The sequence below is a fragment of the Hoplias malabaricus genome, chromosome 15, assembly GCF_029633855.1.
Source record: "Hoplias malabaricus isolate fHopMal1 chromosome 15, fHopMal1.hap1, whole genome shotgun sequence".
In the NCBI taxonomy this organism is placed as follows: Eukaryota; Metazoa; Chordata; class Actinopteri; order Characiformes; family Erythrinidae; genus Hoplias; species Hoplias malabaricus.
The window spans coordinates 5400176-5461123 of record NC_089814.1 but is presented as its reverse complement, the minus strand read 5'-3'; the positions used below and the strand labels follow the sequence as shown (position 1 = coordinate 5461123).

At 43.5% G+C, this 60948-nt stretch overlaps 1 long non-coding RNA gene across 1 annotated transcript; it reads left to right on the top strand.

Annotated features, from left to right (window-relative positions):
- Window positions 1–20557: 20557 nt before the first annotated feature.
- Window positions 20558–34560, top strand: LOC136668000 (uncharacterized). The gene is made up of 3 exons (XR_010795463.1): window positions 20558–20694; window positions 20805–20942; window positions 34081–34560. It is a non-coding gene; the product is annotated as an uncharacterized lncRNA (long non-coding RNA).
- The last annotated feature ends 26388 nt before the right edge of the window (window positions 34561–60948 follow it).

Sequence of the window (60948 nt, the reverse complement as noted above, 5' to 3'; positions counted from 1 at the left end):
AGCTGCGTGTAATGAAGGTGATGGAGCTCAGCTCTGAGTGCTTAACTGACCACAGTGTTTCAGCCTGTTCCACTGATTAATTAGGAGCCTACTTTGATGAAGCAATGCCGAAGAGCAGGGGTCAGTTGTGGAGTGATATTAGGGCCTGAGAGAGAAAGAAAAAGGGGGAAAAAAGAGGAATACAGAAGCAGGAGCACATTTGGATGTTTTATTTATTCATGTTGCTGGAGGAAAAGAGAGGAGTGCTGATAGGCAGCGGTGGTTGAACGGCTCCTGGGAGCTTTTCCGAGGCAGTAATATATAAAATGACCTGGACGGGTGGGGAAATTATCAGTGGGAGTGGTTGTAAAAATTATGGGGACGTAATATCATAAAAATCTCAGGCTCGTGTTTCTGTGGGACCCGTCACGCAGCGTTTCGTCCCCGTCCCACGCACTGTAATTACTCTAACGTGTGGCTTTTTCTGCTGTTTCCTCTGTACTGCAGGCCATGGCGCCACGCTCACAGCCGACAGCTTAATACCACATCAAACCTGCTTCGCTGGACGTCATGGAGGAAAAAAAAACAGGATCTGAAAGAGGTGCTGTTCTGTTTATTTTCCCCCACTTTTACGAGAAATCCTCTTCTCGCGCTGTCCGCTGCGTCGGCCGTCAGAGCTGCCTGGCCGCCGTGGTTCGTGAAATGATTAACATTTGCAGCCCACACCCAGACTTTTACACTCGTTTTTCCTAGAGAGACCCTGGCTGTCTGAGGGCCAGCTCAAATCTGCGGTCCACCCAAATGAAAAAGCCCAGCCATTCATGACCATCACTCCTCGAGTCAAACTTAAAATGCCCCTCATGACTTATGACCGAAGCCACAAAATGACCTAAACCTGTGTTTTGTTTTGAAATGAGTTTTGTGAGTGTGTGTGTGTGTGTGTGTGTGTGTGTATGAGAGAAAGAGAAAGAGCGAGAGAGAGATAGAGGCTGAGATAAGTACTTGAACATGTGTGGAAGTGTGAATGAACGCTCTCTGGCTTAAACACAGTAGATTCTTTCACGGAGCAGTCACAGCTCCCACCATACCCTGATCTCTTTCACCATCTTTCTCCTCTTTATCCATCTATCAGTCTCAGACCTGCCCTTTCACTCTCCCTGTCTCTTTTAATATAATTTATTTTAAAATAATATACACATGCAAACATATTATTATTATATTATTATTAATGTTGTCATGGGGCGGCACGGTGGAGCAGCAGGTAGGGGTCGCAGTCACACAGCTCCAGGGGCCTGGAGGTTGTGGGTTCGATTCCAGCTCCGGGTGACTGTCTGTGAGGAGTGTGGTGTGTTCTCCCTGTGTCTGCGTGGGTTTCCTCCGGGTGACTGTCTGTGAGGAGTGTGGTGTGTTCTCTCTGTGTCTGCGTGGGTTTCCTCCGGGTGACTGTCTGTGAGGAGTGTGGTGTGTTCTCCCTGTGTCTGCGTGGGTTTCCTCCGGGTGACTGTCTGTGAGGAGTGTGGTGTGTTCTCTCTGTGCCTGCGTGGGTTTCCTCCGGGTGACTGTCTGTGAGGAGTGTGGTGTGTTCTCTCTGTGTCTGCGTGGGTTTCCTCCGGGTGACTGTCTGTGAGGAGTGTGGTGTGTTCTCCCTGTGTCTGCGTGGGTTTCCTCCGGGTGACTGTCTGTGAGGAGTGTGGTGTGTTCTCTCTGTGTCTGCGTGGGTTTCCTCCGGGTGACTGTCTGTGAGGAGTGTGGTGTGTTCTCTCTGTGTCTGCGTGGGTTTCCTCCGGGTGATTGTCTGTGAGGAGTGTGGTGTTTTCTCCCTGTGTCTGCGTGGGTTTCCTCCGGGTGACTGTCTGTGAGGAGTGTGGTGTGTTCTCCCTGTGTCTGCGTGGGTTTCCTCCGGGTGACTGTCTGTGAGGAATGTGGTGTGTTCTCTCTGTGCCTGCGTGGGTTTCCTCCGGGTGACTGTCTGTGAGGAGTGTGGTGTGTTCTCTCTGTGTCTGCGTGGGTTTCCTCCGGGTGACTGTCTGTGAGGAGTGTGGTGTATTCTCCCTGTGTCTGCGTGGGTTTCCTCCGGGTGACTGTCTGTGAGGAGTGTGGTGTGTTCTCCCTGTGTCTGCGTGGGTTTCCTCTGGGTGACTGTCTGTGAGGAGTGTGGTGTGTTCTCCCTGTGTCTGCGTGGGTTTCCTCTGGGTGCTCCGGTTTCCTCCCACAGTCCAAAAACACACATTGGTAGGTGGATTGGCGACTCAAAAAAAAAATTGCCCTGTGAAAGACTGGCGCCCCCTCCAGGGTGTATTCCCGCCTTGCGCCCAATGATTCCAGGTAGGCTCTGGACCCCCCGCGACCCTAAATTGGATAAGCGGTTACAGATAATGGATGGATGGATGGATGGATGAAAAATGTTGCCATCCAAAGAAAAAACATGTATCTTCATTTTTGTTGATTTTTAGTTTACAGTGTAATTCAGAATTCAAACATACTCCCACTTTTGTTATTTTGTAATTTTATGGCGTATGTGCAATTTAATTAATAAATAAATACATAAATAAGCATTAAGTATCAGTGCGCTCTGCTCGTGATCTCTAACACTGAAATCATCATCGTTATAGGGTCTGTTCTCTCTCTCTGAGAGTCAGGAGATAGGTATGGGCTCCAGATGAAACTCTTGCTCTTGGCAGTAGACACAAGGCTCTGTGTGTCTCAGTGATGCTGTGGGTGTGGAGTGTATTATTCAGAGCTTTGGAGAACTGTCTGCGTCTCTGTAACAGAAAGCTCTGTTTCTCTAAGAGAAGGAGAATGATGTTCAGAGCGGTTAAGTGAATGATGATGTTTACCACAGAAATATCCCGTAATGCTCTCGTGTTCCATTCATTTCAGACCTTCCAGCATCCGGCTAATGAGAAGATGAGAATACACGCTCATTATTCTCTCAGTGTTTCTCAGTCTCTGCTCTCCTTTTTCTCCTTCCCCTTCCGTCCCCTCTCTCTCTCTCTCTCTCTCTCTCTCTCTCTCTCTTTCACACACACACACACACACACAAACTCTCTTTCTCTCACACACCGTCCCCCTCCACACCCTTTATGTCTCTCTCTCCCTCTCTTTGTCGTACTTTCTCTCTTTTTTTAGGTTCTTCTTTTCTCTCTTGGCTCTTTCTTTTAATCTTTAAATCTCTCCTTTTTCTCTTTCACGTGTCTCTCATGCTTTTTTCACTACTTTTCTTCACTCTTTTCCACTGTTGCTCTGTCCTTTCTTCTTTTTTCTCACTGTGATTTGTTTCACTTTGCATTGTCTTTCACTGTCTTTCACTTTCTCTCTCTCTCTCTCTCTCTCTCTCTCTCTCTCTCTCTCTCTCAGCTCTTCTCAAGCCTTACTAACCACTGCTTGTGAGAGGAAGTGTTTTGAAACATACCTTGGGCACTTGAGCTATAGCTCTTATTTTCTCTTTTGATGAGAATAACATGTGAACAGAGTCTGCTGTGTGTGTGTGTGTGTGTGTGTGTGTGTGTGTGTGTGTGTGTGTGTGTGTGTGTGTCTGCCTGCTCACACCTGTGTCCAGCCAGAAGCTGTGGAAAGTAAACACACCCTCACCAATGGCAACCGGCCACTCACAGCACATTGCTGGCCTTACGAGCAAATCATGGACATTTGATCGAATCCACAGTGTGTGCTTGCCCTCCAGATTGAAACTGATTGCAGGCGTCAGAGTTTCTATTGCTTCCACTGTGGAGAACGGCTCATTGACTCTCCCCTAACGCCCTACAGATAACTGGCATAGCGTAGTGAGAAACACCACAGCCTTCCCCACAAGCGACAGGGTTTGATCCCCAGCTCGGGTAAGAACACCATGCTGAACCAGTCCTGGTCCAATACTAATCCAACTTCAACCTGTCACATGATTAACAAGACCTCTCAGTCCTTTGGGAAAAGAGGGTCTGCCAAATGCCATACAACTGACTTATTCATGCTCCGCCCACAAATGTGTTATGTCACAGCACTGTTGTGAGGCTGACGTTTTCCAGAGACCTGGCATAACCAGGCTCGCACTCTCTCCACCGCTGGCCAACACGGGCATCTGTTAGCTGAGGTAACACAACTGGCACTCAGCACCTTGAGATCCAGTAACACTGTTAGCTGTGGTTCAGATTTTTTAGAAATTTGTTGCCAAATCTGTCACTTTTCAGCTCTGGTTATTTAGTTTCTGAACTGCATTTAAAACTTTTTATAATTCAAACAAACGGACGTTATAAGAGGTTCCACACAGGGATCAGATGAAAAATGTGTAGTCAGATGTGGTATAAAAGAGCAGAGGTGTATTGAAGAGGTTTATATGCTCCTTGGGCCGATGGCTGACTTAAATTTCCAGTGAAAATGTTGAGTCGGGTCATGTAGAGCTGGACCCATGGGATGGAAAAGCACCAAAAGTATGGCACTTCAATGGCACCCCAAGCAGGTAACGCACTATGTCAGTGTGGAGATAAGCACCATAATCAGAGCATTCATCCATTCATTTGTTCATTGTCTGTAAGCGCATATCCGGAGCCTACCCGGAATCACTGGGCACAAGGTAGGAACAGACCCAGGAGGTGGCGCCAGTCCTTCACAGGGCGACACACACACTCACACATTTACTCACACACTCACACCTACGGACACTTTTGAGTATGCAATCCAACTACCAACGTGTGTTTTTGGACCGTGGGAGGAAACCGGAGCACCCGGAGGAAACCAACGCAGACACAGGGAGAACACACCACACTCCTCACAGACAGTCACCCGGAGGAAACCCACGCAGACACAGAGAGAACACACCACACTCCTCACAGACAGTCACCCGGAGGAAACCCACGCAGACACAGGGAGAACACACAACACTCCTCACAGACAGTCACCCGGAGGAAACCCACGCAGACACAGAGAGAACACACCAAACTCCTCACAGACAGTCACCCGGAGGAAACCGACGCAGACACAGGGAGAACACACCACACTCCACACAGACAGTCACCCGGAGGAAACCCACGCAGACACAGGGAGAACACACCACACTCCTTACAGACAGTCACCCGGAGGAAACCCACGCAGACACAGGGAGAACACACCACACTTCTCACAGACAGTCACCCGGAGGAAACCCACACAGACACAGGGAGAACACACCACACTCCTCACAGACAGTCACCCAGAGGAAACCCACGCAGACACAGGGAGAACACACCACACTCCTCACAGACAGTCACCCAGAGGAAACCCACGCAGACACAGGGAGAACACATAACCAGAACAATTTAAAAAATGTATTTGAGCATTATTTGATGCAATGTTATTCCTCTCTTATAAAAGATGACCATTCATTGGGTCTTGAATAAAGAGAATGGCTCAGTTTCGAGAAATGAGAATGCTTTCTGAATGCTTATATGGTTCTTATTATTGTTAAATCAGTCCGATTAATGTAGAATGTGTGAAATGCGGTTCTAAATGCAGGGATTGTGCTGCCAGGGATTTTAGGCCGCACGAAAGGATATCATGATGGGCCCTATGTCCATCTGTCATGGGAGAAGCAATACTGAGGGTTAACGGGGGAATGTGCGCTAAGGAGCAAATGCAGGGGCATAAAAAAAAAAGTTGTCCTTTATATTTCAGTGATTACTGCGATGGCCCCGAAGATGAGACAATAACAATTTACAAACAGAGAATGTGTGTCCACCATCTTGTCCAAATTGTGCAACTTTTGTTATGAACAAACTAAAGAACAAGCTTCAAAGTTGCCTGTGATTTCTAGTTGCCAGATATCTTTGCCACTGTTATGAAAAATCAGTGGATCTGGAATGAGCTAGCATTATTTTTCCCTTGGCCTGATAATCTCCATTCTTCTGCTGCTGTTCTCTGAAGGGCTTTTGTTATTTGGATGTTAGCGGCGTGGCTGGCTAAGCCCCTCTCTCTGCTCTCAGGGGTCTTCATGCTGCATTAAAGCCGTGGGCTGTGGGCTCATGAGCTTATCTCTGGAGAATGAAGCAGTCATACACAGAGCAGTGTGCTGTAACCTTTACGGAGCAGATGATCATAATGAAATATTGTTCCGACGTCGCCAGAGCCTTTAGTCGATTCGACATGTTTATGAACGGAGGAACGAGAGCAGAGAGGCTATCATTTCTCCATCCTGCCCTGCAGATCTGCAACCATTCTGCAGTCTCTTTCTCTTCATTTTTCTCTCTCTCTTCGTTTTTCTCTCTGTCCAGTTTCTACTATTTCTACTTTTTTTCGTGTCATTCAATTTTTCTATGTTCTCCATAGATTTTCTCCCACTCTTTTTCGCATTCTTTTTTCACTCACTTTCTCTCTGTGAATCTGTCCATCTGTTTCTCATTCTCTTTCTGTCAAAGTCTCTCATTCTGATAAATGTGAAAAGAGAACCAGCAAAACTTACTAGAGAGTGTAGATTTTATTATATAAAACGTGTTTCGCCACGTAGGCCTTCATCGTGTTTAAAAAACAAACCATACCATTATTATAAAAATTATATATATATATATACAAACGCATTTACACAAAACAAAGAAGAAAAACAAGACCGCCATTAGTCATATAGCCAGTGTCACAGAGGTGTTTCTGGCATTTCAAAAACAGGAACTGCCCAAAATACATACCTTTGTCATTGGAAGGTCTGGAGAAGCTTTGGTACTTCATATCAATGTCTTTGTTTACCTGTGGTTTTTATTATGTGATTATGTTGTACAGAAAATATGGAGGGCAGGACTCATAAATGCAGAAAAGAAAAAAGGAGCACAAGGTTTTGTTCATAATATACATCACCGGCATCAGTATTTCTCTTGTTTTTTAGTATTTTATTTAAAAACAAAAACAAGATAAAGACTACCACCAAAGAACGAAGAAGACCAAGAACATTTTGTTGATTTTTTTGTTGATTCATTCATTATCTGTGACCCTTATCCAGTTCAGGGTCGCGGTGGGTCCAGAACCTACCTGGAATCATTGGGCGCAAGGCGGGAACACACCCTGGAGGGGGCAATTTTAAGAATTAAAATAACTTATTTATTCAATGTAACTGGTTAGAGTAAAACACGTGAAGTTGAAGGAGGCTGTGTACAGCTACATGGAGTTTTATAAACACACTAACGCCACAAAATGTCTCCACACCACAAAGACGCACACTCATGGGAAATAAGACAAATTCAGTAGTCCTCCTCTCTCGGTGTGATAAAATACGTGTGGAAATGTTGCCGAGTTCCAGGTCATCCTGCTGAGCTTGTGAACTAGCCAAGGCCGAGCCAAAGCCCTGCATTGACGCGCATGGTGTCACAGCAAATGCAGCCCCAGAAACACACACAAACGGAATGTGTTCCTATCTTATTTCCTATTATTCAGCCATGGTTCATACTGAAGAACCTACTGTTCTTTGGTTCCAGCTGGAAACTAATTTATCTGGTTTGCGAAACTGTTTATGTCGGTGGAAACATGCCAAAGAGTTCCAAATTTAGTTCACAAACCGGAATGTGAAATATGGCTGAACTAACAACAGACAGTGTAGTAGCACCACTTGAACTTGTCTCTGTGAAATATGGCTGAACTAACAGTTCCTACTTGTGCATGCACATTTCAACAGTAGGAGTCATTCAGCCAGTCAGTAAGTCAGAAATTAAAACACATATAGACACCCAGAAAGTGCTACTTAAAGTTGTGGGGAAACGCAGTTCTCTCTGATTGTTTACATTCAGATGCTTTACATTTTTAATGTGGAACGGTGTGTTTGAGGGGGACTACTGTTGTTTGTACGTGGCTGAAGTTTAAGTTGTCTGTAAGTGTTTATTCACTGTTTGAATTACCACAGAAACTCACCTGTAACTGGAGATGTTTAGTTTTGTAGCACTGTCGCTAATGTAGTTAGCCATTCACCGAGTTTGGAGGCATTCCCACCTCAAGTGATCCGAAACAGTCAAAATAAGTCAATATTACCCACAAATAGAGCAGGAATGGAGCAATATCTTCATTTCAGTTCATGCATTTTCAACATTTGGAATTCTCTCTGTTGTCTAAATAAACTCCAGGTGCCACTACTATGAGCAGAGAGCAAGAGAGCGAGCCAAGAATGAAGGACCAAGACAGTCTGTTCTTTACTAATTTACAGACACTGGGGCTTCGTAAACACATTAGTCTAGTTTGGACTACAGGTGAGGAAACATCTTTTTTATTTTCACAATCGTGAACATTGGCTTTAAAGGGAGCTATGGCCTAACAGTTAGAGAAGAGCTTAGGGCTTAGGTCTGAAATGTCGTTGGTTCGATTCTAATGACCGACAGGAAAACTGGGGGCGGTGGGAGTGAAGGGACAGCACCTCCTCCCTCAATCCATGGCTGAGGAGCCCTTGAGCAAGGCACCGAACCCACAACTGCCTGCGGGGCGCCAGGAAGGTGTCGGTGTGTGTTCACAGCCCCTAGTGAACTAGTGTGTGTGTGTGTGTGTGTGTGTGTAGTAAGATTTTCAGAACTATTTGGCATATCTAGCGACGTTTTCTGGTGTTACTGGGAACTTCTGGAGACGCGGATGTGAAAGCACATATCTGCATTTACTGTCCTCAATACCGTCCCTCCATCCCCAAGCACTCACAGGTGGCCTCTCTCCCAGTAGCTGCAGTCAAAGCAGAGAGGAGACCCACAACCTCTCCATTCCACGTCCAAAGAGCAAATGAACCGCGCATGCCCAAAGCTGTAGGTGATCCCGCCCTGACTGGTTTATAATCACTGCATTTGCCTCACACAGTCTCAATCAGATGACCTACTCTTCCTGTGAGCCAGCACAGTGTGTGTACATTAGGTTTGAAACTGGACCAAACTTAAGAAAACATTAAACAAATAAATAAATAAATTAAGTAACTCTGCCAGTGTCTGTTTTAATGTGACTTTGCTGATCTTTGTTAAATTCTACCATTCTACAACACAGGCCCAAACTGATTTATGTAATGTGGGTCTAAACAAAGCATTGCAGTCATGAAGTTATTTTGGGAAGTGATGGTGTATTTCAATGACCGAAAAAAAACCTCAAAATAAGAATCAACAGTTCATTTGTAGTTCTCAACATATTTAGGGCTTTTTCTCACATTTTGTCTCTCCCACGACATTATTCCTCTGTTCTACAGCATCAATTACAATTATGCAAATTAGGCTATGATGTCATAAAGGGACTTCTAGCTACTTTTACGACAGCCAATAGCGGCTTTCCTTACTGAGGAGTTGGCAACACTGATTACCTCCTTTTTGTGTGAGTTGTTGATGTTCATTTATTCATTGTCTGTAAGCGCTCATCCAATTCAAGGTCACTGTGGGTCCGGAACCTACCTGAAATCACTGGACGGAAGGCAGGAAAACACCCTGGAGGGGGCACCAGACCTTCGCAAGTTGGATATGATGTCTCTCACTATTTGTCATTTTCCATTTCTCTATTGTTTCTCTATTGTCTCTCTCTCCTCCCCCCCCCCCCCTCTCTCTAATTTAAGGGTTTAGCATATGCTTCAGTGCAGGAATTGTTCTTGTGAAGACTTCAGTCACATTAGAAAACAAAAGACACTGTCTTGCCTCATGGGTTTTTCTTAAGATTTATCTTCCTTTTTATCATGAATTCCAAATGCTCCCAATCCATCAGTGACAGTAAACTCTGATACAGAACGCGAGGGAAAGTGTTTCACTCTCCGTCTGTAGACTGCTGGCCTTTCACTGGTTCATCAGCGCTGGGATCTTGGACTTGTCAGAACAAATATCCACACTGACATGTATTTAGCATTTCAACACAGATCAAAAGAAAGTGCTTTCACTCCACATCAAAGTCTCTTCCTTCACTACCAGATCTCTCAATAGCCGCCTTGACATTGACTCTTTTTAGGGAGGGCGCAAGAAAGTTGGCAAACTGTGGAACTCATCCAGGAGCTGATGTTTTCCTGGATGTGTTGTTGCTCCTATTTGCAAATGCCTTGACTCGAGGCCAGAGTAAGCTTTCTTGTGCCTGTCACAGAACAGTTTGTTCAAGTCTTTCATAAAGAGAGCGGGGGGTGAAAACTCATAACTTCAGCTCATTATCCATGCTCATAAAGAGCACTGTACCGCCACTGTGTCAAACGTTATTTTTTCAGTTCGATTTGCCTCAATTTAATTCAGTTCCATTTAGTTCAGTTGGATTCAATTAAGTGCATTTGATTCAGTTTAAAGCTTCATTTTCACCTAAGCCTCAAACAAGATCTCCAAAAAAGAAGGTGCATATTACTAACAAGAGCACTCCAGATATGTATGTTATGACTGATGTTATAGTTATTTTGTGATCATGAAGTGAGCTCCAGTCCACTTGTGGCGCTGTTGCACTGAACTCTCTCAAACTCTGATATGTACCTGAAGAAGAGTTACAAATACATCACTGTTATATGTGAGACACCAAAAACCAAGTTTGTCTCTAAACTTTTGCAGTTTACGGTTATGGTGAGGGTTATGTGCCTGACAGTGAATGGCCCACAGCTGGTCAAACATGGATCAAGTTGAAGAGAAATTAGCAGAGGAAGTCCAGAAATATTTCACAGATATTTTACCAGAAGGGAACCTTCACATCACATCAATGAGCAATGTTTTCCCCAACCTTATGACAAATTCCGCCCGCTGTCCCGCCACAGACGTTCCAAAGGCAAGTTTTTGTACAACGTCATCATAGAGGTGTGCACAGCCCAGGCCCCCAGGATCTGTCTTCCAAAGCGTGTCACCAGATATGAATAGCAACGCAACAAGAAGACCATTGGAGTGTAGCTCTCCATTCACTCCCATTCATTTTGGAGCTTTTTTAACCAGTAATAGAGGTGTTTCCGAGCTGTTTCTGATTACGGCCCAGCCCAGGTTCTCTTCTACAAAGCATGGACATTCTGTCGTTTGATCCACAAGTTTAACAAACTCTTTGTAGTTTAGAAATTTCTAGTTACGAAATTAATGTTTTTTCACAACAATGCTAAAGGTCATCACCCGATTTGAATGTTATCATTCCATGGAATGGAAGTTAATTAGGTGCTAGAAGGTTGATTCAAATGATTTGGTAGTTATCTACCGCACCTACTAAAAGGTTCAGTATGTTATCATCCATTCCAATCGCTTATCGCTCAGACCAATAAGGAGCCAGCACTACTGACCAACTGGAAGCGTGAACAGCCAATGAATCGCCAGCACTTACTAAACCTTACAACGTAGGTACCTACCAAACCATTTCAATCAACCTTTTAGCACCTAATTAACTTCCAATCTATGGAAGTATAACGTTCGAATCGCGTGAGATGACGTGATAAAACTGTGACCCAAAACACTGCACGGTAATGTTTGAAGAATAAGATCAGAATAGATCAGAGGCACTGAGATTTGCCCAGCTCTGCTCAAAACTGTTTCACACACTTGTGAAAAATAGTGTCTTGTTAATCGTGGTGAAAAGCGTATGTTTATTTTAAATAACAACCAGCTGTTCACGAAGGAATAAAATTGATTCTGTGACAGACGTCTGCTGCTGTTCATTTTATGAATTTGAAATCTTTGATTGACTTAATGCCTTGTTGACGTAATTGACGTAATCATGATTTGTCATGAAGCCAGAGCAACGTTAGACAAAGACTAGGGCACGTGCACCAATGAAACGTCACTGTGTCTGAATAACGGCAGCAAACAATTTAAGTAAAGATTTATGCGGGACTGATGAGCAGAACACGACATGCCATGCAAATTCACACAATGTTATATAATGAAAAACAAACAGATCCAACTCTGAAACTGTGCTTTTTTTCATTCAGTCAACAATAAATTACAAACAGACCTCTGTTGATTACAGCACTTGAATAATGTTAGTCTTGTGACCTGTTGTATTCAAAGCGCTTTTGCCCCCTGGCTGCGCATGCACCCAGTTATGTTTCTAAACAGGTAACCTGTCTATTGGGAACAAACGTTTGATGAAAATAAAAGCAAAGAATCCACTGCATGACGCCACCAACGAGCACTTAATCCAAATGGAGGGGAGGCTGGACTTCTTTTGCAAGTAATGACCAGAGATCAGAGGCAAGTTACTGAAAGTTACTTCCTTTTGTTTGGGGGTTATTCGTTGTTGATTTCTATGTAGACGGGGAGCAGAAGGCCCAGGTTTAGGATTCACAGTTTGCTACTGCAATTTACAAATCCTGGAAATAGGTATTTTAGTCAAATTTGTAGGAAATCACATCAATCCCACGCTGTAGTCACAACAATGTCAGTATATTTAGTTCAGTTTGACCAGCTGTGGGTCAAAAACACCACTACAAACCCTCCCATTGGTACTGAATGATTCCACTGGGGGATTTAAACCCCTGTAGCCAATGCCTGCCATGTGCAGCTGCTCCAGAATGTTCCATTTCATTTTATGGTTGTCTGTGGAGATTATGAAAGCTCTTCCTGCACTATTAAACATCTGTTTCCACCACAGGCGCTCATTTAAACAGCTGAATTTACTCATTATGAAATGTGTCTCCAAACTGCTGGACATATAACGAACAGCCAAAAGATATAATAAGGAAAGTGCATGTAAAAACAAGATTGGTTGAAAATCCAGAGCCTAAAATTTAGCCAATCCAAATTCGAAATTGACATCAGTTAAACCAAAATGAAAATAAATGATTGTACATGATGCTTGGCATCAAATTAAAGCATGGTGAGGAAGTCAACAGGGCCAGGACAGGCATGGGTGAGCAGCAAGTGAAAGGTGAGCCTTACTCAAAGCCTTACACATTGAAGATGGTGAATACGTACACCATCCACTCTCTCACACACACAACTACACATCAATCTCCCAAAACCTCCCATACATCCCAAACCGGCATCAGTATGCATTAAGCATGCATTTATCATTCCAAAATAACCCCAAATGTTATAGGGAAGCCGTACGACATGCTGGGAACTCCCCCCCACAAACGCCACTGAGTTCAGGCCCCTCCTCATTCCATGGCAAATGTTACTCTATTGTTGAAAATGTTATTTCAATTGAGCATCAAGCTTTAAAATAAATATCCTACTGGGAACCAACAAGTATTACTTCATCAAACCCTGTTGCCATTTTCTGTGGAAAGCCCATGTTCCCAAACAGATTTATGAGTGTCTGGATGCTCGTTTGCTTCATCATTCCAGGTTGATTTGTTTTTTCTTAAGCCACTTTTGTCAAAGGCGATTTTTCTGGGACGAGCAGAGAAAGCCCCCCTGTGCTACAAAGACTGTGTATAAAGATGAAGAACTATTGCATGTTCTTGATTTGGTTCTCATTCCACTGACCTGACACACTGGTCCGGCATGATTTAGCAACACATGTTGTAGCAGAAGAAGCGGGATTAGGCAATTCATCGTCCTGTAGCTGCACAGTGCAGGGCAGTGCGAGTTCACGTGGACTGGCAACGGAAAGCAGACTCGCAGGAACTGAAGTAAATTGCATTATTGAAAGAGGTTGGAGAGAATGGGCTTTTGTGCTGCTCCCAGACCGTTTTGTTTTCAATTTTCAAAAACAATAGGATGCTTTTTTTTGATGTCCGATTATTCCCCTTTATTCCAGTGAACCATCTAGCCTCGGTTTCTCTCAGGGCCCGGTGGTTAGCCTGGTTCCCTTCTGCATGAGGTTTGTTGTGGTGGGCTTTTACACGTAACACACACTCAGGACGTTCTTACCATAATGTCCTTTCAGGCTGGAGCGGGAAATTGTAAACTTTGTCATTTTGCGATCCTCCCCTGCTGCTTGTAATCCGGCTGAAAAAGCATCGGCAAACAGCAGTCGACATAAAACGGCGGCTGTGCAGAAAGCGGTGATTTACTCTTGTTTATCTGTATGTAGAAACAGTAATTGCTCAACTGCTTTCTCAACCCTGCCTCGCTTGACGAGAGACACGCTCGCCCCTGAGCCCCGAGCAGCAGCTTTCCTCTCTCACAATTGTTTCGTTTATGAAAATTCAATTTATGGTTTCATAAATGTGAGCGGTTGCGCCAAGTCTGGTTGCATTACTTCATTTTGTTACACAAAGAGAGGATTATGTGGAGCAGGAAAGCCATAAGTGAGGGTCCGGCTCTGTGCTGAGACTGAACAATTTCCCTCTGTGCCAGGACTACTGTGATGCACACACACATACAAACACTGCCTAATTGTCACACGCTGGATGCTTTTTTTCAGAGAATATTCCTGTCTTTAGAGTACAGTGGTTGAATTTGTTTATGTGAGTGTGGCTCACCAGGGCCTTTTTGGAATGCCACTCTGGCAAGGCCGGAAAATAATGAGTTTCCCTGACTAGTATTGAGCCTCGTCTTTTTCAGGCATTCTGCAGTGCCCACTCTCTTTATTAGAGAAGAGGTTAAAGAGGTTTGCCTCTGCTCCCCGGGCTAGGATTCATGGACAAGTGAAAGTGAAAGGAATGCTCCAGCATTTTCAAACCTAATCTCTATTAGAGGTGTCTGTTGTGTACAGTTGATTACTACAGAGGATAATGCCCTGTGGAAATAGAATTGCCACTTATGATAGAGGCCAGTGGGCAGATAAGCTTGACCCTAAATGCTATGCTAATCCGTACACGGTTTTAAACCGCAAACTCCATAAAGAGTTTGATCCTGAGCTGACACTTATGCTTGGCGGAAAGAGATAATGCTGGTATAGGGTACGGTTCCTGCTCTCTGGGGACACTTCTTTGGAAGATGTGTTCAGCATACAGCTGTGCACATGTTGCAGCCTCTGGAACCTTCCAACGAATGTACAGCCTTAACTAGCAACATGCATAGATCCTCCAGTCATAGTCAATCAAATAGAGAGACAGATCACTGACACAGCAATGCTATACTGTTTCATCTCAAATTTCATGTTCATTGATTCATTCTTTCATTCATTTTCTGTAACAGCTTCATCTTGATCAGGGTCAGAGTGGATCAGGAGCCTACTCCAAATCACGGAGCTCAAGGCAGGAGCACAGCCTGGACAGGGCGCTAGTCCATTGCAGGGCATAGCGCACTCACGCAGTGTATTCCTGCCTTGCGCCCAATGATTCCAGGTAGGCTCTGGACCCACTGTGACCCTGAAGTGGATAAGCGGTTACAGATAATGGATGGATGGATGGATGTCATTGCACATGTCGCAAGTACAAAGCAATGAAATGCAGTTTGCATCCATCCAGAAGTGCTTAGTAGCAAAAAATAAAAATATAAATATGTATATAACAAATGTACAGTAAATTGTTTGAGTATGGTGTGAATAAATATAAGTATGTACAGGTTATGAATGTGCAGACTATGAACAGGTTATAAATATGAATGTGAAGGTGTATAAACAGAGAGTATAATATATATATATATAATATAAGTGTGTACTTATGAACAATGTAGGTTATTTATACAGTATGTGGGCAATAGTGGGCAATATATACAACAGATGAGAGAGCCGGCAAGTGGTGTTTAAGTCCATGTGTTATTAGCGTGTGGTGTGAATGTAAAGATGTGAATGTCTGTCACTCCGGTGTGAAATACCAGCCTTAAAACTTAATTCCACTACTGACCTAACCCAGAACTTAACCTGAAAACCTAACCACAACATCCAGAAAGTGAGAAAAGCAGTGTTTTGGGTGTGTATAATGCTATTGCTAACAGAAAACTCTGTTGTTGTTTTCGCTCTTCTTTGTGTAAACAACAGTGTTTGAGTATATGTAGTGAAAGAGCGCCACCAGTGGATGGGAGTCTCCCTCAGTGAACTATCAATAAGTATGAGTTATGATGAAGCAAAGTGTCCTCAATGTAGACATTTCAATGTTTTAATAGGTGTAACCTTTTAGTAGTATATTAACGTTTTGATTCCAGGTTGTGCATTTCTCACAATCCATCATCATGGAATTTAGATATTTGGATTATGTTTAGAAACAAACCAAAAAAAAACATCTAAAATGATAATACAAGGTTTTATTATTATTGTTATTATTATTCCATTTTATATTGACCTTTCTATGTTAATTAATAATTATTTTTTGCGCCTAACAGTGTTCCTTAAAAGAACTCATCATTGTGTGTGCTGTCTCCTCCTGTGAGATTTGGGATGTGTGTATTCTCTCGTGTGCCAGAGACGGTGTTAGAAACAGGATCAGAGTCCCGGTGGGGGAAGAGTCTCTTTTGTGACGGTCCACCTCCAGCACTGCGGCGGTGGGCAGATCAAAGAGAGATTAATGACGCTTGACAATAGCCACAGACCTGCTTCAAAGATGACGAAATCCAATAAACATCGGGTAATGCCCACTGCTTCGTACCGCTCCGTAATCTCCACTGTGTCCAGAGCCGGGGCTGTTCAATCCCACCGGAAAATATAAAGCCTTTTACACAGAGACACCTTCAATAAATTACATTATCACTTCTGTCCAGAAACTTAGAACTGGCCTGATGTGGGGATACTGACCACTGGTTCCTGACCGCTTCCTGCAGCTCTGGAAAGTGTGGCTGTGTTTGTTGATTTGCTAGTTTTCTCTGTTTTGGTTTGTTCCTGTTACCTTCCTTTTTGTGATTCTTAGATAAAACCATTTTAATGTTTTTTTTTACATGCTCCACATGCTTTTTATATAATATATTTGCATATCAGTAAATACAGTCCTGTGCAAAAGTTTGAATACATGTGGCCATTACCGGTTTGGTCAATTGTCTAAGTGATAAATCACTTAGAGAAAGCACTGGCACGGCAGAACATACTGTATATGCTTACCAAGCAGTGCAAGCATCAACATATATCACTATCCTCCATTAATAAATAAACAGTGCATGGACTGCTGACAGAGCCTGGATACATGCCCCCTCCTCCTTTTTATTCCCTCATTCCCTGCTTCCCTCTCTCCTTGTTTTTCCCTCCATCTGCGGTCATCATCCGCTTGGCTCTTTATTTTCCCTGTGTTCATTCAGCAGAGCACGAGGGCCTATAGAGCCTGACGTTTCACTTTAGAATTGTCAAACACTTTCAAAGCTCAGTGTCTGGGCAACGACAGCTTGTTTTATTTCATTGCCTCTCTCTCTCTCTCTCTCTCTCTCTCTCTCTCTCTCTCTCTCTCTCTCTCTCTCTCCCCCTACCATGCCCCTGGTTCTCTGTTGTTGAAAGTGACAGGGCAATTGCAGTGAGTGGGCGCCCACTCGACTGCTGCCGTACACTAACATCCCCCTAGAAACCTTAAACACCACCTTATCAAATCACTGTTGTGATTCAATCTCTCCTATATAAGCTCATTGAACTGCCAACCCACCCCTCCACCCCCCTGCCCCCCTCCACCTTTCTCTCGTTAAAGCCCCCCCCCCCCCAGTCCTCCCAGGCTTGGCTTTGAGTAAAGTGGGTTGATGTATGCTTCCACAGAGAAAGAGATTAATTGCGCAGTTGAAAGGCCTTTCATTCGGCGCTGAGGCATGCCATCCTCTCTATCTATAAATGTTTATTGAATAATGTAAATATATGGTCTCCCAGAGAATAGGCTGCTTATTGTTCTTATGAGGAGGACCATATGTCTGAAAGTGAGAGGAGAGGAAGGCTATTGTCCTCCTCGTATCGAAGCAAAATTGCAAGCCATTGGATCAGGACTTTCTCCAATTGTGAATAAAGGGTGAAGATAGCATTTAGAGCAGATCAATTCAGGAATGAAAGCGATAGTTATTGCTCTGAGGCTCAATCGAAAGTTTTCCCTCTCTTTCTTCTTGCATTTTTTTCCTGTTTTCAACTTCAATTTTGAACTCAAACTAAGCTTTTAAGCAAATGAGGCAAAAAAGGATACCATTTCCACCTACATTAGTAATGTCTCAACAACAGTTGATGTCAGTTCTTTCACATCTGTATGTATTTTCAGCCATGGCGGGCTGCTGTTGCCATGGTAATGTCTTGCCAACTAAATGTGTTTTTCAGTTTGTGTACAAAGTTGGCTCCCTTCTCCTGCGCTGTAACTATTTTTGAGAGCTCTTACCAAATCTCATTTGTGCTCTTGGGTTGCTCAAACATTTCCCCAATCGAGGTCTTTGGTAAAGAAACATTAGAAAATGTCCACAGCCTTTCAGACATTCTTAAGAGACTATGCTTGTGCCATGTACACCTTTGAGGTCTTGCTTGTTTGTTAACATTTTATTCTACAGGTCATGGACGTGGGCCTCTGAAAACATTTCGTTCCTTTCCTTTTGTTCCTCAGATCTACAGCTCTGTGTATTTTCCCTCTGTAGGTTTTGTGAATCATTCCCAGTGCAGAGAAATAGCCACTCGTCTGTATCCAAAGGCACAGTTGTTATTAGCTTGGGGGTGATCAGTGAATAAACCTCCCACCAAGTCTCAAACCAAGCTCCTCAGAGTGGGAAGGTGGATGATGGATGAATGAATGAATGAATGAATGAATGAATGAAGCGTATATAGATATAGTAGATCATCAATGACATATATTTATATACTTATATATACTTCTAAGCTCTACTGTTACCTGCTGGATTAAGCCGGTGTGCAGGATATTTTACGCCACTTTTCCACTGCATGGCATTGGCTCAGCTTGGCTTGACTCAGCTCAGCACGGCTCGACATGCATTTTTTCCTGTTTGCTTTTCCACTCACAGCTCTCCAACTAATTGTAACCAGTGCCATTTCTTGCAGGAATCGTGGGCTTAGAAAACCACAACAATGGTGGCCATAATGTTAAGTATGGTAGCATTTTCCTTGTTGCATGTCTGGCTGTTGCTGGAGTTTTTCGCCCGCCACCGATCCAAGGAGCGTTTGAAGCTCTTTAAAAGACCACACCATAATTTTAGGAGGTGCAGTAGTGAGAATCTCTCTGGCCAATCAGCTCATTGGGACTGATTGGCACATCAGGGACCAGTTGTGGCTAGTGGAAAAGCAAACGAACCGAGCCAAGCTGAGTCCTTGCAGTGGAAATGCACCATTAGCTTTAAATGTCTGAATATAGAACTCCTCGAACTGTTGTAAGCATCTTTCGTGCTTCGCAGTGTGTAAACCACGCTGTTGTTTTCTAAGTCAAAGTGCTGCCAGGCATGAATTCTCTGAATGACTTCACAATATCCAGTGGTAACAGATACTCCAATACTGATTTTAGTATTCCAGCACTACTCTTGCATTGCCAGACTCTCTACGTCTGGTGCCTTTCGCCACTTAACGTGGCCAAGAAAAGAAATTTGACTGACATGCAACAGGACCAGTCATGATGTGTAGAAGGAGGCCGTCTTTATCATTCACGTCGGACCAGTAAGACAAACAATACATGGAAATGCATATACACAGACAGAGAGCCAATCAGAATGCAGCTGGCAGAATCCTGCCAAGTGAAGCCATATCAATGCACTGAAAGTATCAGACTATCCTTCAACTTCTGGGCAGAGCGTCTGTGGTTGAGGCTATTCCAATACTGACACCTAAACAGTTAACCAAGGATTCAAGTACAACTCCTGGTTTGAAAACTCACCTATATCCCCTTGACTTTCCCCTTTTTTATACATATAGTTTACGTTATAAATGTTAAACTCAGAAATGATGTTTACTTTATCACTGTTTTGGTTTCTGACTTCTCACCATAATACATTTTATTTGATTTTGCTCCTGACATCTGACAATGTAGCTCTCTCTCTCTCTCTCTCTCTCTCTCTCTCTCTCTCTCGCTCTGTGTCTGCAGGGTTAAACAGAAGTGGCAGTTGGCCAAATGTTGCAGAGTTGGGGGTGACTAGGGGTGGGTTCAAGTTTAGGCTCTGTGACCTCCAAATGATAAGGTAAGGGTTCAGGGAGAAGTCAGGAAGACATTGTTTTTAGAAATTCTGATTATTTGGTTATTCTAGCCGGCTGGGGGTGTGTAGGGCCTCCCTCAGTGCGTAGTGAGGCCCTAGGTAGTGTCCGTTTATTAACCACATGTGTGCTGGCCAGGGCTGAACAGAGCAGACCCGCTACTGAGAGAGAAAGAGGGAATGTTTTAAGACTTTTCTCTGAAACCGTATCTCTCATTACCAGGCCGCCTTTAGGAAACCAAAGCCCTCCAGGGGACGTGCAGGTCACAGTAGGCTGATGTCATACTCACTTTTGTGTGCACATGTGTTTATATGTTGATATTCACATAGCATCTCTGGTGGAACAATACCTGATTTCTCAGAAATAGTAAATGCACAGGAAAACGTGTGAAACAGAAAACATGTTTTTTCCCCTTATCTCAGGAACTATATATATATATATATATATATCTCAGCCATAGCATGGCTCTCAGAGACACCAGTGCTTCAGCTTAACCTGTTCCCTTAATCCATGATCACACACCCTGGACATTTAATGTTTAAGTGCAATAAATATATACCCGATTGCTCCTTTAAATCTCAAAATGAGGATGGCATTTAAAATTCTGACATATCTGTTGTGTTAAATTTCTGTTCTGTGTCTATGTGAAGTACAAGGCAAAATAAGGTCATTTATATGCATTTAAAGGAGCCACAGAAAGAGGGCGCTGTGAGAGAACACTGACTGTTGATGTCATGCTCTCAAAAAAGGGGTGGGGCTTAAAAACACAAGCCCAGTAGAAGGTATAGAGAGAAAAGAAGCTGGAAACAGATATATCCCACAGAATACAATTCACTGGACTGTGTGCTCACAGATACGAGGCTTAATCCTGTAAAACTGTGTGTGATTTGAGCCTCAGTTCGCTGGAACACTGTCTGTGCTCTGGTCTGTAGCCTATTAGCTCAATTTAAATGTAGTTGGTCAGCTCCACTTATAAACAGTGCAGAACCTTTCTTAAATCCCTTTTCTTTTTTTTTACTTTTCTTTTCCTCCAGGACCAGTGGCTGGACTTGGCTCCACAAGTTTGTATCGTGAACATGTGTATGTGGAGGTACACTACTGGGCTGGGCTGAACACTCCAGAAACACTTCAAAAAATGAGGCTCAGCAAAGCCCCCCATCATGTAATACCTGGTATGTAAATACTGCATATTTCCCGTCTCCAATAGAGATACAAATATATTTGCTCGCTGTTCCTTGTTTATTTTGAGAATATTTGGGCCATGTGTTCAAGATGTAGTGTGTGTGTGTGTGTGTGTGCAGACTTGTAGAGGGTGAGTTAGCTTTGATTAGCCACACTAACAGCATTAAGGTCTCAGAAGAGCAGTCTGCAGGCTCCATTAGCATTTAAACAATGCTCATTCTGCACACCGTACTCAGCCAATTAAAGCTTTTTACCACTGTTGCATAAACCGCCAACATTTTCCCTTTCTGTCCTAATGAGATTTTTTGCTGTGTAATCCTCTCTCTCTCTGAAGATGATCATATAGTCCAAATCCCTTTCACCTGGTCTTGTCTGTCTGCTAAAACACTAACAACAGGTACCACATATGAGGGATTTTAAAACACAAAATATGTGATGTGTAGCATACAAACCATAACATAATAAAGTGGTTTAAAATTACATTATTATAATAATCTTAAGAGTAATGTGACTGAATTTGGTGGATGGCAAGGTTCATTAAAAGAACTGATGTCATATGTTCTGTAGTCCATCTGTTACTCTGCATACTTTGTTAGCTCCCTTTCACTCTGTTCTTCAGTGATCAGGACTAACCAGGTATGATTTGGGTGGTGGATCAGACACATCAGAGCTGCTTGAATTTTTAAACACGGTGTCCACTCTGTTAGACAGAACTATCTTACTGATGTAAAGTCAGAGACAGTAGCTCATCTTGCTGCAGTTTGTGTTGGTGTTCCTCTAGTCCTTCAATGTACACAGGATACTGTTGGCTTGATATTCTTGGTTGGTAGACTATTCTCAGTCTAGTAGTGACACTAAAGGGTTTAAAACAGGGGTGGGCAATCTTCTCCACTAAGGGCCGCTGTGGCTGCTGGATTTTAGTCCATTCAGGCCAGAGCACCCCTGATTTAATTCATTCATTCATTCATTCATTATCTGTAACCCTTATCCAGGTCAGGGTCACGGTGGGTCCAGAGCCTAGGGGCGCCAGTCCTTCACAGGGCAACACACACACATTCACTCACACTCCTCACAACTACAGACAATTTTGAGTCACCAATCCACCTATCAACATGTGTTTTTGGACTGTGGGAGGAAACCGGAGCACCCGGAGGAAACTCACGCAGACACAGGGAGAACACACCACACTCCTCACAGACCGTCACCAGGAGAAAACCCACACAGACACAGGGAGAACACACCACACTCCTTACAGACAGTCACCCGGAGGAAACCCACGCAGACACAGGGAGAACACACCACACTCCTCACAGACAGTCACCCGGAGCGGGAATCGAACCCACAACCTCCAGGTCCCTGGAGCTGTGTGACTGCAACACTACCTGATGTGCCACCGTGCCGCCCCACACCTGATTTCACTTCTTTAATCAGTTGGTCTCAGTAAAACAACTGATCATGTGACCTCCTTATTGTCTGAAATAAAATCCCCTGGTTTTAAAAACTCCAGCAGCACTGCTGTGTCTGATCCCATTTTACCAGCACAACACACATTAATACACCACCACCTGCTGCAAATTATCCACCACCCAAATCATACCTGCTCTGTGGTGGTCCGGTGGGGGTCCTGATTATAGAAGAACAGGGTGAATGTGGCCACAGATGGACTACAGTGTAGAAACAAGTAGGTCATAACTGAGTGAATTTTGTCACTGAATGTCATAAAACCTTTACTTTTTATACGCAGATTTTCTAATGGTTAGTTTAATTTTTATAATAAATATTGAAATTTGGTGTCATGGGAGAAATTTTGCATCCAACCATCTGCTGTTTAATCAGGCACACTTACATGCTTCTGTGCCTACACCTTCATCACCCACTGGATGGATGGATGGATGGATGGACAGATTGAAGGATGTATAATTTTGAAAGATGAATAGACGAACATACTTGATAGATCCCCAAGGTACACTACAAATCAATTGCCCTTGACTTCATGTAATCGGTGCCCTCACAACCACTTTATATCCCACATCCTCAGTCCAGCAAAGAACATCCTTGACCACATTGCTCCTGATTAGTGGGCCTTGTGCTGCAGATATTTTTCAAAGGTAGGTGTTGTTCCTGTTCCAAGAACTAGCCTCCGTTTCCCAGCAGAGGCTCGTTGGGAGCTTTGAGCTGTGACGTGTCACTGAAGCACTGGTGGGGGGTCACCTAGCAGGTCCACATCAAAGCTCATAGGTAAGCAGTGCAATCATAAAGACATCTATCTTTCTTTTGCTGTACGAGAGCTACCTGTCAGTTTGCCTTTGTTTGGTCCAATGCTGCATCCTCATTAGCACCATAAAGTAAAGAAAATGAGACCAATAAAATACACAGAATAAAAGATGAAACTGACTACTAGACAAAAGAGGAAGAAAGAAAAGCTAACGAACCTCACAAATGGACTCATCAAACATCCTCCTCACTGGAATGAAAGGTACACAGCAGGTCTGATGAAAAGCAATAGTGAAGGACTGCAACACCTCACATGAAGTAGAACAAACAGCATTCAGGTTCAGCTCCACCAAAGCTTTATCAAAGACCACCGTTCTCCCTGAGGGTCCTGCTGTTTTCCCTGCTCTCAGTCTAGTGTCCTGGCATGCACAGCACAACATGTGGTGGTGCGATCACATCAGTGCACGCTAAAGTTGGATAGTGTTGGGTGATTGGTGGGTTATAAACTGTCAAGGGTCGGAAAGTCACGTGGCTGTCCTGCAGTCAGTGTTCTGGCTGATGGTAAACAGTGCAATGACTGGTGAAAAGCCACTCTACTGCTTTTCAGTTTGGATTCTGTTGTTTCCTTGAGACGAGCCTTGCTTCAGAATCAAAATAAGAATCTGCCAAGAACTTTATCCGTGGAATATTCGTATGAACCTAATGCTAGCTGATGAGCCACATTTTTTCAGGTGGGGTTCAGGTTTCTGTTTGGGTTTCTCCCAGCCTTCTCTTTTTGCACAGCATAGAACTGGCTTGGAACTCATTCGCCGACTCACATTTAGCAGGATAAAGTCCTCCACAAGGGGGCAGCACTAGCAGTCAATTCGCTTTTTGATAGTCAACAGATCTTTGTTAATCTGTTCATTATTGGAGTCATTTATCCGGTAAAGTCAGTCCACCTCCATGTGGTCCGCAGGAAAACATCACAACATATAAAACTGTTTATTAAAGGCAACGTCTATGATTGTGGGGAAATGCTGAAAAATATTTTGTGTTTCTGGCTGAAGTTGAACTTGTCTTTATGGTTTTATTCACTGTTTGAATTACCACAGAAACTAACTAGACATTAGTCAATATTACCCAGCTATGAAGCAGCAGTAGAGAAATATCCTCATGTGTTTTCGTGCTTTTCAATGTTTGTAGGGTTCCTTGTTGTTTCTCTGCCATGTGCAGAGAAGCCTTCAGACCGAGCCCCTTTGTTTTTGTTTTTGAACCCCTTTACTGACTGGGTCTTTTTAAGAGGTTTATATGCTCCTTCGGCCAGTGGGTGACGATAAAAACCAAAGTGACGTCACCGGCTCCATCTCGCAGGGGAGCACTGCCATTGGAAAAACGACAAGCTTCAAGCGTGCCGAACCGTTACACAGTGTGCAAACAGACTGATGAGCTTACAAACGGTGAAGAAATATCTTCTAAATTTTATAAAAATTGTTATTTGATTACAACTGTGACTCTTAACGATTTGATTTAAAACCAGGAGATATAGTTACGCAGCATGTTTTGGTGTCTGGCTGTGGTTGGTGTGTTGTAGTTTAAGTCAGAATTCTGTTGAGCCTGGTATGCTCAGGGATAGTCTCAAACATTGGGGCCAGATTGTTCTCCCAGATGTAAGCCAAGATTAAGCTTGGCACGCTGGCTGTCTGTATTGGACCTATAACACTTAGAAATACTGACGGATATAAACAATGATTGTGTTGTTTTTATTTTTTTGGCGTGTGGTAACAACGGATACTTGTGACTGAACCCGTGCAGTTAGATGATCCCAGCATAGACCTTCTAACTGAAAACGGGCCCAGTCTGCACACTCCTGATCCTGTGTTGTGCGTTTGAGAGTTTCTGTTAAAGCAACACTAGGTACGATTTGGTATTTTTGCCCCCCACCCAAATAAAAAAAATTGGAAGGGTGAGGGTGGTTTCCTACCCTCCTGCAATAGCTACAAAGGGCAGATTCTGCAATGTTGAGCCCAGTGCCAAGCAATGACAGAGGCTCTATTCTCCTTATTACAGGTCATGATGATTTGAAAGCTGTCATTTTAATGCAAGAATACTACTTGTAGGGCGGCACGGTGGTGCAGCAGGTAGGTGTCGCAGTCACACAGCTCCAGGGGCTTGGAGGTTGTGGGTTCGATTCCCGCTCCGGGTGACTGTCTGTGAGGAGTGTGGTGTGTTCTCCCTGTGTCTGCGTGGGTTTCCTCCGGGTGACTGTCTGTGAGGAGTGTGGTGTGTTCTCCCTGTGTCTGCGTGGGTTTCCTCCGGGTGACTGTCTGTGAGGAGTGTGGTGTGTTCTCTCTGTGTCTGCGTGGTTTTTCTTCCGGGTGACTGTCTGTGAGGAGTGTGGTGTGTTCTCCCTGTGTCTGCGTGGGTTTCCTCCGGGTGACTGTCTGTGTGGAGTGTGGTGTGTTCTCCCTGTGTCTGCGTGGGTTTCCTCCGGTTGACTGTCTGTGAAGAATGTGGTGTGTTCTCCCTGTGTCTGCGTGGGTTTCCTCCGGGTGACTGTCTGTGAGGAGTGTGGTGTGTTCTCCCTGTGTCTGCGTGGGTTTCCTCCGGGTGACTGTCTGTGAAGAATGTGGTGTGTTCTCCCTGTGTCTGCGTGGGTTTCCTCCGGGTGACTGTCTGTGAGGAGTGTGGTGTGTTCTCCCTGTGTCTGCGTGGGTTTCCTCCGGGTGACTGTCTGTGAGGAGTGTGGTGTGTTCTTTCTGTGTCTGCGTGGGTTTCCTCCGGGTGACTGTCTGTGAGGAGTGTGGTGTGTTCTCCCTGTGTCTGCGTGGGTTTCCTCCGGGTGACTGTCTGTGAGGAGTGTGGTGTGTTCTCCCTGTGTCTGCGTGGGTTTCCTCCGGGTGACTGTCTGTGAGGAGTGTGGTGTGTTCTCTCTGTGTCTGCGTGGGTTTCCTCCGGGTGACTGTCTGTGAAGAATGTGGTGTGTTCTCCCTGTGTCTGCGTGGGTTTCCTCCGGGTGACTGTCTGTGAGGAGTGTGGTGTGTTCTTTCTGTGTCTGCGTGGGTTTCCTTAGGTGCTCCGGTTTCCTCCCACAGTCCAAAAACACACGTTGGTAGGTGGATTGGCGACTCAATAGTGTCCGTAGGGGTGTGTGTGTGTGTGTGTCTGCGTTGCCCTGTGAAGAACTGGCGCCCCCTCCAGGGTGTATTCCTGCCTTGCGCCCAATGATTCCAGGTAGTCTCTGGACCCACCGCGACCCTGAACTGGATAAGGCTTACAGATAATGAATGAATGAATGAATACTACTTGTAGTTCCTTTAATTGGTTGCTTCTTTAATTTGGTGCTGAAGCTCTGATTTAGAGGCTGATTGTAGATGATTCTAGTAAAGGGCTGAAGAAGCAAATAGGACCCCAAACTGTCATGGCTGATTAGCTACGGGGAAAAGGTAAAACTGATTTTTCGGCAGTCTTGCTTTAACAAAGTGTACTTTCTCTGCTTCTTGGAAGTTGTTGCTGGAGTCAGTTAAGGCTGCGCAGACATCTTCACTCTGTTTATTGTTTGTCTTCCCCGAAAATAGACAGAAGTGTACTTGAGAATACAGAATGTGCAGACTGAATGCAGAGTGACATGCTCAGTTTCTTATAAACTCCAGCGTACGTAGCTCCACGCTCCTGAAATAAGACGTTATCTGCGAGATACAAACCCTGAGAGCAGGTCGTCTGCTTGAGTTGTGTATAACACATTCCTCCCTTGTCTGCTGCTGCTTTGCAGGAGAGCTGGGAGTCCCCCCCCACCCATCCCCACCGCACAGCTGCGTTCTTTTGACACCTTGATGACTTACTATGTATTCCTGTTGACTCAGGATCATGCTGGGTTTTCTCGAAAGACCCCCAGCTCTCAGGGGCTAACGTCTACCCCCACCCCACTCAGCTTTAGAGCAGATTGAATAAAAATCAAACATTTACAGGGGGGTGGGGGGGCTTTGTTCCGGTGCAGGAGGAATGACAGAGTTGCTTCTTCAAAGCGAGCTGTGTGGATGAGTACAGAGCTCGGCTCTGGAGGGAGGAGAGGAGCTGATTTAGAAGGCATACATGTTGTGCGATGAGCTCCACTCAACACCTCAGGGAAGTACACTCTCTCTCTCTTTCTCTTCATCTCTCTCTTTTCTGACACGTCTTTCTCTCTCCATGTCTGTCTGTCTCTCTATCTTTTGACATCTTTCTTACCTTTTCTCTCTCACACTTTTTTTGTTTTATTGACTTTCTCTTCCTCTCTCTCCCTCTCCTCCTTTGATCTCCTGAGTGCTGCTGTTCCTCTCCAGCTGTTTCCCATGTTGTAAGAAGAATCCCAGCTTGAAATATGGCATAATTCGTGTGCTGAAATGGCTCTAACGTAATTACTGTAACAAGGCAGTCATGATGCTTGGTGCCCAGTAAATTACTTCAGTACTTTGTGCCCGTTAGTGATAGATATTAAAACGTTGAGACAGATTAAAGCAGGTTGCTTAATGTTTTGTCTGTTGGGAATTCTTCATTCTGTAGATAGATTTAATATCGATTCATTCTTTGTAGCTTTTAAATATATATTCTGCTCTTCACTGAAGCAAAGGATTTAAAAAAAAAAAAATTCCGCAAATGAACACACTTCTGGGGTCATAATGAGGAGTCTGTGACATGTTTTGGTCAAAATACCACAAGGATCAAACACTACAACCACGTTCTCCCCCTATCTAAACAGCCATGTACAGAACTTGCCCTAAAGGATGCAGCAATGACAGGCGAGGCACTGGAGCTCTGGTTTTTAGTTGATTTTATTCTAGTCTTCGTTAGGGCTGGCCCCGAAAATTCAGACATTTGTTCACACAAACAAAACATGAGAATTTCTTTTTTAATTCATCCGAGAACTTACATTTCCGTTTCGGCATAGCTGCTCCAGATGAGGGTAGGTACATGAGCTTTGCCTGAGGTAAACAAGGACTACTGACGTGCAGACTGACCAATTAAATGTTTACAGAGAAGGATATCGACCAATAACGGTAGCTCTACAGTCAGACCGTCCAATCAGAAGATTTTAGGCTACTTCACCACGCCCCCTTCTCACTCAAGCGAACCAATCAGAGTAGGGGAGGGCGGGACTAGTTTGTGAACGAAATGCTTCTCGAAGTTCTATGTAAGCTCCAGAAAAACAAAAAATCCCGGACGTTTGTGAAATTCCGCCCGGACATTTTTTTAAGTCTAAAAAAGAGGACATGTCCGGGTAAAAGAGGACGTCTGGTCACCCTATACAGCAACCTACTTACAGGCATGGCAAAGCTAGAGTTCATTTGGTCAGCTTTACACCTCAAATTAAAACACCTGCATGAAGCTATGGTTTATTCGTGTACACTCTTAGTGGCACCGTGTATGCACGAGTTAGTATTCTCCCATGCTGGGAGCCACAGTGCAGCCTTAATCTTAAAGCGGGTGCTGAGCGCTGATATTTCTTCATTGGGTATTGATAAAATGAAGGCTCTCCAGCAGTAAAAAACAGTCCTCTCTACACTCCACCCATATTCAGGCTGGTTGAATTGTATATACTCTGTGTCCTTAGTTAGCGAGCTAGTTAGCATGTTAGCGATCATAGGTAGTGAGCAAAGCCTGGAGAGAGGGGTATTAAAGCAGGGGTTGGAAGCAGATTTTGTTAATGACAACAATATACACAACCCTACTCCCCGAATATCCTGTCCAAAGCTCCGAAGACCTACAAATGATGTAAACATGATGCTAAAATTCCATACAAATTTAGAACAACCTTACCATCCTCTTAGAAATACATTTCTTGTAGGGTTATGTTATTGATTAACTGAAAGACTTTTTAAAATAAGTAACCATTCTCCAATAACTGGGACACTGTTGAAACTCAGTGTTGAAATGCTATGAGTGAAAATTTCTCTCTCTCTCTCTCACCCTCTCTCACCACACTTGTACTAAAGTCTGTTTGGGGCCCCACATCTTTTTTTTTTTGGTTTTATTTTTCTCTGATCACCCATTATTTCTCTTAACATCCCTCCTCCTCCTTTCATGCTTCACTTCCATTTACCTCTTATTGCTCCTCTATCTTTCCATTTATCTCATGCTATTTCTGCAACATCCATTTCTCTTTTTCAGATGCTGCAGGTATTTATTTATTTTTTTCCACTTTGCTGCACCCTGTCTGCACAGTTTCCAGAGGATATTAAAAGAAAATTCCTGTATTTCGTGTTCCACATATACTTCTCTGCCCAATTACATGATGTAAACAACCTCACTGAGAGAAACTAGAGAAAGGTAGAGGCTGAGATGCTCACAGTGGGGTGGATAGGTACCAGATGTCTGAAGAGCTGGATGCCTCTAAACTCTGCTTCACAAGAAGTTATTTCAAGAAATTACGCCTTTTGTTTCATGTCTGAGGCATTCCTTTACACAGTGTGACTTCTTTGGTGGTGACCCACACCCCCTAACTCACTTAAGATGGCTGCGAGTGGGAAATGTTGGCACATTTTTGTAGGTCTACGGGAGCCACGACTGTAAGCAACTGATTTGATTGCAGCTGCATTGCAGAAAAACAATGGGATTTCTATTAATGAAATCACAATCCCTGGTTCCTATGAATATCCCTGCAAGTAAATCTTAGCAATTAACCATTTCACATCCAAGCACTGTGAATTACTTTTATATCACAATGATTAATCAGCCTTTTAAATATTGGTGGACATAACTTTCATTGTGGGCAGCACAGTGGCACAGAAGGTAGGTGTCGCAGTCACACAGTTCCAGGGACCTGGAGGTTGTGGGTTCGATTCCCGCTCCGGGTGACTGTCTGTGAGGAGTGTGGTGTGTTCTCCCTGTGTCTGCGTGGGTTTCCTCCGGGTGACTGTCTGTGAGGAGTGTGGTGTGTTCTCCCTGTGTCTGCATGGGTTTCCTCCGGGTGACTGTCTGTGAGGAGTGTGGTGTGTTCTCCCTGTGTGTGCGTGGGTTTCCTCCGAGTGACTGTCTGTGAGGAGTGTGGTGTGTTCTCCCTGTGTCTGCGTGGGTTTCCTCCGGGTGACTGTCTGTGAGGAGTGTAGTGTGTTCTCCCTGTGTCTGCGTGGGTTTCCTCCGGGTGACTGTCTGTGAGGAGTGTGGTGTGTTCTCCCTGTGTCTGTGTGGGTTTCCTCCGGGTGACTGTCTGTGAGGAGTGTAGTGTGTTCTCCCTGTGTCTGCTTGGGTTTCCTCCGGGTGACTGTCTGTGAGGAGTGTAGTGTGTTCTCCCTGTGTCTGCGTGGGTTTCCTCCGGGTGACTGTCTGTGAGGAGTGTGGTGTGTTCTCTCTGTGTCTGTGTGGGTTTCCTCCGGGTGACTGTCTGTGAGGAGTGTGGTGTGTTCTCCCTGTGTCTGTGTGGGTTTCCTCCGGGTGACTGTCTGTGAGTAGTGTGATGTGTTCTCCCCGTATCTGCGTGGGTTTCCTTCAGGTGACTGTCTGTGAGGAGTCTAGTGTGTTCTCTCTGTGTCTATGTGGGTTGCCTCCGGGTGACTGTCTGTGAGGAGTGTAGTGTGTTCTCTCTGTGTCTGCGTGGGTTTCCTCTGGGTGACTGTCTGTGAGGAGTGTAGTGTGTTCTCTCTGTGTCTGTGTGGGTTGCCTCCGGGAGACTTTCTGTGAGGAGTGTGGTGTGTTCTCCCTGTGTCTGCGTGGGTTTCCTCCGGGTGACTGTCTGTGAGGAGTGTGGTGTGTTCTCCCTGTGTCTGCGTGGGTTTCCTCCGGGTGCTCCGGTTTCCTCCCACAGTCCAAAAAACACACATTGGTAGGTGGATTGGTGACTCAAAAAGTGTCCGTAGGTGTGAGTGAATGTGTGTGTGTCTGTGTTGCCCTGTGAAGGACTGGCGCCCCCTCCAGGGTGTATTCCCGCCTTGCGCCCAATGATTCCAGGTAGGCTCTGGACCCACCGCGACCCTGAACTGGATAAGGGTTACAGATAATGAATGAATGAATGAATAGCTTTCATTGAGTTCTTCATTTCTTGGGGGATCAGCTTTGCTGTTTTACTTTTGCTGTTCATCACATGACTCTTTTCATAATTTGTCACAGCTGTAACAATACTTTGGCTTCAGGTGTTTTAACCACCTCTCATTTCTCTGACGTTGCCTTTCCCAACCTGTAGAATCATGTAGAGAGAACAGTTCAGGGTGTTTATTCACTACGGTCAAAGTCTGTAGTAGACACACACACACACACACACACTCAGTCCAGTTTGTGTAGAAGAGTGTGTGTGTGTGGAAAATCTGCTCACTGCTGGAGGATTAAAGAACTGAGCAGTAATATCTCGCTCATAGGAAGCGCCCCCAGTGCTGGATGTTGTTGTCGTCACCGTTATAAATAAAGATGCAGTGGATTATGAGCTAAATGAGAAAAACTTCAGGCCTTTTTCCCTTTCCAAACGCAGACGGTTTCTCCCACACTGCAGGGTTTCACATGGTCACACTGTCTGAGACTCGTTTAGTCTTTTTATCTCCTCATTTTTAAAGTGTCAGAAAAAAAATGAATGAAATTCAATAATTTTTATAAAGCAATATTTGAAGCATTGTTTTTCACTGAAGACCCCCTCAATATTTAAAAAAATTTAACAGGTCCATGTGGGGATGTTTATACGCTAGAATTATTTGTGGCATAAAATGTCGAAACCACAGCCAATGTTCAGATTCAGACAGCAACGGTTTCTGACATCATAAACTTAAGGAAAAAATCCCATCAATTTACAGGGTGGAGTGTTGAAGCTGCAGGCAAGAAGTGAAGGTTTGGAAGGAGATAGAGGTGTCGACTAATTCCATATTCACAGAGGTGCACATTCAGTGAAGAAATAAGGGATTTAAAAATAACTTCTAAAACTGTAAATCTGATGAACAGAGAGTAGCTATGTTGCTAATATTAATGCATTCCTTAAATGTAGAGATGTCAGTTGATTCATCGTCTGTATCCACTTTATCCTGGTCCGGGTCGGGGTGGGTCATAGTGGGTCACAAGGTAGAAACACACGCTGAAGTGAGCACCCATTAATCACAAAAGTCAGTTTATGTGATCTGTGATCTTTTCCAAACGTGACATACAGAAAGATCGGTTTCTTTTGTTCCAAATATAGCTTTGCACCCAGACAGCCATTAACTACATGTGTCAAATGTACCAAAATATGGCTGGAGCATTAAAGACATAAGTGTAAATGTGTGTGTGTTACATCCTCTTTTCTTCTCCTTCCTGTTTTCAGTTAGTCACAGTTTAAAATGGTGTCCCAGGACAGAGAAAAAGAGAACAAGCGGTTGTAGCTCATTGTATCTTCACTGAGGTTCTGTGTTGAACAGACAGTTGATGATGAGCTTCAGAGGGATATGAAAGATACACAGCATTCGCTGGTGGTTGAAAATTTAATAGTGAAGAGTCTAGATATCAGCACCAGGTTCTTTCATTTAACATTGAGCACTATTTATAACAGGTCCATATATTAGATATTCCTTCTCCCCCACACCGGATCCACATAGCGCTGGAGTGGGTTAATGAGGCAAAAGTCATTAATACATTATTATATTTCCCACTCACGCATCTCAAATAATAATTCTCTCCGCATTCGCCCTATCATCTGAAAATCATCTTGGCACAGAGGGCTAATGGAAACATTATTCTAGCTTCAAATCACTAACTGAGACTGAACAAAGAAAGAAAGAAAAATCAGCAAGTGTGATTAGGCCAAAGCAACACACAACTTCATGTACAACACAGCACTGTGTTACCTTTATGTACGGTAGGCCATTTAAAATATAGCTTAAGTAAATGTGTGGATTTGAAGATTGTGATTCAGGGGCTGCCCCCTCCAGGGTGTATTCCCGCCTTGCGCCCAATGATTCCAGGTAGGCTCCGGACCCACCGCGACCCTGAATGAATGATTCAGGAGTGAGTAGCTTGATCCGGGATAAGCCTCAAATCATAGTCAGGACAGACGGAGAAAATCAAAGACCAAAACCAAAGCACGTGTTTACAATCAGGACACCAGCACGGCTCAGAACAAAAGCGTCAAACCGAGTTTTACACCGAGACCGCGCAAAACGGGGCTCAAAAAAGGGTTATTTTAAAAAGGAGAGGAGCCAGGCGGGAGCTGGAGCAGGACTGACCCGTTCCCCATGGTGTCCCGGTTCAGTCCATGTTCCTAGGAGGGAGAAACTGGAGCTGCTCCCACTATCTTCTTCATGGTGCTGTCACTCTGCTCCAGGAATCTTGGGTCATGGGATCAACCCCTGCCTTGGGTGACTGTCTGTTTGTGTGCGAAGGGTTTGGTGTGTTCTCCCAGTGTCTGTGTGGGTTTCCTTCAACAGCTGGTAGGTGGACTGGCTGTGTGGGATTGTCCACAGTGTTGGGTGTGTGATGCCCTGTGGCCTAGCCAGGGTGTGTTCTTGCCTTGCACAGAGTGGGCCCAGAGGCATTGCACACCCAGAGGAGTAACTTGCCCATCCAATATAAAAATAATGGTTATAAATGTTATGATATAATATATTACCCTGCTCTCAGAGCCGTTGTGACAACCTAAAAACTCCAGTAGCTCTACTGTGTCTGATCCACACTGTGTGAATCGAGTAGCCCCTCCCATCCTTGTTATTTCTTATCCAGTGCGAATCCACCATAAACATAGCTGACATCTTTGGTAAAATTTACATTACCCCAGCTCCCCATGTCCCTACTCCCATCCGAATAGGGCTTATGAAGACTGTGAGAAAAAATAAATAAAAGAGCTTGAGATACATATATTTTCTTTCTGACAGTGTAATGGCTCCAGACCTATTATGAAAATTGGATGCTGTAATTGTATTTTTTTTTTTGTCCTCACTCTTTCTCAAATTACACTACACCCTTGTTTACACTCACTACATGAGTAACATTTTGTTGTTGTTGCCCACTCAGGCTATCTATATGCAGACCAACAGGGAACAGCCCAGTAAGGGACTGGACACACCATGACCCTGATCTGGACGAAGCAGTTACAGAACGTTGATTGATTGTTGGATTGCTACATATTAAGCGGCAAAATTCACAACAAATTGTTTACCACATGCATTGCTTTTTTATTTTTACTTTTTAAGCTGTCAAAACAAGACTCAAAGCATGGTGCTTTAAAGTTCTGTGCACTCCAAAATAATTCAGCCTTCAATTGCTTTCATTAAGACTTTTAAAACCTACATGCTAAAAGCCAAGGGCAGAGAAAATAGAGGCAAAGAACCAAGAGAATTTGAGGCCAGTAGCTTACAGCTGGAGGTAGAAGACAGTTAGAGCTGCTGAAAGCTTACCAGTCCACAATATGAGCAATTACAGCAAATGGACGTCTCTTCCACTGTAATGGTATTTCTTAGCAGTTGTTGTTATTCACTCGTTCTGTTGCAGGAATTTAATGGCTGACATTTTGTTGTGCGGCTCTTGCCGGTTGAGATATAATGGCCCCTGTCTTTGTCATTTTCTGTCTTTCGTGGCTCCTCTTTTACATTAGCCTTGCAGATTGAAGAGAATAAATGTTGTTATTAACTGGAGACTTAAGATGTGCTCCCTTTCCTGCATGACTGATGACTATATGGAGCCAGTGCCCTTCCTCTCCAGCTCCATCAATGACAAATCGCCTGCTCCGGTTTTGCGAGAGTGGTGAGGAGCATCATTTCTGCTTTTTTTGAGAGCCACGACCCAGACCCATTCACATTGGTCACGGACTGATTCGGTCCTGCCTCGTCTTAAGGCAGCTCTGGCTGTCGTTAACGCCTCGTCCTTGGGTCTGAGGCATCTGTCTCTTTAAGAGGAGCGGCAGGAATGAAGGGAGATGGTATAACGGATGAGATGTCGAGGCAGAGCAAGGTAAAACTATTCATCTCAGGAGGAGTGCTTTCCACAGGGCAGAGATGGGGCAGTAAAGCACATCGCTCCACATGGGATGAGGTCATCACGTGGTGCCGTAGCAGCTGGTGACATGTGTAGGCGGTGTGGTGGCATGAGGTCATGTTTACATGGACCTTTTGGACATTTATGTGGCAAAAAGAATTGATTCGGTTTCTAAAGTTAATAAAAAACTTGAGAAAAAATATCATAGAGGTGAAGGCTTTAAGGAGACAGTGTTGCATCATCACAACTTCCAAGGTCTTAAAACTATAACTCTACACCTTTTTTGAGCTCTTTAGTAGAGGCAGTGGTAGTGTATAAAAACTCTCAGATTCATTTCATTCATTTTCTGTAAGTGCTTATCCAGTTGGGTCCGGAGCCTACCCAGAATCGCTGGACGCAAGTTGGGACCTCACCCTGAAGTGGGCTGGTGCACAAGTCTATCACAGGGCGACACACACTCACACATTCACCTATGGACACTTTTGAGTAGGCACCTGCAACTATTGCTTGCGTGTGGTGGCCTGGCATTAAGACGGCCCTATCTCCACACCCAGACATTCTGTGTACGTGTCTGTGTCTGTATCATATTCCAGTTTACAATTAATGTACTTCCCCTGGTGCATGTTTTCCTCCACTAAATCAAATAGGCTTTAATATCTGTACTCAACAGTATGTGAAATGGCTGATGACTGCAGAAGAAAAAAAAAGCAGCATTACATTTCGCTTTGACAAGTTTGATGCCAGCGCACCTGGCCAGTGCTGCTGGAGAATCCGGCTGAAGGAAGCAGACATGGCCGAGTGTGAAATTTCATGTTACAATCTGCCTGAGGACAGTTTCAGCAAATCAGGAATGACATGCGTTTGAGCACGCTTCCGCCACCGCGTCTGTCTTCAGCGTCCACAGCAGACTGTGCCAGCCGTGTGCCCGTCCATAGAAGCCAAACAGATAGAGATTGCTGGATGTGTATGCGTTTCTCTTTTTGTGGAGTGTTTGGCATGTGAATGAAAGTGCTGGCACTGAATGTTAGTGTGTGTGTGTGTAGGGGGAAGGGGTGTCCTTTTGCTGAATGTACTGCGTAACTCCAGCTCTGCCGCTGCTTTAGCCGCTCACAGCAGAGCCAGCGGGGCGGCCAATGAGACGGACGGACTCACGTGGGACATCAAAGAGAGCTCAAATCCACTTTACTGTAAGGCATCTCAGCAAAATAGGATTCATATTTTCCAACTCCCGCTCCTCTCTTTCACATCGGCAGAGAGAGGGAGAGAGGGGAAAACCGGCAAAGAGGCCGCGGTGAAGCGCCCGAGGACAGGGAGTTGGAAATTGAAAAACGGACCAGAGCCTGTGTCACCGGAGACTTCTAAGCGAATTTTTTCCTTGTGCCATCTCTCACCACTGATTCAGGTTCTGCATTTCCGGGGCAAATTTTGACAGCAGCTGAAGAAAGCTGAGAAAGGGTCAGTCGCTTTCAGCCAAGGGTCTGCTGGGTTAGGGTCTCATTCTCAGGGGGAGGCAAGACGTTTGGGTACAAGCGCTTGGATATTATTTTGTTGCTGAAGTTAATGTGGACATGGGTGAGGGCAGGTACTGATACGGGACGGTTGCTTCTGGATCACAGACTCCACTCAAACTCATCCCAAGTGTTGGAGAGTGCTCCATCACTCCACTTCCACCGGTCCATTCCCTGAAAGCTTGGAGCACTGACCTTTGGCTCATGTGCAGCTACTCCAGAGTATCCCTTTCTGTTTTTTAGTCTTTTCTATGGAGGTACTTACAAACAGTGGGCCTCATTCTTGAAGCACAAGCAGAAAGTATTTGCACGTAAATCATTCACCAAACACATTTCTCAAAATGTTTGTAGGTACCAACAAAGCTTACACCTGCCCTTGAAAACACGTAAGGTGTGTGCAATGTTGGAACACGCTGGAAGTGTCTTTTGACGTCACTCAAAAAGCTGTTCTGAACTTCCAGCGACTACAGGGCAATTGTTTGCTATATTATTTTGTTACTTGTGCTCGTCAGTTGCTAAATAGATGTGAATTATCTCACTATAGAAGCATTTAGCGTCTGTAAATGGCTGATTGTGCACTGCTGCTGGATTTAGACAGATCTGCAGAGAGAACTTTGGCGTTTTTACAGATGATGCAGGTTCATTAGCTGATGACTCAATGGTTATTAACTGCTGAGATCCATTCTTATGTATTTTGTATTTGCTCAACATTTCAGAGCCAGCTTTGAGTCCAACAGAGTCCATGTTGTTCCCGAACCTGCACAGGAGCTGTCTGTGCTTGGCTCCTTCCACACTGGGACCCTCAATCATCCAAACATCATGGATCAGGAATTTTAAGCTGGGTTTATACTTGTTCACTGCAAACGTGCGCCAGATTGTCTGCAACTCATGCTTTGGTCCTTCGTGTGGTTATACACCCCTCAAATATTTTTTAATTTCTTTATACAGAAGAATACCTCCAGCCGTTTAACCCTTTGAGAGACCATGGAGATAGTCAAGTGCCTTTAGACAAGAACTGCGCAAATTCCCGTGAGCAACAAATGTTCTTTTGCTTTTCTGATGTGATTTTGAAGGGTTTTTTTTCTGCGATTCCTCAGTCCTAAGGCTGTCTTGGTTATTTGAAATTCATGAGTGTGGATTATGGTGATATGCCACAGTCCACAGTCCACGCTTTTCCACCAAAACAACTCAAGTTCTTGGACTGGTTCCGTTCCTGAGTCTTGGAACCTTGCTTCTTTGCTGTGAACCGGCCCACGTTTCTACAAGTTTAGAGGGGAACCAAGAATACGTCATTAGCCCGGGGGGGCGTCACTGGGGCTGAATACAGCGCCAGAGCCAGAGATAAACTGTTATGACAGGGTCATTGTTTGTTTATTTTCTGTTTACTTTCAAAGTAAGATCAGAGTGAGATATAGTGTGTGTAAATGTTGCAGAGGTCCGAGCCGTCCTTCTGAGCTTGTAAACAGCAGAGAAACATAACGCAGAGCCACAGCTCTGACCAATGCACATGTCGTTCCTGTATTATTTTCAATTATTTATTTATGTGAAACATTAAAAATTACCCCGTGCAACTCCATAACGCAGTTTTTGAGGCTTGAGCTCTTTCCTGAGTTATTGAACCTCGACACGCCCACAAACGACATCACGGTTCGTGTTGAAAAACCAACTCTTCTTTGGTTCCAATTGGGAACAAACTTTTCTGGTTCGTCGGTGGAAATGTGCCAAACGGTTCCAAATTTAGTTCACGAACTGGAGCCATCTTGGTTCCTCGTTGGTGGAAAAGCACTGAATGAGTGCATCTTAAAGGAGTTTAGTGGTAGCTGAGGTCTGGTTAATAATACCTGCATAATCAACGTCAACAGGTGGTCCCCTGAAGTCCCTCTGTACTGTTCAGACCCCCGTTCACTCAGCAGCACACCTGAGTCTGTGCAAACTGCTGCTTTTAGCCTTGCTCTGAGCTGACTCTAAACTTCTGCAAGGCCACCATTTCAACACGCACGCATGCACACACACTCACACACACCTCATTACAGTAACCCTCCACTCTTACTGATTTCCTACAAGGCCACCGGCTGAACACGTGCTCTGTCCACTGTATTCTGCACCAGCATGAGGACAGCAAGACCTCGTCTCCTTTGGAACACAAGCCACACACTGATTTAATTGAAGTGGGCAGCGTGAGGAAAGAAGAAAACACGCACACACACACGGACAGGCACACATGTTCATGGGAGTCCAAGGAATGGGACGGCTAATGGAACAGCAGCTGGCTGGATTCCTCATCAAGGAGAGGTAAATAATTCAACTCTGGGGAGGTTTTCCCCAAATAATTTAAAAGCCCGGGACTGCCTCTGAAGTATATGCATCTTCAAACGAAGCGAAGGAGGATACGCCTGAAGTCACGTCTGTCATAACTTAAGGTAAAAAGACAGAAAGGAAGAAAGGGAAAAAAAAGCTTCTAAATTTGCAAGTTCCCTACAGAACAGCTCGGGAATGTCTTCTTTCACATTCTGCATCCTTCAGAACTGGAAGAGAAGTTTATTATGAATTTGAGCTCTTTTGGACTGAAATGAAAAATAGTTTTTAAAAAAATCTTGAGGCTGAGAGACAGCTTTGCAACATGAAACATCCCAGGAGTCGAAGCCAACAGATCACAATGTAATGGATTATATCCAATCCTGGATCATATTTATTTACAAAGAAACACCTGCTTTATGTGGAAGGTCCTTGACTTTACATGAAAAATGGTAAAGTGGTGCGCTGGAAAAAAGGAACAGAATAATCTACATCTCACTTCAGTTGACCCCTTTCCCAGTTTCTAGAATGGAGGAATCACTGGTCTGCTCGAGTTCCCTCACTTATGGGCAAGGCCAACCTGTTCCTCCTGGTTGACGTTTCCCTGTCAGATGAGTCTCTTTCGAGTTTACAACCTTCAGAGTTCCTCCGAGTGCAGGGGGTTTGGATCTGTGATAGTACAAGAAAACCAAATGTTCTATGAGAGATTTAGATTCTTTTAGTACTCGCATTGTGCTTGTTTTATTCTTTAAACTGTTCTCATGGTTTTAACCAAAATTTGTAGTATGTTTTTATATGTATGTTTCATTTTGTGGTTTTGTTATTTTTAATAAGCAGGAAGCAGCAGGTAGTGTCGCAGTCACACAGCTCCAGGGGCCTGGAGGTTGTGGGTTTGATTCCCGCTCCAAGTGACTGTCTGTGAGGAGTGTGGTGTGTTCTCTCTGTGTCCACATGGGTTTCCTCCGGGTGACTGTCTGTGAGGAGTGTGGTGTGTTCTCCCTGTGTCTGCGTGGGTTTCCTCCGGGTGACTGTCTGTGAGGAGTGTGGTGTGTTCTCCCTGTGTCCGCGTGGGTTTCCTCCGGGTGACTGTTTGTGAGGAGTGTGGTGTGTTCTCTCTGTGGGTTTCCTCCGGGTGACTGTCTGTGAGGAGTGTGGTGTGTTCTCCCTGTGTCTGCGTGGGTTTCCTCCGGGTGACTGTCTGTGAGGAGTGTGGTGTGTTCTCCCTGTGTCCGCGTAGGTTTCCTCCGGGTGACTGTCTATGAGGAGTGTGGTGTGTTCTCTCTGTGTCCGCGTGGGTTTCCTCCGGGTGACTGTCTGTGAGGGGTGTGGTGTGTTCTCCTTGTGTCTGCGTGCGTTTCCTCTGGGGGCTTCGGTTTCCTCCCACAGCCCAAAAACACATGCTCGTAGGTGGATTGGCAACTCAAAATTGTCCATAGGTGTGAATGTGAGTGTGTGTTGCCCTGTGAAGGACTGGCGCCCCCTCCAGGGTGTATTCCCGCCTTGTGCCCAATGATTCCAGGTAGACTCTGGACCCACCGCGACCCTGAACTGGATAAGCGCTTACAGATAATGAATGAATGAATGACTCAATGTTTTCTTATTTGTATTATATTTTTGAGATGCTTAGATGTTTGCACATCTAGATTCAAATGGGGATACTTCCCCAATATATTTCTACTCTTATATAGTCTACTCTAAATAAAGCATGAATGAATATATAAATAAATAAATGAATGAAAATGAAACATCTGCAACATGTTTTGGTCAAAATACCAAAAGGATTCAACACCGCAGAAGCGGTCTCCCCCTGTCTAAATAGACCCGTCCCTTTAAATGAGAATGAGCCACAGGTCAGTTCAGAGTGAGAGCCTAGGAGTGAAGAGCAGAAGCTCTGGATTTTAGAAATTTCAGATTGTGTTCAGATGTACCTCATCTTTGCGCTCTCACAAAAATACAGCTCCAGCGCTGTGATTGGAGAGGCTCAGAATAGGAGGCGGGACAATTCTCAAGGAGTGTGCACTCAACATAAAAAGCAGCACAAAATAGTAAAGCCTTGCTCCAGACCCCCTTTTAAAATAATTATGTACACATCGATAACTTAGTATTAAGTGATTCCATTTTTTTTTTTTTATGATTTACTCAGGAAAGTACCACTCAGTCGAAGTTTAATTTAAATATACGTAACTAAACTGAAGCCGTTAGTACTCCAGCTGCGATCATCTGGAGAAAGCAGCTAGTCCTCCAGTCTGCATTAAACTAACATTGTGCCTTTTGGCATAGTATTAAAAATGAAAGAAACATACATGGCGTTTATGGGAGACACATTCCTTTCTAAAGATTCCATTCCAAGTGCTGCCTTTCAGAGCTTTCCGCTGGGAAATAAAGGAACTTTCCCCCAGTTGCTTAATGCATTGAATTCAACTTTTGTCTTGGTGTATATCCCACAGCAAGGACCACTGGGCAGGAGGCTGTCTTATTGGGGTTTGGGCGCCTGACAAAAATGACTGATTGAAATTCCACATCTGTATTCATCACACTTAATAAGAGTCCACTCAAGAAGGAACGTCCGAATGTGCCGGTGTGGGCTGTCCCACGGCAGGCTGGAGAAAGCCTTTAATATCAGACCTTAGCTGCCTGCAGTGTTGAGGGCTGATTGTTTTGAGTGGAAACAGATGTGGTTTCTTCACCACTCTCTCGCAGCACTCCTTCTTTTCTTGCAGCCTGCCTCTCTCTCTCTTTCTCTCTCTCCTCTCTGTCACAGGGCCTACAATATTGCCTTTCTCAAACATCCGGCCCTCCATGAGGCCTGATATGACCATACCTGCCCCCCCTTTCTCTCTCCCCACACTTTTAACACAGAAATCCTAAAGTATAAACATAAAGGAATCTACTCCCCCCACCCTCTGCGAGGCATTCCAGATGAATAATGTGCTCGTGCCCCGCAGCCGAAAGAAAAAGCAACACTAGAGCAGGAGGAGATCTTTCAAGCTGAGTCACAGGCTGTGCTTTTCACATCCATTAACCATGTTAAACCCATGCAAATACATCTGGCACGTCTCTGAACGTGATTTGTGAGGCAGGATTCCAACGACACCCTCCAACTACTCTGTATATCTAAAGCTTCACTGGCACACCTTCTAATACGTGAATGCTCAGGTACTCTGAGGAGCTTTTCTTGCTAACAGAGCCACATATATACGGCTGTGGTGAACTCAGAAGACAAGCATGGTCAGAAAGGGATGAGTCCGAGTACCCCATGCCCAAGGCCAAGCATTGACTAGGAGTGGCTGTGACATTCCTGATCCAGAACTAATTCTCCAACATCTACTGTGAACAAGTGTTAATTTCGTTAATGAAAACTACGACGAAAAATAAGTTGATGACCTAATTTTGTAAAGAAATGTAGTCGATAGAACTGTGATGAAATGTTTTACACTTTTCATCAATGAATAAAAACAAAAGGATAATTCAAGAGACGGAAAAATGATCTTTTATCAGATTCCTTTTTTAAAAAACAAAAAAATCGCAGGGAAAATAAAACAGGAAAATGCTCTGGTTACTTGCTGTTGCCAGGGCAAAGACACTTGAAAAAAATCATTCTTTTCCGATCTGCATTTTTTTTTAAAGAAGAGTCGGCTTCCAAAGAATTGTCTTTCGATTGTCAGGTACTATATACATATATTTATTTATTTATTTATTTATTTATTCATTTCTAGACCAGTGCTCAAGTACTTTCACAGTGGTCAGTTTAAGTCTAGTCTCTTCATTTATTTCCCCATTATACTCTTAGAAAGACAAATGCCTGTTCAGCAGGGAACAAACCAACAGCGTGGCTCGGGGGTCTGCAGTGACAGATTTTGCTCACTGATTTGTTTACACAGTGTCGGGTATCCCAACCCCCCTCCCACACCACCCCAGCCCTCTTGCCTTGCCTTGCCTTGCTGCATGTGTGCTGGGTGTCTTGCAGCAACTCAAACAGCACTCAGTCCCCCTGAGCAGAAACCTTTAACTGAAGCAGGAGCTTTTACACTCCCTCTGTCTGCCTGTCCATCTTTCTTTCCTCATTCCCACTGCTCTGTGTTCAGAGTTTAGTACAATATGGGAAGAGTAGTTTTCTTGTCGCCAAAAGTTGCTAAAAAAGTTGATGCATTTGGGGAAAAACAAACATCTGTAACAGCAGCACAAATACTTATATCCAGTAAACAAGGAACGTCCCTGGACGTTCGAAATAGGTCTAAAAGTAGTCTGTCCGTCAAGGACATATTTTAAACGTCAATGGACTTCCAAAATCCATCTTAATAAGTTAGTTATCAAGTGGTGACCAATAACGTCAGTGGACGTCCGAAATGCGTTTTATACAAGTAATTTATTTCGGGACCAATTAATAACGTCAACGGACGTCCAAAATACGTCTAATAGTCGTCTTTTCAATGTCTGTGTTTGGACGTCTTTTCAACTTTCATTTTCAACCTTAAGAGAACGTTAATTAGACGGCAGTCATTACGTTATTTCAACGTTGAATCAACGGCTAAATGTTTACTGGGAAGGTCATCTATATGCTCCGCCATCTTTAAATTCTCTGCACTGCCACTGTGCTGCTGTTTACTCTCGTCTGTTGATGCCGTATTCTGTGACGTGTTTCCGGTTCCACTAAAACTGTTTAAACGCAGGCTGGTTTTCTGAAAATCACAAAGGTTATTATAATCCCGAACAGATCCAGTTCAAGAACCAGAGTCGTTTAGGTGGGAAAAGACTATCTGCATTTAATCACTGCTTGAATTTCTCTGCACTTGTTGTTTTCCTCTGTTTATCTTCTTCTTTAAACTCTCACATAAATGACTCCTTTTATCCCATACTTACAGACTTAGGCAGCACACAAAAATACTAACTTGGCTGTCTTAATTCAGTGTATGTGTTGGTGGGATCCAGATCCCCAAATTAATGTGCACACGCACTCAACAAGTGGTTTTAAAAATGATTTTTGGTCATTATATGCACCATTTAAAAGTAATTTTAAACACTCTGACATGACGCAGCCCTTGAACTCCCATCCCCTTTACTTTCACATTTGTTAAAAAGGAAAATAGCTTGTGTCTATTAAGTCCTGATGCAGGAGAATATCTACAGGGCCTATTTGTGGGTTGCGCAGTTTTTCTGTTTGAACATTTAAGCACACAGAGACAGACATGTTCCTCCACTCTGCCTCTGCTCTCAGGGAGAATAGGAGGTAATTTTGCCCATCTGCAGCCACTTCAGAAATACTCTGGACCAGAGATGGAATTTTGGGTCACGGTGAGTATTGTAATAGCAAACATTATGACCATTATCTGGGTAGAAGCGTTTGCCCTGCAAGCAGAAAAACATTAGTCTTGGCTTCTTAATAAAGTTACCACTAGGTCAACAAAGCACTTGAGAATCTGAAATGTCTTAAACAGAGCACCAACATATTTACAGTGTAATAGTTTGGAAACAAAGCATTCTGTTGAACGTTTTATACGTTAAAGCTAGGAGCTTTAGCTAAGACCTAAACTAAATACACTCATCATCCAAAAAAAAAAAAAAATAAATAAAAATAAAATAAAAAAGCACCCAGATGTTATTGAGACGCTGTAGTCAGAGAACAATTGTGTCACGGCTTGTTATCACCCACCGCACGCAACCAGTGTTTTTTTTTCCCTCAGCGGCTAGCATCGCCTTAGCATTTCAGTGCGGAGGATTCTAATCTTCTTGTTTTTATTGGGATTTTTATTATTTTTTCTCTGGAAGGAGAGATAAAAAGACGGGAGTTGTTCCAGTACCAGTGCTATATTAACCATAGCACTCTGCTAAGTGCTGTGGGATTGAAGAAGGCATGCACCAGTGACTTGTAGGAATCTGGGATCATTTTGCTTTTATTGTTTTTGTTTCATTGTTGAATCTCTGTTTGAAAAAGCTTGAAAGCTGATGGGGTGGGCGTGGCTAGGTCCCAGAGGAGGTTTCAGAGCACAAAATCAGTGACCAATTGAGATTCAAGGTGAATGCTTTCTTCTAAGACCCTCCCACATGTGAAATGTGTTCCAGAAGTCAGAAGCAAAAAAACTGAGCAAGACTGTCAAAATGCAAACAACTGTTCTGTTTTCACAACATATACTTTGTGCTGTTGATTCTAGGAATGTTGCTTGCAGGTTTATTCTTGCTTTTGTAGAATTTTTAATACAAATTTCACACCCTATCTACCCCACCCGCAGACTTTTGGCATTGGGCATGGTGATCTCAAGCTCATGTGCAGCTGCTTCTGCATTTCCTATATTGTTTGACGCTGTGAGTCAACAGTGAGTGTCTAAAAATGTTGGGGCTTATTTTGACAACAACATTGAGTCATGTCTTACTATATTCTCATTAGCCTGAATGGAACTGCAAAAATACACAAGATATACAAAGGATTAATCATCATCTCTCTCTCTCTCTCTCTCTCTCTCTCTCTCAGCCAATTTTTCCCTTTTCTTTTTCCCCACGGTGATGGATCCCCGTGAGTCTTTTGTCGCTGAGTGTCACAGTGCGGCTTCACTGTGAGTCATGGTGTGTTATTAAAGCAGGCATCCACTCAGGCGGTCAGCCAGGGCCATGGCCGGACTGCTGCTGTCTCTGTGATCTGAGTGATGTCTGTGGAGGGGTCAGCGTGGCCTGATTGTTCCAGCAGCACCCTCTCTCCCTCCCTCCCGCTTTATTAGATCCTCAAGACAAGGCAGTTCAGTTAATTGCCTCATTTGCAGATTGAAATATTATGCGGCAAATGGACTCTGTTATGGGCGCTTTTGAGTGCTTTTCTGGATTGATGGCTCGTGTGGAATTGATTTTTTTTCCCCCTGTCGCACTCTCTCATTTTCTCTCTGCTTTGAAAGGAGAGATTCCCCTAGGCGCGTATGAGTGAGTGTGTGTGTGTGTGTGATTTCAACAAAACTGCCTCTTTTTGAGGTTGGAAATATTATAAAAACCACCCTGATGCATTGAATTTTACTTAATCATTTCCATGTGAATTAAATACACCACATATACCACATTAATATTTTATGCTTTGTTTTTTCAAATATTTTAAACTCAGGAGATAAATCTAATTTCCACATTGAAACTTGTAGAAAAATGTCTTATTTAAGTTTGTCAGGGAGGTTATGTTAACTCACTTTTGTATCTGCAAATCAACCCCAAACCGGGGCACTCTGGGGCTTCCACAAACCTAATGTCACCGTGCCCTATTCCAAGAGTCTATCAGAGGGTGGTAACAGCACCCAGCACTGGGCTTCTCTGGAGTGAAGGGACATGACTCAATGCCATTAGGATGAGTAGGAATAGTGTTTGTAGTGGATAAGACACAGCAGTGCTGCTGGAGTTTTTAAACCCTGTGTCCACTTTGTTAGACACACCTACCTTGTTGGTACTTCGTGTAGATATCAACTCAGAGACAGTAGCTCTGATCGCTTGCTGCACAGTTTGTGTTGGTTATCCTCTAGCCATTCATCAGTGGACACGGGACTCCACCCACAGGAAACTGTTGGCTGGATATTATTGGTTAGTGGTCTATTCTCAGTCCAGCAGTGACCATGAAGGGTTTAAAAACTCCATCAGCACTGCTGTGTCTGATCCACTCGTACCAGCGCAACACACACTAACACGCCACCAATACGTCAGTGTCACTGCAGCGCTGAGGAAGATCCACTGCCCAAATCATACCTGCTCTGTGGTGGTCAAAGGGTGAAAGGGAGTAAACAAACGTATGCAGAGCAACAGGTAGACTACAGTCTGTAAATTTAGAATGACAACGTGCCCCCGGTGGAACTGAGAGAATGGACATTGATTGGTGTATATGAATACGCAGCTTTTCTGTAGGTTTCTTCCCAATGCTATTCACCTCTCTGTGTCCAAAATACATCACGGCTCTATTTAATGCCAGTTCCTGTTTGTGTGCCGCTGACTGTGAAGCGCAGACATGAGGTTATTTCTACGAGGTAAAAGCAAACAGAAAAATCAGAGGCCGCTGGAGCACCATTGTCCTCGGAGGTGCCACTGCCATGAGAAAGTCTGGCTTTTGCAAAGCCATCCTGCAATGCTCCCTCTCGATAGCTTTGCGGTGGAAGAAAGCCAGGATTTCCTAATTCACTGAGAATGTGGACTTCTCAACAGATTGATCTGCAACAGGGGACAGTCTATTCTTTAAACGGCCACTCTGAAGAAAGGGCAGCTCGCGGAAGAGCGTGTTTTTTGAGCGCGTTTGGAATCGACCTCTCAAAAGGCCACTCTGAGCTCGAGCTGCTGCATGGAAGAAAAGAGGGAAGAGTGTGGGAAGCCAATGACCATCTGATTAGACCTCTGCTCATCACCGTGACAACCGGCAGCATCCATGGACCCTTTCTACCTGGACGTCCACATGGGTGAGTTCCTCTTGAGGGTCAGGAGGAGTTCTGATCATAGCTGTTTTGTGTGGGTCACTGCAATCTTTTCCATGATAATTTAATATTATCTCATTCATATTTAATAATGATTCTCATACGCATTAAACAACTCTATTAACAATCGTGCCAGAGGTTTGTGGACATCTGCTCTGTGGGCACTGGTAGTTTGTCATACATTTGAATGCGTTACGCAGTGATTGGATTAAAATGGTGAACACTGCCTTGAAAACAGCAGAATTCATTTGATATAAGAGGGTCTACAAAGGTGGTGTTATATCTCATCTAAATCACATCAACTCTGTGGTGGTCCTTTGGGGGTCCTGACCATTGAAGAGTACGGTGAAAGTATGCAGAGAAACAGATGGACTATAGTCTGTTATTTTAGAACTACAGTGCGTTCCTGTATGGTCAGTGGAGTTGGTAAAATGGACTGCTGTAGGTGAAGGTAGGTGTTTCCTAATCCAGTGCCCAGTCAGTGTATAGACTGTATGTGCAGCTCCAGCTGGGCTGCATTTGCATTGTCTCGGAGCTAATGAATGTGTAAATCCTGTGACTTTCCCAACAGTAAAGCACTGTGTAGATGCAGAGAGCCAAAATAAATGCTGATATGTGCACTATTATATCTCGGTGATAAATGCACGCGTGTATGCCTTCTCATTTCTCAAGGCGGTTGCACAAGTGGATCCGCATGTTAATGCAGAGCAGTGTTTATCTTCAAACTACGCAAATTACTGTAAGTAGCAGTTTAGCGTTTCTTGGGAGGACAGTATGATCCTCGGTGTTACTTTTGTTGGCCGGCTCGCTGGCTGAACTATTTGGCTCCGTTGCCATACTTAGCCCATGGATTTCATCTGTCAGGACAAAAGAGAGAGAGAAAATAGGGGGGGGGGGGGTGGGGGATGCTAAATTAAATCTAACACATAAATTAGACTCTGACAGAGGTTTGGCAGGATGTGGAGGCCTCATACCGCCGGGAAGAGCTTGCGTCTTTGTCAAGAGGGGCTTTGGAGTATTGATTTTGCAACGGGGGTTGGCACAGGCTGCAGGAATTTAGGCCACTGCTGTTGCAAAAGCCCCAATGTGTTTTTGTGGGGTGGCTGTGCCTGTGGATCCATTCCCAGCCCTTGAGCTTTTCACAGTGTCACCTCGATATTCACTAAATATCCAAATATAATCAGGCTCATCTTCTAACGGCTTCTACTTTAATGTGCCCAACATTAGTACTCACCTAAGCCTAAGGTCACCATGCCCTACGCCAAACATGCTGTAGAGCAGCAGAACTGCATTCTCTAGAGTGATAGGGCTCCATACTACATCTTTGGGATGTGCTGGAGTGGCTTTTGTGCTCCAGGATTAATCACCTGACATCAGTACTTGACCTTACTTTTATTTACACTGATCAGCTATAACAGCTTCTTCATTGTCCACTGACTGTATGCATGAATTTTTTAGTTCTACAATTACAGAGTGTAGTCCATCTGTTGCTCCACCCAAAGGTCAGGACCCCCACAGGATTATTCTGAGTCCAACAGTGACACTGAAGAGTTTAAAAACTCCAGCAGCACTGCTGTGTCTGATCCAATCCTACCAATGCTAGCACCCCACCACCATGTCAGTGTCACAGCAGTGCTGAGAATAAGCCATCAAAAACCATCAAATCATACCTGGTTTGTGATGGTCCTGTGGGGGTCGTTACTAGTGAAGAAGAGGGTGAAAGGAGGCAAACAAAGGATGCAGAGCAACAGGTGGACTACAGTCTGTCATTTAAAAAGTACAAAGTGTAGATACAAGCAGGTGGTAACAATATTATGGCTAATAGTGGCTGAATGTGATCAGTTCCTCACAGCAATGTTTCAAAATCTAGCTTAAAACATTCACAGAAGATTAACGGCTCTTACTGCTAGAAACTCCCTCTCGATCTCTTTGAAATGGGTGGGTTTTTGTAAAGGAAATACAGGTAGTGCATCTGCTGTGTTCTTGTCAGAATCATGTTCTTTGTGGCAATAAACAACCACAGTCGACCGCACTGTGTCTTTTCCATTGAATTGATTGTATAAAGCAGAGGAGGAGACACTGTAGTTGCTGTTGGAGGATAAAATGAAAGTCCCTTGAGTCTCGAGGTGTGAGCAGACGTCTGCATTTGTCACTGGGCTGTTGTCAATCAAACAAGCTTTCACTTCACAACTGAAAGTTGGGACAACAACCTGTTTACACTCTCACGTTTTGGGGAGATTTGTCTTCTTTGTGGGGACCACCAGCTGGTCCTCACTGTGTCAATCATTACATTTAAAACTGAATACAGGTTTTAAGGTTGGGGTTAGGTCAGGAAAAGCTAGAAGTACTTCACCAAATGAATGGAAGTTTATGCAATGTCCCCACAATTCACAGAGAGGAAATTGGTGTGTGTCCAAAATGCTAACCTTTCATTCATTCATTATCTGTAACCCTTATCCAGTCCTTATACAGATGGGACCAGAGCCTACCTGAAATCATTGCGCACAAGGCGGGAATACACCCTGGAGGGGGCGCCAGTCCTTCACAGGACAACACACACTCACACTCACACCTACGGACACTTTTATGTCGCCAGTCCACCTACCAACGTGTGTTTTGGACTGTGGGAGGAAACCGGAGCATGATGTCATTACCAAAACTGAATAAATGCATTCCTTTTTTTTCCCATTGTACCCTGGACACTCCTCAGCACTGAATGAACAAGTTGATGAAGGATCCATCTTCAACATGACAAAACCGCACCCTGAGGAAGTGGAAAGCTAAGCCACACCCTTGGATCCTGTCCGTATACTGACACTGACTAAGTCATGAAAAAGGAGTTTTACTCCACCCTGCTGCAGCAGAGCACGACATCCCACCACCATTACTCTTCATCACGTCTCCATCATTTAATACACTTTGCTCTTATTTGTGGGTTTTCCCCTGATTCTTATCTGGGCCTCTGAACTGGGGCATAGGGTCTGGTGCGGTGGGATGTTTCTACAAAAGTAAGTTAAAGTTAAAAAACAGACTTGGGCAAAAGTACCAGGTCCTAATATGACTGTTGATTTAGGTCAAGAATAAAATAGCTTTTGAACAGAGGAGTTCAGATGCTCTCATCATGAAAAAGACTTCATATAATAATGAAAACTTTAAGGCAATGTTGATGACTTTGGAGAACTAGCAACATTTGTGTTGATACCAAAGTTCTGCCTCTTTTAAGGTGGAATTGTTTGAGACTGTATCTTCTTCCATGCTGTTATCTCTCTTACAAATTCAGAGTCAATTCCACCTTTTTTTTTATTTTTTATTTTAGTGTTTCAACTGTAACAGCAAAGTTATGTCAATATTATTCACATATGGAGCAGGAATAGGGCAATATCCTCATTTCTTTTCACGCTTTTCAACATTTGTCGGTCCAAACACCTCCAGAAGCCATTGGTCAGCCGTGACTGACAGAAAGAGAAAGACTGAGCTGATTTAGACTGAGACACTTGACTTGTTTTCCATTTACTGGATAAGGGCTGTGTATTAACCTTTTTATCAGCACACTATCAGACCAAAGACTTAGCAAATGGTGGAGAAACATCCTCTGAAATTTTATAAAAAAATGTATTGACTTAAAGCATCAAACATCACCATGGTGTGTGCATCAAAGGAGGTGAGAACAACATAGCGCATCGATGCTCTTTATTTACACAGGAAATTCCAAACGGCCATTACAAAGGCTTAGAAAAGCCCCCGGCCCAGCCCTTCCTCTCTATTTCTGTCTCTCTTGTTCTCTTTCTCATTTTCACTCTCATATTATGTCCCTCTTTCTATCTCTGTCCCTCTCTTTTTTTTTCCTTCTCTCTCTGGACTCTGCTCTATTGATCAGTATATGAGTGTAATAAGCTTTGACAGCCCTCTACACACACTTGGTCAGATGTGGACAGAGGTCATGGCAGCCGATGTGTATCTCACTAAATTTCACACTTTCCCAACATGCATGAGTGAGCCACACACACAGCTGTGTATCAGAAGCACACATTTTCACACATCACACTCAGTGAAGGGACAAAACTCCACAGCACAATGTGTCTGCAGGCCCTGTGCCCTGTGCCCTGCAGTCACCTGCTCTCACACATCGCACACTCTCATCTCCAGACCTCCAGGGATTCATCATTGTTGTCCAACTAAAGTTCATTACTTGATTAACTATGAACCCCGTTTCCAGTAAAGTCAGGAAGCTGTGAAAAATGGAGATAAAAAGAGAATGTAATGATGTGCAATTCATTAAACCCTATGTTTATTTTAAAGAAATAGAACCACAACATTATTTCATTCTTCATTATTCACATTTTCATGAATATTGTGAATTGCAGAATGTGGACAGGCCTGACAATGTAAGACCTCTATGGCATGTTGCTCCAAAGCTTGTGCATATCTTTCAGCATTAACAGTGCCATCGCAGAGGAGCCATGTGCACTAATGCACCGCCATACCCCCACAGATGCTGTTAATGCTTAATATGATGATATATCCATGTTCTTTACATCCATCCATCCATCCATTATCTGTAACCACTTATCCAATTTTAGGGTCGCGGGGGGTCCAGAGCCTACCTGGAATCATCGGGCGCAAGGCGGGAATACACCCTGGAGGGGACGCCAGTCCTTCACAGGGCAACACAGACACACACACATTCACACCTACGGACACTTTCGAGTCGCCAATCCACCTGTAACGTGTGTTTTTGGACTGTGGGAGGAAACCGGAGCACCCGGAGGAAACCCACACGGACACAGGGAGAACACACCAACTCCTCACAGACAGTCACCCGGAGCGGGAAACGAACCCACAACCTCCAGGTCCCTGGAGCTGTGTGACTGCGCCACCTACCTGCTGCGCCACCGTGCCGCCTATGTTCTTTACAATTTTATGTAAATGTTTATGAGAACTTATACACTATTTGACCATGCAATGTTCAAACATCTCACAGCTTTACATTCTAAGGTCTTTTTAAACCTAAATATGTCACTGACCTGTTGACAATTAACCAGTTAGTTTTTGTGGTCTGAAAACATGGGATAAAAAGATATGCTCCTGATTTGTTACTGCATTTTAAATGCATGGCAGGCACGTCAGAATTGTCCCACCTTCTCATCTGCATCTTTCTAATCTCAATGCTGGACTTTCATTAATGATGTGATGAGTTTAGATGGAGCAAAATGAAACAAGGAGAAATGAGTACTGAATACAAATGGAGAAAACGAGAAAATGGCCTCACTCTTGGTCTGACACTGAACTGAGCTGTGGTTCATTCTTATTTAAAGCAACAGACCCTGGACCTGGATGTTCTGAACAGGGCTGTTTAGACAGGGGGAGATTGATGGTTGTGGTATTTGGACCAAATAAAATGTCCCTGACATGCTTAAGACCCAGAACTGAATAAACCTGTGGAAACATACTATACCTTTATTCCACGAGTTAACACAGTGTACCAGCAATGAATGTTAACTGCTGGTATTGAAGCTGAGTTACTATCTAATCCAATGTTGCACAGAAATACAGTTACGCTACAGTACAGACTGCACAAACATTACAATTATGCAAATTGAAAAATGCAGTATATCACAGCAGTCAGATTTATTTTCATTTGAGTGTTTAAACACCAGTTTCACAACTTTACAGTCAGATTTATGGGCTTCTTGCTTGGAGGGAAAGGGATGTATGCTGTAAACTGCCCTCTTAAAGTTGTGGAGACCTGTTGGTTTTGGTGTGACATGCTCTGTAACCGGTACTTGTGGTGAGGTAGTAAACTGGCAGCAGTGAATAAATGGAGCTGTGTTTTAGGCCGAGGCTAATGAGCTGGCTGAGTAGACTGTGTTCATCAAAAACCTAAGAAAAACTGCTGCGCGCCAGTAGCTCTATTCACAAGTACCTGATTTGTAATGACTTCCAAATGTGGTTTGGTCGATCAGAGCACTTTCTGCTCTCATTCTGTGGCCCTGTACTGGATGTTCTATTTAAGAAGAAGACAAAAACCTTATTCAAGGAGTGAGGGGAAAGAGTTCCTTTGCTTTTAATACAATGAACCAAGCTGAGGAAAGTACAAGTGAGTAGACTAAAGACCAATCGCACAGTCTTGCTTTTCACACTTCTGATAATGCTCAGCGAGTCTTCTGACACTTCGAGTTAGGATCTTCACTGGGAAAAGAGGCAGCACTCACCATCAAAGTCATCTGACAGTGTAATTGCTGTCTGAAAATATTAAATAATGAAGCAGATCCTATCTATAATTTTCTCTAATATCCACACTTGATGCCATTTTGAAAGCTGTATGGTTTTGCTAAATTAATTTCCCTGCGCAGACATCTCCATATTGATCTCGGTGAAGGAAGGCCAATCCAAATTTAGGAGTTAATTAATTTTAAAACCAACTTTTAATATTGTGTCAGTAATTATTTGCTCTTGGAAATGAACAGTGTTAAGCCATGTGCAGGAAGCTGTTTCAAGCTGCAGAGAGAGGAAGATCACAGCACTGCAGCATTCTCTCCTGCTTAGAATTTGATCTGGTTGTTTTCAAGACATCAATGTGTTCAATGTACACTGACTGGCAAAACCATTAAAATGTCCTCCTTATTTCCCTCAGTTTCACTGAACATATGTGCACTTTGTAGTTCTACAATTACAGAAAGGGTCCCATCTGCTGCTCAACATACACCCTTGGCCCCATTTCACCCTGCTCTTCAATGGTCAGGACGCCAGTAGGACCACCAGAGCATGTATATTATTTGGGTGCTGCCATGCCAAGAGCTGCAAGGACACCGTAAAATAGAATCTAGGGGTATCAAGGGATGGGTGTAACATGTGGAAGAGAGGGAACCAGACAACAGAATGCTCTTTTCAGCTTTTATCTAAAACAAAGTGCAATGTACAATAAAGCAGTAGCATTAGTAGTATGATAATGTTTTTTATATACAACCCTGCAACTGTAGTTGTAGCAGTAATATGAGAAGTAGAAGACAATGAAAAATCTCAAAAAAAGGAAAAACAAATTCCCTAAGAAATAAAACTAACCTACCTCAACAATACAAATGCAGCACTCACCCCCTTGCCTAGTACGTATACAGGTGCTGGTCATAAAATTAGAATATCACAAAAAAGTTGATTTATTTCAGTATTTCCATTCAAAAAGTGAAACTTGTATATTATACTCATTCATTACACACAGACTGATATATTTCAATTGTTTATTTCTTTTAATTTGATGATTATAACTGACATCTAACCAAAACCCCAAATTCAGTATCTCAAAAAATTTGAATATTACTTAAGACCAGTACAAAAAAAGAACTTTTAGAAATGCTGGCCAAGTGAAAAGTATGAACATGAACAGTATGATCATGTACAGCACTCAATACTTAGTTGGGACTCTTTTTGCCTGAATTACTGCAGCAATGCGGCGCGGCATGGAGTCGATCAGTCTGTGGCACTGCTCAGGTTTTATGAGAGCCCAGGTTGCTATGAAAATGGCCTTCAGCTCTTCTGCGTTGTTGGGTCTGGCATATTTCATCTTCCTCTTCACAATACCCCATAGATTTTCTATGGGGTTAAGGTCAGGGGAGTTTGCTGGCCAATTAAGAACAGGAATACAATGGTCCTTAAACCAGGTACTGGTAGTTTTGGCACTGTGTGCAGGTGCCAAGTCCTGTTGGACTGCATAAAGTGCTCTAAAATGTCCTGGTAGACGGCTTCATTGACTTTGGACCTCAGAAAATACAGTGAAGTACTTTTTGGAAGTGAGACACTTCTGACACTGTCTTTTGTTCAAGAGTGGCTCGACACAAAGAATGTGACAGCTGAAACCCATGTCTTGCTTACATCTGTGTGGTGGTTCTATAAGCACTGACTCCAGCTACAGTCCAGTCTTTGTGAATCTCCCCCACATTTTTGAATGGGTTTTGTTTCACAGTGCTCTCCAGGGTGTGGTTATCCCTATTGATTGTACACATTTTTGTACCACATCTTTTCATTCCCTTCACCTCTCTATTAATGAGCTTGGACACAGAGCTCTGTGAACAGCCAGCCTCTTTACAATGGCCTTTTGTGTCGTGCCCTGCTTGTGTAAGGTGTCAATGGTCGTCTTTTGGACAACTGTCAAATCAGCCGTCTTCCCCATGATTGTGTAGCCTACACTAGAACTAGAACTAGACTGAGAGACCATTTAAAAGCCTTTGCAGGTGTTTTGAGTTAATTAACTGATTAGAGTGTGGCACCAGGTGTCTTCAATATTGAAACTTTTCACAATATTCAAATTTTCTGAGATACTGAATTTGGGGTTTTCATTAGTTGTCAGTTATAATCATCAACTTAAAAGAAATAAACACTTAAAATATATCAGTCTGTGTGTAATGAATGAGTATAATATACAGGTTTCACTTTTTGAATAAAATTACTGAAATAAATCAACATTTTCATGATATTCTTATTTTATGACCAGCACCTGTGTACAGGGTTTCTCCTAACATGGTACTTCATGTCCACAGCAGTAGTGGTGGTAGAGAGATTTTACAAGGGAAGAAAAATCAACATTTTAAAATGGCTAAAGTGAAGCTAGGCTAAAGGTAAGCTAGCAGCACCACAACTAGACTTCAAACTCTACCTAGTGAAGTAACTGCAACAAACATCACAGCAACAATAATCTCAATTTGAGCTAGCAGCAAACACCATCAAACTAAATAGCAGCAACAAGCCTCAAAACATAAGTTAGCAACACCCCAGTATCACACAAGCAAAACATTCTTCCACTTGGTGGGCTTTATATTCAAGAGGTCCTGCCTCTTCCAGGTAAACAGCTCCCCTATTGGCTGAACAGGCAATAAGTTAGAGAGAGGGGAAGTGAAAGAAAGTAGCGGGAGAATACAAAACAAACAGTACCTCTCTGGTACGTAACAGTGGTGTGTTAGTGTGTGTTGCGCTGGTACAAATGGATCAGACACAGCATTGTTGCTGGAGTTTTTAAACACTTGGTGCACTCTGTGAGACACCCCTACCTCATTGGTCCACCTTGTAGATGTAAAGTCAGAGACAGTAGCTGATCTGTTGCTGCACAGTTTGTGTTGGTCATCCTCTAGTCCTTCATCAGTGGACACACATGCTGATAGCTGGTTGGTTGACTATTCTCAGTCCAGCTGTGACACTGAGGGCTTTGGAGCCACTCGTACTGGCACAACACACACCAACACACAACCACCACATCTGTGCCACTGCAGCCTGAGAATAAGCCTTATATTGGCCCCTGTTTCCCAAAATCTTCCATCTCAAATTGTAGAAAGAAGCTTCAGGATGATGCTTACAACCATTCTAAGAAATCCTGTCCAGTTTAGATCAATGTCGGCCATTTCAAACTCCAGGACCAGAAAGTGTATTTGAGGACTGGAGTTGATTACTGAACATTAGTGTTTACTATTGAACCAAAAATGTGCATTTCCCTCAGTGACAATAAAAAGCCTGACCATTTATTTGTCTAATGGTGTAATCACCAGCAGAAATATCTGCTATGACTGTGTGGGCTCTCAGGAGTCAGATCATGAGATGCCGTGGTCTGGTCATGTTTCATTCAGTCCAAACACTTTCAGTCTGCTCAAGTAACTGGATGTTGGGAAGGTTCTGTAAGACTAAATACTGTAAACACAGAAAAACACATTCCATTATACTTTCAGTGGGCTGCTATAAAGGAAATTCATCGCATTCCTGAAAGATCCCTGTGGGCTTCTCTGGTCCAGTAGATAGAGTGATGAGAGAATATAGACCACCACAGAGAATACGCAGAATGTAATTCATTTTAGAAGCATTTAATTCAGACCAAACAAAATGACTGGATGGTCTACCTGCCTGTCTATCTACCTACTTCACGACCCGCCCACATCGGCACGCTCTGCTGTCTGTGTGTGTGCATATTTGTGGTTGTCTTTCACATGGTTTACACTCACACACACACACACACACACACACACACACACACACTGCTGAAAACCAACTAGCTATTTGCAGATGAATGACAAAGAACGTTCCACAACTTCTCACAACAGCATGCAAAATTAGACAATGAAAGAAAAGAAAGACAGAAATAGGAACAGGTCACACTCCTCAATCCAGTAATCTCACTGTCTCATGGACTCCTCCAGCTGTAACCCGGCAGTGCTTTTTCATATGTTTTGAACGAGTGGCTGTATGAGCGTAGGACGGCAATGTTAGCTGATTTAAATTAGCCTTAGTATTTGTTCACAACAAGACTGGCTGCCTTTCTCTGTGTACATTTGTAGTCACAGATCTACTGTGGTTTTGTGTGCCTCAATATGACTTCAATGTAAGATAGTAGTGTTAGACCACTGTGTGGTGCACTGTGGTGCACTAAAAAAAACTGAACCGAGCCTTGCAGCCCTCGCAAGCATCAAGATGTGGTGCTGCAGCAAATTGTGGTGCATCTGGTGGGCAACAGACAATACGTCACAAATGTTTTTTTCAACTATAAAACCTAATAAAAACGAACGTTAGCTACTTTAATCTACTTTTCTCTCTTCTCTCCCTGCATCTGTCTTTTCAAAATAAAAGCCCTCTGCAGGGGTGTGTATATGTCTCTAGCCTAGCCAAGATTCTACATTTCCAAATACTGTACAAATGCTTAAGAAATCTGTCTAGCAACATTTCCCTTTTAGTTCCAGCAATTTCATTCATGAAAGACAGCAGGATCATCTCCTGATTAGCCACTATTTTGCACAAGCTGTCTTTGTCTTCCATCTGTTCAGCCTGGGCTCATGCATGTGGCAGAAGAATGATGAAAACCTCTTGCAGAATTTCTCTTGCCTTGCAGACCTCAATATATTATGATGAAAACAAGCTTAGGTAAAGTTGGTTGCATGTGTCTACCCAGTCATGCATACATATTGCTAAAATGGGAGCTTAGCTATTTCAAACACAATCCTATGTGCAATGTAGATCTGTGAAAAATGTACTGTGAACTGCTCAGAACTAATCAAATCAATGAAAAAAAAATCTGGCAATAGGATTCAAATTCAGTGGAAACTAAGGCCATGAACAATAAATATAGGTTTCAGTACCACAAGAAATCAGTGGAATATTTTATCAATTCTCTCATGTGTTTCATGTTTAGATCAGTGCAGTGAATATATGTAAATAAGTGCCTGCAGTAATGCTACACTCCAAAGGTTTGGAAAAAGTCAAGGATTATTAACAGAGAGATTTTGTTTTGAATTAAGCTTCTGTAACAACCTTGAATCATTTGGGAATCCTTTATATTAAAATGCAGTGAAGGTTTGCAAAGAATGTAGGTCCAGGTAAATCAGATTTTTAAATGTTTCAGTAAATCTGGAGTCCATATAGGGCAAGGCCACACACCACTGTTCGATAAGCCTGACCTTTGAGCCCTCAGATGGCGTTGCATGAAACTGTCATGCTTCTGTTTTAGATTTAGTGCCATGGCTCAGGAGTACACTCTCAGAAAAAAAGGTACGGTAGAGGTACAATATTGGTCATTACAGGTACAAATTTTGTAAATGTACCTTTAAAGGTACAACAGGGTTTAAAAGTCCTGTTTTGTTCCTTCAAGATGCATTGCATTCTCTTCTCTGGAAGAAGCGATAAATGTTTGTAATCACTGGGTACCACCACAGTGTACTTTGGAAAACCAAATGGCGGTAGACTCAACGGTACGTATTCAGTACTTTTAGTTTACGAACATAATTGTACCATTTTCTATATTAATCTCCAGGACATATGTGTTTATTTAATTTTATTTAATGAAAGATTACAAACATTAACCTCTCCCTCTGGAAAAGAGAAAGTAATGTACCTTTAAGAAACACAACCAAATGGTGAAATAAACACTGTGCCATTTTAAAATTCATTTACATCATTTGCACCTTTATTGGCAATAATGTACCTATACAGTACTTTTATCTCTGAGAGTGTGGACCCCAGCTCATCACAGATTATAAAAGCCCTGTGTGTGGAACTGAATCCACTAGTTAGAGGGGTTTTCTGGATATTCCTGGTAATTCCTAGGTATTCCTACAGTTTTTTCCCCCACATATTTATTTTAAAATATCTCAGAAGCTTCCGGTGGTAGTTCCCAGTTGGCCTTTTAAGAAGAGCTTGATTTGCTAATGAGTCTCCAGCACAGCTCTGATGCAACAATAAGGAAAGACATTTCTGTTTTCTATCACTTCACTTGTAGTGATTACACACTGCTGGCTTCACAGGCCACTGAGGAGCTGGGAATCTCAGTTAATGTGAAAATCAGCCCGTGATCAATGCCTGGATTCACCACAGAGGGAGCACAGCGAGGCCCGTGAGGACACCGAATACAACGTATCCATGCTCTCAGCCCAAGTAACTCGTGATAAATCAGAAGCACAATTATCACTTCATCACTGTGTGATCTGGGGATAAAGCGCTGAATTTAAGCCATTGTATGAAGCAGAGAGTGGTTCAGACTGCAGATGTGCATGGTAAGGCATGGAGGACAGTATGATCATTCCATATTTCTGTATGAATTACAGTCGTTGAACCGCAAAACAACAGCCACTCAACAGCAGCTCTATAAACCACTTAGTAACTAACAGCTGATTTTATTCCAAACTTTACACTACAGGTTTTTTATAAATTATTATTAATGATTTGCCCTCCTGTTCCTTCTTAAATATTTGGCCCAAAAGAAACTACAACCATATTACTTCATAACCTTTGGTAAATGTGCTTTTTAAGTTGCTTTTAGCTGTAGTTTTTTTTTTTTTTTTTTTTTTTTTTTTTGCCTACATGTTGATACATGTTGGGCACTGTAATATAACATTATTGTTGTTTAAAATGATTACCCACAGTTACTGTCACCAGAGATACAGAATGGTTGCAGAGCATAAATGGTTCCTAGGTGTTGCTAGGGTCCTTCCAGACAGTTACTAAGGTCACTAGGGTGAAAAGGTTTTGGCAATGTTGTTGCAATTGTTTTCAATTATTACACTTTGCTTCTATTGCAGTTTCTTTGGTATTTCAGGTTGTTATTAAGATGTTGCTGAGCGTGTAGTATATATCTTGTTGGTTGCCATGGTATCCATGGTTAGATGTCCCAGGTAGTTGCTAAGGTTTCCTTAGGAGGGTGTTCTGATGTAAGGTATTTCTAGGTGGTCGTTATCTTATCTTAGGTGGTTGCTAGGTTGTTTGCTAAGGTATTCCATAGGATTCCTAAGGTGTTCTACCAGGTGATTGTTGTGGGGGTTGCAATTGTACTTTAGGAGATTATTACTTGGTATAGGATCAACTACGATTTTGCTGGGGTCCCATGAAATCCCCTTGTGGTCATTTTTGGGCCACGTCCCACTGCTTTAGAACCACTGTCTCAAATGAGTTGAGCAGAATTTACCTCAGAACACACACACTCTCTCTCTCTCTCTCTCTCACACACACACACACACATGCAGAGGGGTTTGTGCAGTGGCCGTGACAGACGTGAAGCAGCCGGCTCTGTCTGGGAAGAGTAAATCGATCCTAACTGCCTGAGATCAATAGTAATAATGGTGACACTCTTGTTTGGCCCTGACCTAACACAGACAGATGAGCAGAGGCAGGGGATTCTCCTCACGGACACTGTCCTGCTCTCCTATCTCCAGCTTCCAACAGGAGCT